Source organism: Triticum aestivum, chromosome 5D, assembly GCF_018294505.1.
Source record: "Triticum aestivum cultivar Chinese Spring chromosome 5D, IWGSC CS RefSeq v2.1, whole genome shotgun sequence".
NCBI lineage: Eukaryota > Viridiplantae > Streptophyta > Magnoliopsida > Poales > Poaceae > Triticum > Triticum aestivum.
Genome location: NC_057808.1, coordinates 278173094 through 278245182, shown reverse-complemented (window position 1 = coordinate 278245182; position 72089 = coordinate 278173094). Strand labels below are relative to the sequence as shown.

Below are 72089 nucleotides of genomic sequence, written 5' to 3'. Positions count from 1 at the left end.
AGGGTTGTCTGTATCTTCCATGCTAGGTGGGTTATTCTCACGAGGAGTGGACTCCGCTACTCACTCACGAGAAAATGGCCGGTAACCGGGATGCCCAGTCCCATGCTCAAATCAAAATAATTGCAAACAAAACTCCCCCAGGAATGTTCTTAGTTGGAGGCACCCATTGTTTCGGGCAAGCCATGGATTGATTCTCGTTGGTGGTGGGCGAGTATAAACATTACCATTCTGTTTGGGAACTGCCTACAATGTGTGTAGCATGGAAGATATCGAGATCTCTTGGTTTTTATGTTGACAATGAAAGTATGCCACCCAAAATATTATTTATCTCTGTTTCAAAAATCGAGCTCTGGCACCTCTACAAATCCCTGCTTCCCTCTGCGAAGGGCCTATCTATTTACTTTATGTTGAGTCATCATCCTCTTATTAAAAAGCACCAGTTGGAGAGCACTGATGTCATTTGCATGCATTACTATTAGTTTACATTGAGTATGACTGTGACTGGATCTCTTTTACCATGAATTACAATGTCTAGTCAATCCTTGATCTTCAGAGGTGCTCTGCATTTATGTTTTGCGGTCTCGGAAAGGGCTAGCGAGATACCATCTTGTTATATCATACTATGATTGTTTTGAGAAAGTGTTGTCATCTGAGATTTATTATTATTGCCCGCTAGTTGATTAGGCCATTGATATGAGTAAATATGAGACCTAAGTGTTATTGTGAATATGGTTAGTTCATAATCTTTGCTGAAAACCTAAATGCTGGCTTTACATATTTACAACAACAAGAGCAAACAGAGTTTGTAAAAGTTTTTCTTTATCACTTTCAGTTTGTCAACTAAATTGCTTGAGGACAAGCAAAGGTTTAACCTTGGGGGAGTTGATACGTCTCCAACGTATCTACTTTTCCAAACACTTTTGCCCTTGTTTTGGACTCTAACTTGCATGATGTGAATGGAACTAACCCGGACTGACGCTGTTTTTAGCAGAATTGCCATGGTGTTATTTTTTTGTAGAAATGAAAGTTCTCGGAATGACCTGAAACTTCACGGAGAATATTTTTGGAATAAATAAAAAATATTGGCGAAAGAATCAACACCAGGGGGCCACACCCTATCCACGAGGGTGGAGGGCGCGCCCACTCCCCCTGGGGCGCGCCCCCCTGCCTCGTGGGCCCCCTGAGGCTCCACCGACCTCAACTCCAACTCTATATATTCATGTTCGGAGACAAAAAAGTCAGAGAGAAGGATTCATCGTGTTTTACGATACAGAGCCGCCGCCAAGCCCTAATCTCTCTCGGGAGGGCTGATCTGGAGTCCGTTCGGGGCTTCGGAGAGGGGAATCCGTCGCCATTTTCATCATCAACCTTCCTCCATCACCAATTTCATGGTGCTCACCGCCGTGCATGAGTAATTCAATCGTAGGCTTGCTGGACGGTGATGGGTTGGATGAGATTTATCATGTAATTGAGTTAGTTTTGTTAGGGTTTGATCCCTAGTATCCATTATGTTCTGATATTGATGTTGCTATGACTTTGCTATGCTTAATGCTTGTCACTAGGGACCGAGTGCCATGATTTCAGATCTGAACCTATTATGTTTTCATGAATATATGTGAGTTCTTGATCCTATCTTGCAAGTCAATAGTCACCTACTATGTGTTATGATCCGGTAACCCCAAAGTGACAATAATCGGGACCACTCCCGATGATGACCGTAGTTTGAGGAGTTCATGTATTCACTAAGTGTTAATGCTTTGGTCCGGTACTCTATTAAAAGGAGGCCTTAATATCCTTAGTTTCCAATAGGACCCCACTGCCACGGGAGGGTAGGGCAAAAGATGTCATGCAAGTTCTTTTCCATAAGCACGTATGACTATATTCGGAATACATGCCTACATTACATTGATGAACTTGAGCTAGTTCTGTGTCACCCTATGTTATAACTGTTGCATCAGGAATCGCATCTGACATGATTATCCATCACTGATCCAATGCCTACGAGATTTTCACATATTGATCTTTGCTTAGTTACTTTTCAGTTGCCACTGTCACAATTACTACAAAACTGCTACTGTTACTTTTACCACTGTTACCATTACTTCCATACTACTTTGCTACTAAATACTTTGCTACAGATATTAAGTTTTCCAGGTGTGGTTGAATTGACAACTCAACTGCTAATACTTGAGAATATTCTTTGGCTCCCCTTGTGTCGAATCAATAAATTTGGGTTGAATACTCTACCCTCGAAAACTGTTGCGATCCCCTATACTTATGGGTTATCAAGTATATCTCCAGTTTCGAGGTTCATCGGTGTGTGGTTCTGTTGTGCTGACGTTGGTATAACCTGTTTTCCAGGATCGCAAAACCCAGAACTGATGATTATTTCAAATCCATCAATATCAAGGCGGCATACCAGACCTACGAGCCTTTTATTTCGGCAAATCAAGCAGCACAGATATTTTTCTTAGGAGATACATTTGCACGTAGCTATGACTGGAGAGTATTGCAAAGGTTTGAGCAGAGGAATTCGTTTAATGAAGTTGCACAACTAGATGATGCTTACACTGCTCCTGATGTAGAAGATTCCACAGATGTTCCTAATATCTTTGAGAACATCACGTCAATGACGCTGGCGAAAAGATTGCCTGTTCGAGGACGTTGAGGATGAAGAAGAAGATGGCACTGGGAGGAATTACGATTTAGACTGATACACATGGCAAAGATGTTGACGCTACTGTTGTGGATGATGATTAGATTGCTTTTGTCGTATTTGCCTGTCAAAAGACGTTTTTTATCTACTATGTGAAATTGTGTTTGCTATGACAACTGAGACTTGATGAAGTTGTTTTTTAGTATTTTGCTGTGAGAACATCACTTATTATGTATGTTGATTTGTGTGGTGATTGTATGACGACTAAAACATGATGACATTGTTGTTTAGTTGTACTCATATTTTGCCATGAAACTTGTATTTGATGACATAGTTTGTTGTTCGACTGCAATTTGCTCGACGTCTTCGAAAGGGAACAAAGCTGACCCGACAGGGCCTCTACTAATTTATTTATTTATTAGCAAAAGGGCCTCTGCTATTTATTTATTTATGAGCAAAAGGGGATACCCCCCGATTTTCGTTAATAGAAATCATTAGATGTTCCCAACACTATGCCCAGCCTGCTAAACAGGTTTCATTCATTACTAGTTTTAGCAAAGTGCGCATGTCATAGCCACTGAATACATCACGAGTGCTACATACAATGCAAATAAAGAGACAATCATCCTACAGAGCACATCGATTTTTCCCATTATCTTCACAAGCTATTTCATCTCCTCATTGTTGTCAAGGCTGTTCAGCAGCTATTGCTTGGCCATGATCAGAGGAACTACATCTTAACCTTCTGCTCTGCATATTCCTCTCCTGTCGTTCCTTCAGTTACTTGTCCAACACCCCAACCTGCTGGTATTGGGATTCCTCGGCTAACCAATAATCAGCGTAGTTGCATTCCCCCACATCAGCAACTTCAAAGAAATACAAATCACACGAATCTTCCCTTTTCTGCACGATTCAAATTGGAAGATCATCAACCAAACTATTAAAAACATCAACAACTGAAAGCAGTGGAACAACACTTAAACATATTATTACCCCATGATCTGGGCATTTGTAGAAGACTCGGCCAGGGTTGAGGATTGTGGTTGTGACATGACGGATGACTCTGCGTGATTTGCAGCAGTGGCACCACACGAACGGCAGCGGGTTGCTTTGAGCAACCGGCTGCGATGTGTGTGCCGGCGGGGGTGTGATGAGACCCACAGGCGATGGTACAGGTGGCGACTTGGCGCATATCTGGTTGTTGCCTACTGAAGAGCAGGTGGACGAGCCGCCAGCAAACATGGTTGTTGCGGCGAGAGCTTCTGATGCTAGGCAGAGTAAGTAGAGAAGAGGAGAAGCAAACGTTGGATATGTCATTTTCATTACTTGTAGAGTAGCATAGCACGATATATAGTCATAGTCTAGGTTTGAATTCGAACCAGCTACAGGAGCACGTCTCTCTTTTTTCTAAAACTCAGTAGCTTCTCTTTACTGGTACACTAGCTTGTTCTGTACGCCTTCTCAAGTCTTTGATTTGCTTTTTCTTTTTTTGTGAGGAAGGAAGGAGGAGAAAATTGAGGGTTCCTAGGACTCGAACCCAAGACCTCTCGGTTGAAAACCAAGGGTGCTAGTCACTTATGTGGTGAACGTTCCCTGGGAGGAGGACGGTAGACGAACGCATTTTCCTCGCAGTTTTAGTTGCAATGCAAGATCAAACGATCGCAGTTTCGGGAATGTTATCTGGCGAATGAGCCCAGTTTTTCTTTTCTTCCTATATATAAAAAAGTATGCTACTTGGTGTCATCTTAGTCAACAAACGATTGTGCTAACCTTGACCGTTGGATTGACATTCAACGTCTGTCGTGTTTCTTCAATCTCTTCTTCCTCCAGCCGCCAAAGCCAAACCAGCGCCGGCGGGAGCGCCTGCTCCCGCCTCCCATGGCTGGTTGTGTGGCCGCGCATGCATCATGGCCACATCGCACCCTAAAACTCTGCGCATCTTCCCCGGCTCATGTTTGTTCCCGTCCGAGGCCTCACCATCATCCTCCGCCTTGGTTCGCTTGCCACGGCGCCGCCCTCCGGTGCTGTGAACATGGTCAACAACCGAGAGAAATAAGGAGATGATTGTACATGGTGAGGATGCCAGTAGGGACCCACCAGGATCTTGGCAATAGGCAAGCAAGTGCCTCCTTTATTACAAGAAAAAAAAGGTTCCTCCTGATGGTTTCCTGACATCTGGGTCGCATGCCACTGTCAACGTAGTCAATAAGCGAGATAACTGCACAAGGAGCGGCAGACACCCGGGACCTAGCAGCGCGCGCAGTATTTTATTTTATTTTTGGGACAGAGAAGGGTATCAACTGGGTTGCGTGTGAGCTGTGACACGTCTAGCCCAGGCTTTTATTTCATATGTTTACCACATGACCAGCACAGTTTTTTTTCCTTTCTGAAAATGGCTAGCCCGGCCATTTTGTTTTTTGCAGAATAACCAACATAGGCCTACTTGCTTTTCTACGCCCTGATGGGCCGGAAATCTTTCAAGGCGAGGAGGGATGCATTCGGGCTTGCCCAGAAAATGGGCTATAAGTAATAAGAAATGGGCTATAAGTAATGAGAAATGGGCTGTAAAATGAAAAAATACAGCAAACATGCAATTAGTTCCAAAATACATTTTTCTTTTGGATTTTGATATTTTATATTTCATTGTTTTTGTGCGGGTAAAATTTCATTGGATTTAAATTAAGGTATGTTTAGTTTTTAAATTAATTTGAATCTGGCTAGAAATTTCGGGCTGTATGCTGTTTGGGACAGATTTGGAGGCTGCCTTGTGGGTCTACTAGGTTGACATGTACGAAAGGCTTTGTCAACTTAGTCCACAAACGATTCTAGCAGCAGTGACTACTGGATGTTAATCCAACGGCCGTGCTGCTTCTTCAATATCTGATTCTTGCTCCAGTCGCCCAAACTAGTGCTAGTGGGACTGCCTGCTCCCGCCTCCCGTGGACGGCTGTGCTGCCGCACAGGCTGCACCACCTCACCCTACTCCATCGCTGGCCAGGTCATTCCTCTACTCACCCACACCTCCTGTTATTTTCCGGCGACGGCAGCCAAACCAGTAAACCCTCGTACTCCCCACCGCGTGGGCAACCACTTCCGAGTCTTCCCCGGCTCCAGGTCGTTCCCTTCCTAGGCCTCGCCGTCGTCCACCATCCTAGTGCTCTCGGTGCGGTATGGTCAACATGGTCAACGAACGACATTCATCGGAAGAGGACTGTACGTGGAGAGTCTGGCAGCTGGGTCCATGGCCGCATGTAAGGAAGTGCCTCCTTATTACGCGCAAAATAATGATTCCTCCACCTGACAGCAGGGACCCACCGGAAGGGCCTCTGTATTTTGCAAAAAAAAAACGTTCCTACCGCTGACAGCTCGGACCCACCAGCTATATCTTCGCACGGAAGGAAGTGCCTCCTTATTACGCACAAAAAAATGAATACTCCCCTACTATCTGGGACCCACCATAGTTGGATGCTGACTTGAGGGCCTACTAAGTTGACGCGGACGGAGGGCTTTGTCAACTTAATCGATATGAATGATTCTAGCTCCAATGACCGTACGATGTCCATCCAACGGCCGTAGTGCTTCTTCAACCTCTGGTCTTCTTGCTCTAGCCGCCAAAACCAGCGCCGGTCATGCCACCTGCTCCTGCCTCCCATGGTCGGCTCTGCTGCCGCGTAGGCCTCACCGCCCCACTCTACTCCCATCGCTGGCCTGGCCATCCATGTACTCACCCAGACCTGTTGTTATTCTTCGGCGACGGTAGCCTCACACTGCAGCCCAACCAGTAAACCCTCGTACGCCCCTCCGCGTGGGAAACAACTGCCAAGTCTTCCCCGGCTGTGGGTCATTCCCTTACTAGGCCTCGCCGTCATCCACTGCCTTGGTGATCTCGACGCGGCGTGGCCAATGTGGTCATGGAACGACTTACATCGCAAGAGGACTGTACGTGGAGAGGCTGACAGGTGGGTCCATGGCCGCAGCAAGGAAGTGCCTCCTTATTGCGCGCAAAATAATGATGCCTCCACCTGACACCAGGGACCTGCCAGAAGGGCCTCTGTATTTTGGCTTAGCTGTATTTTGCGAAAAAATGTTTTCCCCCTGGTAGCTGGGACCCACCAGCTATATCTTCGGACACAAGGAAAGTGCCTCCATATTAGGCGCAAAAAAAAATGAATCCTCCCCCTGACAGCTCGGACCCACCATCAATATATTCGCACGAAGTGCCTCCTTATCCTCCCTGACAGTCGGGACCCACCTGGTCGAAGCGTACATAGAGTTGTCGCGAACATGTCCGTACATACTGGTCGATCGGTCTCTCTGCAACGATGAACCATGGTCAAGCAAGCACCGGCACGTGTAGTAGTAGAGCCCCTGACGTAGCAGTTTAGGCAGTCCCTTCTAAACCGTGTACACGTACGTAGAGCCACATGCCAAAAAAATATGGTCACATACGTACATACGGGCGGGGTCTCGAACGCGTACTCGCGCATATGTACGGCCAGGGCTCGTGTACATTGAGAGGCAACAGACGGCAGCATCGGCGTCCTGTTCATCAGGCAGCCAAACGGCTGGGTCGGAACGGAGAAACAACGTCATGTTCATCGGGAAGCAACAGACTGGGTCAGAATGCGTCCTGTTCAACGGGAGCCAATCGGCTTGGATGGAACAGACGAAACGGGGTCTGGCATACCGCAGTACGGAGGAAACGGCCTTCTGTTTGACCGGCTATGGTCGAAACGGCATCAGTTCATCGGGAGGGGTGTGCCATATAGCGGTACGGATGAAACGGCCTTCTGTTCAATCGGCTACAGTCGAAACGGGGGTCATGTTCATCAGGAGGGTTGTGGCATACCGCAAAACGGAGGAATCGGACTTGTGTTGGAGCGCTACGGTCGAAATAGGGGTCCTGATCATCGGAGGGGTATGGCGTACCACAAAATGGGACTCCACGCCCTACTGTTCACCCACCGTCGACTTCCTTCAGCCTCTACCTGCACTGTTCATCCACCGCGTCTTCCTCCTGCCTCCACCCCACGGGCTACTACTGTTCATCCAGCCCTCCACCGGCTACTGTTCAACCAGCCCTCCACATGCTACTGTTCATCCACCCCCAACCAGGTCGGCTGTGGCGGCCTCCTCTCGGGGTCCTGTTCATCCAGCGGCAGCGGCCTAGTACTACTACCACGGGGTCTTGTTCATCCAACCCCAACCATGTACGTCTTGACTCGTTCAACCAACCCCCACATTCATTGTTCGTCAAGAGGCAGCAGGTTCGATCGGCTTTAGTTAGCAGCAGTAGCAAAGGAATCCCTCGATCAGGTTCATTTAACAGCCAGGGATCGATTGATCGCTCGGGTTCAGTAACCTAGCTAGTGCAATCGCTCGGGTTCAATAAGCGAATGCCTCGCTCGGGTTCAGTTAGAGCACAACGCCTCGCACACACGCGCGTATGTGTACGAGAGAAACGCCCAATCCCTCCGTGCATCGCTCGGCCCCGACCACCCACCGTAAAATGGAACTGTCGGCGTTCTGGGAACGGGGGTCCCCAGACTTGCCTGCCTGCGGCCCACGGCGTGGCTCTGCGAGCGGGCCCGTACGACCCATCTTCACCAACAAGCATTCAAGACCCTCGCGAGGGGCCAAACCTCGCGAGGCGAACGACGCAAGACCTCCTCGGGAGCGGCCTCCCCAGGATGGCTCGCGAGGGGCGGAGAGATCAAGGCAGGGCAAATCTCGCGAGGTTCCAATGACGTGAGCCATGACGACCAAGACCAGGCAGGCGTCAGCGCGCGCAGTGTCCTTGCTTCCTCTTTGGTGCTAAGGAGGCAAGCGCAAGCGAGGAGTACCGAGGCGTCAAGCAAAGGTTTCCATATCGGTGCAAGGAGACCAAGACTAGCAGGACGGCAAGACGGAGGTCATCGTGGAGCCCAAGACGGCGTCACCACCAGAGCCTTTGGCAGGCGAAGACTACTTTTGTCAGGATAAGCTGTACTAGTTGTCCCCTTTCAAATTGGCCGTTGTTGGCTCCCTTCCCGCTCAATATTTGGGAAGAGGACCAGGGCCTCTATAAAAAGGGGTAGCCACCACAGTAGAAGGGATCGGATCCTCATCTACCAGAACTCATCTGGAGCGATCCTCATCCATACACCGCTCACCAAGCACAAGAACACCTCTCCTCAGGAGGCTGTTCTTCCCCTTGTACTATTCATCCTCAGCCCAAGAGGCAATCCACCACCACCACACTGGAGTAGGGTATTACACCACAACGGTGGCCCGAACCAGTATAAATCTTGTGTCTTCGTGTTCTTTGGGTTCGGCGAGCTAGTCCGTGAGTTCGTGAAGCGCGTGAGGGCGTGATCGGTGAGGGGGAGATCTTCGCGCGCACCCCAGCGTTCGAACCTTAAGGGTTTTGCCGGAACCCGAAATCCGACATTTGGCGCGCCAGGTAGGGGTGCGCCGGAGCCTCCCTCCCGCCAGTTGATCCACCGATGCTCCGCGGTTCAGATGTCCGGCAACCCAAGAGCCAACGCCGACCGCTGGGCAGCTTGGCCAGCCCGGGCGGCGTCGTCCACCCAGGAAGATCTCGACCCCGCGCTCCAGGCGGCACGAGCACCACCTAACGCTGCAGGGCGCGGGCGGCGCGGCCAGGCACCGTCCACCCTCACCCCACAAGAGGTGCGAGCTGCTGCAAGGGCCGCAAGCCATGCCGCGGCGACGGCGCCGCACACCCGATGGGAGCAAGCGAACATGCGGGCTACGCTCACGATGGCGCGGGAGATGCTACGGTGCCGGCTGATGGAGAGCGGTCGGGACGTATTGTTAGAATGCATCGCCGAGCTACTGGACGCAGCGGCCACGGGAGCGCCGCCCTTCTACTACCAGCTCGCGCCCCAGGTAGCGGCCGGATCCCACGGCGGGCTTCGCCGCGCCCGCATGCCCCCGAGTGTGCCTGGGGGTCTCATTGATGTCAGCACGACCCACGGCGCCGGCCGCACCATCGCACCTGCACCACCCCCAATGGGTGCGGGCACGAGCGTTGCCGCACACGGCCCCAGTGGGGCACCGCCCTACCACCCTCAGGATAGCGTGATGGGTCGGGCGACGTGGAGCGTGGGGCACTTCGGCGAGGTCTTCGGGGCAACAGCCTCGGAGGCCTACGTGCCCCGCATGATGAACCAGGAGTACACACCACGAGATGACCCCGGCTCGTTCCTCGAGCCGGGCTGGGAAGAGGAGGCGCTAGGAGCTGAGGCCTTCCAGGAGCCGCCCGAGAGCCCCACCAACCACGCCGTCGACAACAGATACACCACTAATCTCCGAGGAGTGGGCTTACGCTAACCATGAATCGCAAGTGAATCAGGTCACAGCACCAGGCGATAGTTCCGGCACGGCGGTACCCGTCACACCAGGAGAGGCTCGCTGGGGGCTGCTTGGGGGAGCCAGGAGCAAGGCCCCACCCCGCGTCATACGGAGCAAGGCGTTACCCAGAGGTAGGCCCTCTGTCGAGGAGGCGCCGGTGAGCCCTCCCACAGCAGAGGACCCATGGTCGCCGAGGGCGCCGCTGGCGTCCCCTTTGCCCCCTTTGGTGCCATCCTAGTTTCCGGTCGTCCCAACGGTGGTAGAGGGTGGCGCAAGGCGGGGCCCTCGTCTGGCGATATGAAGTAAGGCTCACGCCTGTGAAGGTCTCCGCTCGTGACACTCTCACGTAATAATGAGTGGGGTTGTACACGCCCTAGAGCCTCAGGAGTGCCGCCCTTGGGCCTCGGGGGCTCCCTCCCATGTCCTAGTGGCAGCACTTAGCTCCGCGCTGGTGAGAAGACTCGAAGACAAGAAGACTAGACTAGGCGCCGGACGCAGCCATTTGCTTTGGATCTCTTTTCTGTAGCCCTGCCTTCTGGATTTGGATTTAAGTTGAAGTTGAATTTTCATTGATGCGCGCGCGGGGTGCCTTTTCTCATTTGAGCGGTTTTTTGCTATCTGGTTCCTGCCTTATTCCGTAGTCCGCGCCTGTTGCTTCCCCCTCGCAGGCCCCTCACGAGCGGGGCTAGGCATGGAGCATGTGCGCCACGCGCATGTCGCGCCACGGCGGGCGCTTGCTTATCACGCGGCCCCCTCGGGCATGTCGATAAGCTCCTCAGGAGCTCCCCAGAAACTCGCAACCTCACGAGCCGGTTCGGGGCTCGTCCAGGCTATGGTAAGCCGCAACAGCAAACTTGCCCCAAGATACGTGAGTTCATGAAGGCACATATTCGACTCGACCTAAAAAGATAGAGGCAGCAGTATATTTACATGAGGGGCTTCCCCTCCAAAAAATGCTCTTACAACCTCTGGGGCCGCGCCCGACGGACATGTCGCTCACCGCGTCCCCTGGGACGTCCTCAGATGCGTCGCTAGCATCGCTGCCACCATCGCTGGCCTCACCGTCGCCTTCACCAGCGCCGCCATCACCATCGTCGACCACGTCGCCTTCATCCGCCACGGCCACCACCACATCGTCATCGGAAGTGAAGGCCCTGACCAGCGCGTCCACGTTGTCCTCCACCCACTGTGCCAGGTCGCCCCGGGTGGCCTCCGGAACTGGAGCAATGGCGGCGTCAAAGTCAAAGTCCTGATAGGTGTTCTGGAGATGGCTGAAGACACGGGAGAATGCGCGCCCTAGCAGGCCGCGGCTCCTCTCTTCCACAAGCAGGCGAGCTCTCTCGGAGCGATTCTCCAGGCGCATCACCACGTCGGTGAAGAAGCGGAGGTGACTGACATAGTCGTTCGAGTGGGGATGAGGAGCATTCTCGTCGCAGATGTGGCTCAACGCCGCATTGGCCCTGTTCCTGAGGCCCTCGAGCATGGGGGCGTGCATGCGCTCCAGCGTTTGCCATTGAAGCACTTCCTCCCTGTTCTGCCACGCGATGGACTCGGCGTTGGTGACCCTCTGCTGGGGGGAAGCAGCTCGGCGCGGGCAGAGGCCAGCTCAGCCTGCGCCGAGGCCAGGGCGGCTGCGGTGGCCTCCTCGCGCCGTTCCACCTCAGTCAGCCTAGACTTGAGGGCAGCAGTCCTGTCCGCAGCCTCGGCCGCTACGAACTCCAACTTCAGGTCGTACCTGCCCTCAAGATCTGCGCGAGCCACCCGGCGACCGACCTTCTCCTGGGCCCTGGCCTCGCGCGCGCCAACGGCGTCTTCCGCTTGAGCAACCTGACGCTCAAGCTCAAGGCTATGCTCCACGGCTTCCAGCGCCAACGCCTCCTCGCGCTTCCGGATCTCTTCCTCTTCGGCGGGCGTCCCCCTCAACGACACTAGGGCGGCTCTGCGCGCCTCCACTTGCTGCTCCCAGGAGGCACTCCAGGCTTGGAGCTCCCACACGCGCTTCTTCGTGGCCTCACGACGGCGGTCGGCTTCCCGGGCCTCTTCCTGAGCGCAGGAGTAGGCCTCTCGCGAGGCTGCGAGGGAAGCCTCGGCCTTCGTGTTATCAAGCTCGCGCTAGTGGCGCCTGAGGTTGATAGCCACCTTCAGCTTATGCCGCTCCTCCGCCAACCGAAGACCCTCGGCCATGAGGCGCGCATCCACATTCACAAGCTCTTCACCAAGCCGGTTCATCGCGCCCATCGCCTCCTGGAAGAGCTCATGGCGGACGACGCTCCTTTCTTGCACCGACTTGAGCATGCTGCTAACTCCGTCCTCCGCCGCGGGGGCCGCAGAGGGGGCCTGAAGCGTCTCACCCCCTCTCAGCAGGGGGCTGGGGGCTGGCACCCACCTGGTTGCTGGCCAGGCCTCATGAGAGGCCCGAGAAAATGGAGACCCGCCGCCTGAAGAGGACCCCAGGATCGAAGCCAACCAGCCGCCGTCCATGATCAGGGGAGGGGCCCTTGGACACTGGTCGCATCCCAAGCAAGGCCGCCAAGAGGAGGCGGCGAAGGCATGAGCTCAAGGTGCCCAGCTGGAAGGCTGGCTTCCCGGGTTGATCCCGCGCCGGGGCAACGTGCGGGCTCGCAGCGCTTGAATCTGGCGAAGGAAGCAAAGCGAGAGGAGGTTGCTTCTCGGGAGATTTCGCAGCCTTGGTGGAAGGGATCCTGAAGAGCCATCGTCAGGAAGGGAAGCAGCGCTCGAAGAACCACGAAGATAAGGTACTTACTCATCGACGGCGATGTACTTTCTTCGTTTTAAGGGCCCGAAGGTGCCGCTGCCGCGGCTTGGGGACCCCTTCCTCTTGCGGAGATCCTCGAAGTCCACACAAAGCCGACCGAAGTGCTGAACATGGCGGCCAACACGAGGCGCAACTGGGAAGTGCTCGAAGGGACCACCTCAGGAGCGCCAAGCTGAGGGGGGCTATCAGGCTCCGCCTCACAGCGACCTGCTGAGGCCTCAGGAGCCTTGGCCTCGGGAGTCGCGGGCTGCATCGCCTCCTCAACTGCCGCCCCAGGGCAAGAATCACGAGCCCCCGAAGATGACGCCTCGGGAGCCCTAGGCAGCATCAGCACCTCGGCGCCCGCGCCGTCGGCCTCCAGCGGTGCTCGCCCCCCTGCATCCACACTTGGGGCGAGCTCGACGCCAGCAGCAAGGAGGGGAACCACGTCGACAGGGTTCTCACGGGGCCCCACCAGGCCGACTGGACGCAGCCCCCACTCATCGAAGGAGGGCATGTGCTCCACAAATTCCACCTTGTTCGAGCAGCGGTACAGCAGGCAACTCTTACCAAGCATGTCATCTGGCAACGGGACACCCGTCAGGACCTCGAGCACCGTTCGTCGCGCCTCCATGGGGAGCTCGGACTCCTGAAGTCTCATGCGGTCCTTGCTGCTTAGCAAGGCCCACATTGGTCGGGAATGGTGCTAAAGCGGAACAACCTGGCGCCGGACGAACTCCTTCACCGCCATAGGCGCAGTCACGCCACGGTCTTTCAGCCTCTTCAGCCTGAGCCAGACGGGTATGAGGCGCGGATCAGCGAGCCTTTGGTGGCACCAACCGGAGCTGGGAATGGCGGGCGCCGACGGAGAAGAGAGCAGGGGGCTGAACACTCCGACATCAACAAATACCCACCGTGTCCGAAACTCGCTCGTGGATGGCGGAAGCTCAAAGTCAATCCCCACGCCGGCCGTCGCCGCCACGGCCTGGAAGCTCAGACACCCCGAGCTCTGCCGGGGATCAATCAGGTGCAACAAGAAGAAGTGGCGGAGAAGAGCCACGGAAGGAGCAATGCCCACCATGGCCTCGCAAACAAAGGCGAAGACGGCAAGAAGGGTCACGGATTGGGGCTCAAGGTGCAGCATGTGGATCTGATAATGGGCAAGCACTGCGTTGAAGAAGGCGGAAAAAGGAGGAACCAGGCCAGCACAGAGGGCGTCGATGAAGAATGGGACCTCGGTGGTCGTCTTGTCGACACGAGCTTGAGATGCAGGCCAGGCCACCGTTCTTCCCCACTCATTGAAGCTGGAGGCAAGCATGGGGCGCACCTTGTCCACGGCTTCTTGGTTGAGCACCAGTGACCTGCCAACGGCGGGCTCAATGGTCGGACGTAGTTCGGCGGAGGACAGGGGCTCCTTCCCTTTCTCCGTTTGATCCGGCGCCATGGCGGTGGGAGGACTGAGCTCAGATCGGATTGGGAGAAGGGGCTGAGCTTCGAAGAAGCGGAAGAATTGGGGGAGTGCACCGCAATGATGGGAAGGAAACCGTGTAGACCGCGGTGGCCGCCTAGCCAGGCGGGTATCAAGGCAGCATGGGGAAGCGGATACACCCACATCCAATCAACCGCCATGCGTCGACCAAGGCTGCGGGCTGTTGGGGCCCGCGGTGCTCTGCACTTGGCCTTTGGCTTCGCCTCGAAGCCAAGTCCGAGCGCGCCTTGGGCCCGGGGGCTACTGTCGGCGTTCTAGGAATGGGGGTCCCCAGACTTGCCTGCCTGCGGCCCACGGTGTGGCTCTGCAAGCGGGCCCGTACGGCCCATCTTCACCAACAAGCATTCAAGACCCTCGCGAGGGGCCAAGCCTCGCGAGGCGGACGACGCAAGACCTCCTCGGGAGCGGCCTCCCCAGGCTGGCTCGCGAGGGGCGGAGAGATCAAGGCAGGGCAAATCTCGCAAGGTTCCAATGACGTGAGCCATGACGACCAAGGCCAGGCGGGCGCCAGCGCGCGCAGTGTCCTTGCTTCCTCTTTGGTGCTAAGGAGGCAAGCGCAAGCGAGGAGTACCGAGGCGTCAAGCAAAGGTTTCCATATCAGTGCAACGAGACCAAGACCAGCAGGACGGCAAGACGGAGGTCATCGTGGAGCCCAAGATGGCGTCACCACCAGAGCCTTTGGCAGGCGAAGACTACTTCTGTCAGGATAAGTTACACTAGCTGTCCCCTTTCAAATTGGCCGTTGTTGGCTCCCTTCCACTCAATATTTGGGAAGAGGACCAAGGCCTCTATAAATAGGGCTAGCCACCACAGTAGAGGGGATTGGATCTTCATCTACCAGAACTCATCTGGAGCGATCCTCATCCATACACCGCTCACCAAGCACAAGAACACCTCTCCTCAGGAGGCTGTTCTTCCCCTTGTACTGTTCATCCTCAGCCCAAGAGGCAATCCACCACCACCACACTGGAGTAGGGTATTACACCATAACGGTGGCCCGAACCAGTATAAATCTTGTGTCTTCGTGTTCTTTGGGTTCGGCGAGCTAGTTCGTGAGTTCCTGAAGCGTGTGAGGGCGTGATCGGTGAGGGGGAGATCTTCGCGCACACCCCAGTGTTCGAACCTTAAGGGTTTTGCCGGAACCCGAAATCCGACAGGAACTCCCCGAAATTTTCCTCGCCCTCGCTTCTACCATGATTTTTTCCATCATGGACGGCCCAAAGAATGTCATGCAAGTGCGTCTCCGGCCTGCCCAGGACGAAAAGCCCATTTTCTGTCATGATTTTTTGTCATAGAAATAGGAGCCCACCACATCTATGATGATATCGGTTTTTGTCACAATTATCGTCATAGAAGTGTCATAAGCATGACAGAAAAAATTTCGTTCGGCCCAAAATGTCATGGATGTGTCTTTTTTTGTAGTGATACCAATCATCATAGCATTCATCCTTCGATAAGCACGAAGGGAAATTAAACAATGTATGAGTTGAAGAGTTACTCTCATTAGAAGGTGGGCACGGGTAGATAATTCGCCTTCCTCATTTTGTTCTTCGCTCTCCTCGTCATGTTTTTCATCTAATGAGATCACAATGTCATTAATTTCTTCTTCCATAGTTTCCTGCAAAATATTAGTCTCTTCTTGTACAGTGGAGACTTTCTTAATGAACTCATTAATATCAGCATTATATTCATAATTCTCATAGCAATATTTAAGTATAGCATAATTTTCAGGTCTGTAAACGGCATCATCAAAATCTTCATACTTTTCAAACAAAGATTCAATTTCATAAGCACCCTTAAAAGCATAAAATTCTTCTATTTGTTCCACATCATGGTAATCGTATATACCATTAGCATAAGAAGCCAAGGTTTCATTGTCACTAAATTTACATGAAAAGGGAAGGTGTGGAGCCTTCACCCTAGAGCAACAAGTATAATCATATATCAAGCATAAATTCCAAGCGTACCAATGCAACATTTCAATTTGAACTCATAAGAGTTTCCCTTTTTGAGTCAAGTGATAATCCCTAAAGTATTCACGTTGATCCAACGTGTCACCCATTATCAAGTTGAATGGCGTTCTCTCAGGATTATCAAAGTAGTGTTTAATATTTTTCACATAATGAGCATCGAGGGTTTTAGGAGGTTCCCCATCTCCATGAGTAGCAAGTACACCTATTTTTTTGGTATTTCATGTTCCATATACATAACTAAAGATAGAGAACAACTTAGAATAGAAAATAAAAACTACTTAGTGATAAAGCAAACAAGCACACACGAGAATATTCACCTTACGCTATTGCTCCCCGGCAACGGCGCCAGAAAAAGGTCTTGATAACCCACAAGTATAGGGGATCAATTGTAGCCTTTCTCGATAAGTAAGAGTGTCGAACCCAACGAGGAGCTAAAGGTAGAATTTATATTCCCTTCAAATTCTATCGACCACCGATACAACTCTATGCACGCTTAACGTTCGCTTTACCTAGAACAAGTATGAAACTAGAAGTACTTTGTAGGTCTGATAGGATAGGTTTGCAAGATAATAAAGAACACGTAAATAAAAGCTAGGGGCCGTTTAGATAAAGAAACAATTAAGTTAGTTTTGAGATTTTTGTCGCACGAGAAAGTTATTTGTCCCTAGGCAATCGATAACTAGACCGGTAATCATTATTGCAATTTTATATGAGGGAGAGGCATAAGCTAACATACTTTCTTTATTTGGATCATATGCACTTATAATTGGAACTCTAGCAAGCATCCGCAACTACTAAAGATCATTAAGGTAAAACCCAACCATGGCATTAAAGTATCAAGTCCTCTTTACTCCCATACGCAACAACCCACTTACTTGGGTTTGTGTTTCAGTCACTCACGCAACCCACCATAAGTGAATCATGAACATATTGCAACACTCTATAGCGGGGATCCCACACGCTTGCGTGACACGGAGAGCACCATAGGACAGGACCAATAATAAAACATACAGCTCAAATCAATCACGATCATCAACCAACCCATAGGAAAAAACGGATCTACTCAAACATCATAGGATATCCACATATCATTGGATAATAATATATAGCGTTGAGCACTGATACGTCTCCAATGTATCTATAATTTATGAAGTATTCATGTCGTTACATTATCATTCTTGGATGTTTTACAATCATTTTATAGAAACTTTATATCATTTTTTCGGACTAACCTATTGACCCAGTGCCCAGTGCCAGTTGCTGTTTTTTGCTTGTTTTTTACATCGCAGGAATTCAATATCAAACGGAGTCCAAACACCGTGAAACTTTTTGGAGATTTTTTATGGACCAGAACACCTAGGATGGGCCAGAGAAGCACCTGGGGTTACCCCGAGGGGGGCACAACCCACCAGGGCGCGCCTGGGGGCCCGGGCTCGCCCAGGTGGGTTGTGCCCACCTCGGTGGCCTCCCGCACCCCCTCTTTACCCTATAAATTCCCAAAATTTCCAGAAATCCTCGGGGTTAACCTATATCAGAAGTTCCGCTTCCGCAGGCCTCTGTAGCCACCGAAAACCAATCTAGACCCCGTTCTGGCACCCTGCCGGAGGGGGAAATCATCCACGGTGGCCATCTTCATCATCCAAGCGGCCACCACGATGAGGAGGGAGTAGTCCACCCTCGGGGCTGAGGGTTTGTACCAGTAGCAATGTGTTTAATCTCTATCTCTCTCGTGTTCTTGAGATGTCACGATCTTGATGTATCGCGGGCTTTGTTAATACAGTCGGATCATATGGTGTTTTCCCCTCTCTATCTTGTTGTGATGAATTGAGTTTTTCCCTTTGAGATTTCGTTGTTATCGAATTGAATACTTTTATGGATTTGAGAACAGTTGATATATGTCTTGCAATTGAATACTCGTGGTGACAATGGGGTATGGTATTGATTCACTTGATATATGTTTTGGCACTCAACTCGCGGATTCCCGAGGTGACATTGGGGTAATCTATGCATAGGGGTTGATGCACGTTCTTGTCTTTGTTTCTCTGGTAGAAATCTTGGGGCACTCTTTGAAGTTCTTTGTGTTGGATTGAATATTATGAATCTGAATTTGCTTTGGTGTTATTTTAGTACGAACTCTTGGTTAGATCGATCGGAAAGAATAGCTTCGTGTTATTTTAGTACGAACTCTAGGATAGATTGATCGGAAAGAATAGCTTTGAGGTGGTTTCATACCCTACAAAAAATTTCGTCTTATGTTCTCCGCTAGATAGGAACTTTGGAGTGATTCTTCGTTGCACACTGAGGGGCGGTTATATGATCCAATTATATTAGCACCGTTGAGAGATTGCACTATAGTGAAAGTACGGACCCTAGGCCTTGTTTTTAAGCATTACAATACCGTTTTTGTGCCCGTTTACTATTTGCTACCTTACTGTTTTTATTTATTCAGATTATAAAAATATATTTCTACCATCCATATTACACTTTTATCACCATCTCTTCGCCGAACTAGTGCACCTATACAATTTACCATTGTATTGGGTGTGTTGGGGACACAAGAGATTTCTTGTATTTGGTTGCAGGGTTGTTTGAGAGAGACCATCTTCATCTTACACCTCTCATGGATTGATAAACCTTAGGTCATCCACTTGAGGGAAAATTGCTATTGTCCTACAAAACTCTGCGCTTGGAGGCCCAACACGTGTCTACAAGAATAAAGTTGCGTAGTAGAAATCAAGCACCATGTTTAAGTAGAGATTACAGCGGGTAGAACAGGTGTTACACTGCTTCATAGAGGGGGATAGAGTTGGTGATGACGGCGGCGAAGTTGTTGGTGTAGATCGTCGTCACGATGATGGCCCGGGCGGCGTTCCTTGGCCTCCATGGCGGCAGAGGGGGCGGGAGCCCCTTTGAGATTGGATCTCTCTCTCTCTCTGTCTGTGTGTGTGTGTGTGTGTGTGTGTGTGTGTTTCCTTCTGTTTATGCGCTCTGTTTTCTGGCCTTTCACGGTTTCTTAAATTCCTGGATATCCGTAACTCCGACTGGGCTGAAATTTTAACACAATTTTTATCTGGATATTATCGTTCTTGCGGCGAAAGAAGGGCACCAACCGCCTTACAGGGTCCCCACAAGCCTCCTGGCCGTGCCTAGGGTAGGCGCTCGCCCCTTGAGCTTGTGGGACCCTCGGGCATCGTTTCGCGTTAATTCTGATTCCCAAAAATCACATATATTTCAAAATAATTCTCCGTAAAATTTTATCGCGTTTGGACTTCGTTTGATATGGGTATTCTGCGAAACATAAAATATGCAACAAACCGGAACTGGCACTGGGCACTGGATCAATATGTTAGTCCCAAAAATAATATAAAAAGTTGCCAAAATTATATGGAAGTTGTAGAATATTGGCATGAAACAATCAAAATTATAGATACGACGGAGACGTATCAACCGTTCACCAGCCATAAGTGCCCTGCCGCCGGCTTCTACCCACTAATTATGTGAAGAAATTGTCCTTACGGTTGCTATTTGTTAGCCCATATACAATGGTAAGCTACAAAGCGACCTCGAAATCTAAGAGCTTGATCGGGCCGAGAGGTGGAACTATCCCAAGGTGATGTGTGACACGTCGACATTGTCACCCTTCTAGAGCAGGATGATGCCACCCCTAGTGCCCACAGCAGGTAGAGTGGAAAAATTCTTCAGCAACCTAAAACCCCAAGGTAGGCTACAGAGGCAGCGTCAAGCACAACCATCTTGGATTCTTGGATGCACACGAGGTTACAAGGGGAGGCGACGATGGCCTCGTGCACTATTGCTCTATGATTTGTTGCAGTTCAACCCTCTTAATTCCAACTAATAATGTTTAGGCCGCGATCCATCATCGACTAACTGTTGTCATCAAGAAGCAGTCACCCACACGCCGCAGCCTTACCTCATAGCAGTTGATCCTGGGAAAGCGGCGAGATGTCGTGGATAGCGTGTAGAACAAACGCAAGGGTAGCAAAGGAAACAGACACATATCATAGCAGTAGCAGATCATCAGGGTGCAATACATGATGGTGGGTAGAGGGCAACCAACACCCACCCACACACTGACACAGCTAAACATGGGCATCCAACATGGAGCACCGGCACACACTGGCAAACAAAAAATCTGGACTAACATAGCAAGCTAAACAAGCTCAAAAATCACGCAGCAATTTGACGCTTCAGACCGCAGTCGTGAAGTCCACCTACTCAGACACCTCATGGTCCAAGCCATCTGCACCACCGTGATCGATCGGAACCTCTTCAACGGTCGTCGCCAGGGGCGTGGAGCATGCGATAACGGTAGGGGAAGCTGGCCCTGAAATAGCTCCACAAATTTTGCGACGACTTCTTCAGTGACTTGGTTTCCCTATTTATATGTGATTATATGATACAAATGATGATTGCAAGATATATGTATGCAACCATAAACAACTATTGAGTAAATACAACATGGTGAAATGCGCGGGGTGGGGGGCAAGGGCCCCCTACACACTTGTTGATGTTATGTTATGTAAAACATGTTTTGTAGTTTATTTAGGTATGTAGGTGCATTGGGCCCTTATTTGAGATGGGTACTAGGCCACCACACCTTTTGCCATGGCCTAGGCCCGGCACTAAATAAGCATACACATAAGGAAGACACTAGATGGAGTACTGATACCAGACCATGGAACATGAGACTTGCTTCTGTAGCTGCACACAATAACAGACTGGGGGATAAAGGATGCAAAAAAACATTATGACAAAATCAATGACCAATCCACATATACTCGCATGTTTGTGAATGAATCACCAAAATCTAGCATGCAGGTGTGTGAGAGTGATGGGAAACCAAAGGGGATCAGGGTTCAGATTGATACATGACAAGAGGATTTGAATGGTTTGTGACATCATAAACATTGACCATCAAACTCCTAATTTCCAGCTAGCTACCTCAACAAATTTTCCACAAGTGACTCTACATAGGCACCTCCAAGGTATTTGTCAAGATAAGACAACATTTGGGTCAGTTTGTAGTTGTCGTGTTGAGCTGCATTGAACTATGGATTCAATCTATGGTTGTTACTGACACTAAGATCCAGCACCACACACTCCGGTCACCCAGATCTGCGACGCAAAAAGCCCTTGAATCCTTGTTGGTGCCACAATCGATGTCGAACGGAATGGGAGAAATCAGGCCAAGCTCCTTATTCCACTCGTCGTTTCCCCTTATATTTCATCAAGAAGAACATGAAGATATTTGACTCTCCCTGATTGCATGCGAAAAAATAATAATAAGATATACTCCCTCCATCCATATATATAGGGCCTAGTGTTCTTTCCGAGACTGCCTTTGACTATTGATAAAAGTAATGGTATATGAGATGTATAATGTGAAAAATATATCATTGAAAGCTTCTTTCACGTACGAATTTGGTGATATGCTTGTGTAACATGCATGTCATATATTTTGGCTCTAATATATGGTCAAAGTTAACCTTAAAAAATGAATCAGGCCATATATCACCTAAGTATTATTTGGATGATCGTGTTTGTAGATAATGACCATTGGATATGCAATCTCTAAATTTATTAGACCTTTTATATAACAATAATCTTCTTAAGAAACATGAGACTCCCTGGGTAGTGATCTATAAGTATAATAGTTGCACAAAAAAGTTGCATTATGTAGGCACTACTCTCAACTCTTAACCGCTCACACATGAAACCATGCTACAATCTAACTGTTATCATGTGCCAAAATAACCTGATCTAAAGCATGAAGACCCCCCCCTACCCCACAAGAAATAGCACCTTGAAGATGTGCAAAGTCAAAAAAGAATAACACTCCTAAAAAGGGACATTGCTCTGAGCTTGAGACCAAGGTTGACCAAGTTAGCTTTCTCGTCCTTTATTCAACATAATGGTCACATAAAATTATTTGAAATTGTTGAAGTGTATATGTGGATTGTCTAGTCCTTTCCATTAGTTCAGACTTTTGGTTGTGTTGGCTAGTGCATGAAGTTTAACATGGTATCAGAGCCAAGGTCTTGAGTTCAAGTCCTGACTTTCGCAATTTATCTAAAAATTGATGTTGCCCCCTTTGTATCCACGTATAGGCCTCTTGATTCATACCTCTAAGTCTCTCCACGTGAGAGGGGTGTGAAAGTTTATATGTGGATTGCCTAGCCCTTTTCAATAGTTCAGACTTTTGGTTGCATTGGTTAGTGCATGAAGCTTAATAGAAATCAAAGCACCATGAACAAGCACCTAGATGATTTAATGGAATATAGATTCAACAATAACTTCTTATACATAACTCTTAGTGCTAATTATTGTATCAGGTAAGGCACTCACCTGAACGAACCTGACTAAGGAGCTTCAACATTTTAATGCCACTGACTTATTCTTGTAAAACTGTTCGATGTACAAGATTTCATGAGAAAGACCGAAAATATGCAAAATATATTTTTCTGACTGAATAGTTAATTTAGAGCTAGCTAGTCATTACCCTGAACAAACATAAACTAGTTATCATGATGCTAGGGTAAAGAACCACTTTCTTTAAGCTGCAACATAACTTTTTCATTTCTAGATCTGAGGAGGCAACAATAGCACATTATATGAGTGTGAATCAAAGCGAATATTGTATGATGGGATTTGTTTGCCCTTTTTATTTCCTTCTCTTTAATTATGAATAAATCATCATTCCTATACATAGAAAAAAAATGCATGTTAGCTAATGGTATTTTTCTGTGAAACTGAGACTTTGAGCATAGGAATTCATACAAATTTGAGAAATCTAGCATGTGACAGTAAAAGATTGTGGCTAAGATATAGAGAACCACAACAGTTTGGCATTTCATCCTGGTCAGAGCATGTATTGACAATTCATCACCAAGACGATGTCTGGCATGTAAATAATTTTTATGTTAACAATTCTAAGCTCACTAATAGGGTGAAATGTAAGTCATAATATGCATCCTACTACATAAATTCTCTGTTATATTGCAACACATTACAACTTAACCATACTTGAAACTGTTCTGTACTTACACCATGTATGTATAAATGTATATAGAACACAATTCCATAATTTGAATTAGAACAAGTATGACTATGGTGACTTCAAAAACATACCATATAAGCCTGACAGTTTCAAGTTAATTCTGTGATGATGTACACCGCATGTCCTCAAAATATCCAAATTTTGTTAACCTTATCATCAAGATCTTGAGATTCTGTGTTGGCTAGCTCTTTACATGGTTTTCTTCAACTCCTTTTTGCACTTATGATGTCTTATAAGATATAAAACATCTTAGTAAGATAGAGTTGCATTATCTATATGCGTAACATGCAGCTTATCAAGAATTTGGCGTGAATATGAAGTGGCGCGTGGTGAAAAGGAGGAAGAAACTTTCATGTTGCCTGTTATCCCTAGTAGCAGCCACTTATGTGACACTCACCTTCTTTGGCCTCAGCCTGCCATGTAATCTTGTGGCAGAGCAAATCAACGGCGCAATGGGATGGTTGACGTAGTTGAAGAACAGGTCGCGTTGGCCGTCGAGGTGGCCGGCCGAAGGAAGCCCCTGGTGGTTGGATGAGTGGCACCGTTGTGGAGGGTGGCGGGGGACGATTGGCTCGGTCGTGCGTGTCTGGGAGTCGTTATCTGCCAATGAAGAGAGTGCTGACGATGGAGACGCTGGCATGGAGGAGTTGGCGTCGGCGGGAGGCCCTACCTAGCTACCTAGACGACGGTAAATAGAGCAGGCTTAGCATCTTGTACCCGATCTCCGCCGCCTTTGCAAGCATCTCCAGCTCTCTCTTCTTGGATACTTCGTAGTCGGCATCCTCTTACCACTCGTCCCCGCTCTCTTCCTCCTCTTCGTAGTGCTCTTCGTCGCCCCTCTCGTCGTCTTCGTCGAGCGGGACATGAGGTTTTACATTAGTGCATGGGTGCGGCAGCGAGGGGCTGCTTGGGACAGCACGCTCTCGTCCTCATGTTCGCGGTTCTCTTTGGCGGATCCTCATCATCCTTGCATGAGGAGCGGGACGCGAGGTGGAAACATGAGGAGCAAGATGAGATGTCTGGGCAGACAAGGCATTATGGTTTTTCTTTCAAGTCTTCTGCCAATGGGTTCCTTAGGCTGGAGGGGAGGACGCTGGTTTTTCTTAGCATGGAGGGGAGCACGTACAAAGCAAAGGCGGCGCAAAAAAATCGATGGAGTTGGGAATCTCTCGACGGGTGGAACCAAGATAACCGAAAGACGAAGTACGGACTACCCTTTAATAGTAGAAAGTAGAGATTTGGATCTGCCTCGCATGTTTTTATAGGGATACAGGAATAGTAGATTTGCAATCAATTAAGTGGAGCTATTTGCTTAATGGCAGGGTTTTCATTGCATTTTTATTAAGGTGAAAACCCTGACCTGTAGCCGCAGAAAATAAGCAAATTTTCAGCACAAAACCTCCTGCAGATTTAAATGTACAAAACACAAAATTTGCAAGCAAAGCTAGACAATTGTGGAACCAGGGGTAAGAAGAATCACCATCAAGAAATTGAAATGGCAATATTTTCATTTGTTCACATTTTACTGAAAAAGTCTGGAACACCGGAGAGAATGGAAACAAACCAAACTACGGAAAGCATCTTTTTGAAAAATACAGGACTATTCTGCATCCATTCTTGCCAAGAGCCAGTTTGGTTGGGGACGTTGCAATTGACTGCAAAATCCAGTGTGTTAAACTGAGTATCTACTAATTTCAGCAAGACTTTTCTGTTACACCCACATAGAAGATTATTTAAACAAAACAAGCTGGTATACTAAGAAAAAGCTACTGCGATACTAAACAGAGCCTAATAAGATCACATTTGTTCACTTCTATCACAAAATCAGTACATCATGCTTGAATTCCAGATTGTACAGTTACTGATCCATCCAGTCATCTCACATTCATATACCTCACCTATGGGTCGACCATCAAGATCTGGCTACACCAAAATTCGGTAACACTTTGCAGTTTGCAATCATAAGCAAAGCCAAGTTCTTTGCAGTTTGCAGTCATCATCCACAAAGATTAAGAGCTGGTATCCTACACTACTGTGTCGCCCGTTCTCGCAAAATTAATCCTTTCCAAGCTAGTGTCAATGTCTATGCCAGTGCCTTTTTCTAGAGCTAGTATCACCTCTCACCTTACCTCTAGTCTCAAGAATTCTGGAAGCAAAACAGATGAAACCAATGATGGCCATCGCATACAGCGCTCTGTAAGGTGCCAATGCCATGGAGCTAATAAAGGAATAAAAGCCACCTATGAGGTACAGAAAGCTCATTCCAACTTCGCGCCCTCTCCTTCCGGGTAACTTAAAAGATATAAAGCTGGCAGTTGGCTGTGATCCCAAAAGTCCATGCAGAATAACACCAACACAAAGGGCAGAATCAACAAACCACGGAAATCTCTGACCCACTCCGATTCTCTGCACAGAAACAACAGGAACCGATTTAAATCATTACTGATTAAGCAGCGTAACATAAGTTGCTCGCTGAAGTAACATCCTATAAATGTTTCTATGGGATGTCCGCAAAGTGCCCAGGTTATAGAACACAAAATAATAGTGGTTCCAGAATCAAAGTTGGCAAGGTACAGTGACGGTAGGAACATGAATCAGGTTCACTGGGAATGACCCACTGGAGTCAACCATATCTTATTAAAAAAATCTATATCCTGAATGGTAGCGTGATTTTTGCTTGGGTAATTAAATGAAACCCTGATCATAACTAGACGTAGAAAATTGAAACCGGTCAACCATATACACTAACCTGTATGCTGACAGTAACATTATATTTTCAAGATACACATTACATAATTAAATGTTCAGGCCTTTCCATGGATGGCATGAGTCAATTAAGACACAATTATATGTCTAGTGTAACATAGCAATGCAAGTCCAAAACTGAGGTGCCAGGCTGAGCTGCAGTTTCTTCACAACAGTAATCAATTATATGAAGGTATGCTAGACAATACAATAAAAGCAATGGCCTGTCTAGCATATGTTGCCTAAATATTAAGTGCACAATAAGATGATCATTCAGCCAGGATTCATTATTAGTTATTTATCAACGACGGAGACTGATTGACAATTAGAACCATGTTTCATCCTTTTTTCACAGGACCAAGTTCACAATTAGAATGATATGAATATAATAATTCAGTTGAGGCACTGGCTAGTGGACATTTGGTCTATTGAGGTGCTGCTCACAAAATCAGTACAGGGAAGAATATTTTCATGCTTTATGTCATCACTGATGAGGCAATTACTGTCATTGAGGAGTTTGTCCAAAATCATTCAGATAAGTAAAAACAACAAACCTGTATCCAAGCAATAAGTGAAGGCACAAACATGAGTGTAGCTAGAAGATGCAGGATCATAATCCCATGCCGACAGTCAAACACTTCTAGCTGGCTGTCAGTAAAGCTTTTAGCAGCTGTTGGGCTGTCATCCATTGGCAGAAGTTGCTCGAGCCCATCTGGTTTACTTTTGGATTGTAGAATAGGATTATTATCCATCTTGGATTTATACAGGTCCTTTTTCTGAGCGATGTTACGAAACGAAGCTCCTAAGAAACTGTTACAGTACCAAAGCATCCACTTCAGTAGTTGAACAACTGGGATTACATATAAAATGTATACATATATATATGGCCCTATATCATTGCATTCAAAATAAGTTCCAAGTACGTTTTATGATTCTAATCCATGCATACAGAACTGGAGGCAAGAAATTTGTCCCTATAAATACTGGAGTAGATGGTGCTTGTCCACCTGCCACTTCATGTCCACCAAAAGTAACTCACTCACTAACTAGTGGCACTCACTAACTAGTGGGCCATCTGTCCACGATCTCCACCATCTTATTTTGTGGCTTTCAGAATACATAACATGATACTTTCATGGTTTATCCGTTGTAAATTGACTTTATTTTACAAGTCTAACTCAATTTCTGTGACCATTAGATGTCGTGTGGAGATCAATGCGGTGCCTGATTGGATGTACCTTTGTTATTTTGGTAGCAATACACAGGCATGGTGCTAGTAGGCACAAACAAGCCACTGAACACTTTGTTGACACGCATAAGTAAAAGCAAAGCCTTGTTTGGAATGCAAAAGTTTTTCCCGTTCCTATAGGAAATAAACTCCTGCCTAACTCTTGCATTCCAAACGGGCCCTTATGGAAAATCATATAGCTAGAACTAGTGTATATCAAGTTAAAACGTACCTGCAGAGGGCTGAATGGGCATGGAAGGAATGTGAAAGAAGTAACAGACCAAGACCAATTGCTGGATGAACGAAGCAGACAAGAGTAATTGTAGCAAATGCTACGGCTATATTTGTATTGTTCTTGATCATCTGCACAATCTTTTTCAAAGTACATCAGTTAGTGTCAACAAGAAAAATCAGCAAAACATGCATATCTGCGTATACTCTCATACTTCCAGGAGGCACTTACCTTGAGAGACTGAAATGAGAACGAGAAAGCGAGGAACTGGCGAACAAGTGGAGAATGAGCACCGTCCTCCCAAGATTGCCAGCTGTAGATCATTATTTTATTACAAGATAAGTAATCAAAAAATGGTGTAATGTTTGTTGCACACATACTTGCTTCAGAAACTCCATAATGGTACACTGCAAGGCTCACTAGTTTTACAATCAGATTTTCCTTTGTGGAGACCAATTTCTCAGGATGCAGAATATGAAGTGCATATACCGATCGCATCACAGAAGCTAATTGTTTATTCCTAATAAACAAACAATATATAGGTAATAACCATAAAGAAAGAATGTCCAGCTACACCGAAGTCCCTAACCCAATTCAACACCACAGCTCTGACAAACTCTAGATACTGCTGTGCACTAGTTCTCATTTCTGAAATCAAATCTCAATTTCTTAGCACAAGTATACTGATACTTAGATGAGGTAGTAAGCCAATAGCATAAGTAATATACTAATTCAGGATACACAAGTCCACTGCATCATACAATAAGAGTATCAAATGTCGGTTCTATTATCTCATTATTCAACAATTATCCCCCAAACAGAAGTAAAAAAACGTCAAGTTTATTCCGTAGAAGTATACTGTTTGTACATTAAGTCCCTGAACTTTAGATTGGCTTACTGAGCCCCCTAAACTTACAATCCCCTCGTACAACTTAACAGTTTTACTACCATGGAGAACCCCTGATCAGCCTACCTCTCTGACGGGGATCCCCTAGCTTTGTCAACTCACTGCCCAAACACGATCAGCTCCACGCACATGCAAATGATAAAACTGTTTCACTCCCAACATGCTGGACGAAATGCTAAGATGAGCGATTCTTTTCCAACGACATGGAGAAGAACAATGTCAGTCTGTAGAGGGATAAGAAAAAGCACATGCATCTCTATCTCCTCTCTCACTGCCCTATCTACACAACACGACAGATATCTTCAACGATGCACCCATGTGGTGGTGGCATGTAAACCTGAGAGCGAGCTTGATGCGTGCTACACCTACAACAACGAAAGCCGAGTCCAATCTCAGGTGTGGCGGTTGTGGGCTCCATGTGGCAGCGACGACCCAGCCACGGATCATTTGGTTGTTATGGGGGAGATTAGAACTCAGGTCCAACTCGATCGGACAAGGGAGAAGATACCTCGGAGATAGTGGGGAAAGAATAAAGAACAACGGGAGGGAGACAAGTCAGGGAGAGAGAAAGGACGAAGTACAGATCTACGTGGCAAAACTGTCCTCGGGGAGTAAAATGATCTGATGTTAAATATTAAGGGGTTAAATTAGACGATTTGAAGTTCAGGCTGTTAATTGAACAATCATGATACTGCAGTAGAGTAAAGTGGACATTTTTCAAATACAAATAATAACTTAATACTCCCTACATTCCATAATGTAGTGCGCCCACGCTTTTCGAGATTTAACTTTGACTATAAATTTAACCAACATGAGCGGCTGCGGCGGGGGCATGACCGATACCTTTGAATTCATATTCGAAAGAAGTTTTCAAAGGTATAATTTTTCAGTAAAATGATTTATGTATTATTGGTCTAATTTATGGTCAAAGTTAAATCTTGAAAAGCGTGAGCGCACTACATTATGGAATGGAGGGAGTAAGATTTAGACTACTAGCTCCTGAACATTCCCTGCATCATGACAAGAAAGAACAGAAGAAAAAAAAACTTATAGATGTATTTAGCATGTACTAACCGTCTTTTGGCGAAGACATGTAGAATGGCAGCCACATACAGAATCAATTTCGAACTTAGTGTTACCAAAATGGTGAAACCATTGGCAACTATGTAGCAGACCACAGTAACAAACAAGAAGGTTCCAAATCGAGGGTTTTGCTGTGTAGTGAAAAATAAGAAGGCAAGGAAAAGAAGTATTGGCGTGAAACAAAGGAACATCAACGGCTTTGGCTTCAGATTAGTCTCAATAGCTGACAAAATAGATGGCACAGAAGAGTCACATTCCCATGCTAACGATTGTCGCATCAGGCCAAACAGTGTTATGGCAATCATGAAACCAAGAATCTGCAAAAGACATAATAATAGTTTAACAGGTAACCATGGGCAGTCTTATGTAGCTATCTGGCTACAGTAACTAGCAGTTCTATGCAAATATGCTGTAATCCATCAATGGTGTAAATTTGATGAATAATGACTACATAATCATCAATGTTGTACCACGAGAAACACATCATAGGCAAACCAGTGAAAAGAATCGGACGGTCGTATAGCAAGAAAAACACAAAACCCGAAGTTCTCCTCTAAAAATCCATAATATGCATGCCCTCGCCGCACAAAGATAAATACATACACAAATGGCCTATTAATAAGTATTATACATTCCCTATTCTGTATCATAAAAGTATGTAAAGCTAAAACATCCCCCTTCTACAGGTTGGCGAAATTGTGACCCATTAGCCATCAAGATTAGCTTGTTTGTCTTAAATGTTAGGGTATCATGAGATATTTTGTACAAACGGATGCATGGAAAAGGTTGAGCAAGGCCTATAGATTTAAGTAGTTGAAACAGCTACTGTGGGATGTTGATTACAAATACATCACTGTTGTGTCCTGCATTAACAATTTAACATACAGTATCTAGCCAGTAGAATAATAATGTGGTTCCTTGACCTTCAGAAAACAGTCAGGATTAATGTCCTTAGTAAGAAAGTACCAAAAGGTCTTTACTTCAAGAAGATTACAAGTAATAGACAGTTATTTGCAGTGTGTTCAAAGACTCAAACATGATGAGAGCCACAGATATGCAGGCACCCAGGTGAGGCGAGGATAGCACACCAGGAAAAAAGACTCTCAATTCATCTGAACCCAGCTGCCCACCTGTGGCCTCTCCATAATGTTACTTAGCCCTGGCAATGCTGCCTCAAACTCCCACTATCTCTAACGCACAACAGCCCAGCAGCAGGCCTGGCGATGGTGAGTGGTGACACAATAACAGCAACAAGTGGGGCTAAGGTTAGCCCCACTGTCAACCTCCCTCAATCAGCCATGAGATGGCAACACAATAACGGCAACAAGTGGGGCTAAGGTTAGCCCCACCCCCACTATCTACCTCCCTCAATCAGCCATCATGTTGTCCCCAATGCGCATAGATGCCAGGGTGATGGCCGCTAACCATGATAAGAGTGCTTAAGGAAAGGGGTGTGAACAGATTATAGACTCCACAGCACACAAGACATGTCATGTTTGGGCCATATCTGTTGATAGTTACTAAACCTAAACTTCTACTCCCTCCGTTCCAAAATAGATGACTCAACTTTGTACTAACTTTAGTACAAAGTTGGGTCATCTATTTTGGAACGGAGGGAGTAACAATCAATGCGGTTTAGCGAAGAGAGACATTATGATGCCACCCGCAAAACATGACTCGAGCTCAAAAATAAGGACTATGCTGCAATCATGCTAAAGTTGTCCTGCAAATGAAGATTACCTCGGATGAGTACAACAAAAAGAATCTGCTAGTTGCAGCACCAAGCGAAGCGCGAAGACTGACTTTGTATGAGCAATGCGGGTCAGCCTACAAAATTTGGAGCCACCTAAATAATGAGTTCAAAGTTGAGAAATAACATATTCAGTTTATGTCTAACATTGGATAAGCAACGACTAAAATAGCTCAGTGACAATTTAGGGCTGCATGGACACCCCAACGTTTTCATGTTAGAAATGAACATCACGGTAATAAAAATTATAAAACCTTGAATTTTGGAGAGACTTCATTATGTGTCGAAGGTGGTACATGGCTAGTCGGAAGGAACTAGGGCTAGCAGCATCGTCAACATACAGGCTTGGTAATTGGCAACACTCCCTGGGTGTGGTGAGCAGCATCACAAGAATAGAGAATGGTTGCATGGGGACTAAAGATGGCAGTCAGTTGGCGACAACACTAAGGTGCTATGGGAGCACATCAAGTTCGTCAGAATTGTGATCCTGAATCAAATCAGAGGTTCTATGGTAGGATCACAAATTGTGGGATCAATGTACGATCGAGGATCAAAATTCTAAGACTGATGCAGAATCATTAGGACTGGTCAGTCAATCTAGGGTCGTAGAACCTATGAAAGATGGTAATTGCTGGCCGTGCACGGCGGCTACAAGAAAGATATAACACAGGTATTAAGCCATTTGTACAATGATAATTTAGAAGATACAATAAAATATATAAGCAAGTGTAAAAAGGGTTTAGTGCATTACAAAACCTAAAAATATTGGAGTGTCAATTTCCATAACATGTAACTTTCCAGTGTCATTACTGAGGTTACTTCCACACAAAAAAACAGTACGATAAGTAACCTTACCAGGACTAGCACAGTAGTTTTCTCTGCCCCTTGGTGTGAATCCCAAGTAGCAGGTGACGAATCAACCACTACAGTTTCAGAATAGATATTCGGAATAATGTGTATGCCTGATACAGAATCCCAAGCCAGTGCAACAGGTGGGAAGCACCGTAATTTACAAAGGTCTGCAATGCATACATATGAGAAGTTACAAGGTAGTAGCAATGCTTAACCAAAGTTCTTCAAACAGATAAGTATGACTTAATCTGGTGCAACAGCCAGTAAGTTGATCATCTACAGATAGGTGTAGAGGTTATGTCTTGCATAGATCATAATGGCCAGAACAGAAAGCACACAGGCAATTATTAGTTCTTACGTCTTGTATAAATCATAATAATGATCGGAATAGAATGCATACTGGCTGTTATTAGTTGTTATTACTATCACCCATTTACAAGTAAAGACTAGGAGAAAAAAGTCAAACAGATGCAGTTGCTTACTGTTTTTATCAGCTTCGATTTGGTCACCAATATTTTTTATTCCACATCCAGTAGTTCTCAGTGAGAACAAAACTGGTAGAAGACCAAGGCTGACCGAAAACGACAGGGTTAAAGCCATTGGGTGATCCTCCTTCAAAAATATTTCCTGGGATCAAGACATCTAGGTTTCAGCCCGTTTTGTATCATAAATTAGACAACATCATATATATTATGTTAAGTACTAATTACTAACTTCAGGTGAATAGCTAGAGTGGACAATCCTGCCAACAGAAAGTGCACTTGTTCCTTCCACTGGATTAAAGAACTGCCCCACTGCCATCGAAGCCGCTGGGGGAGGTCTGCCTGAAATCGTCTGGATACCAAAATATTAGAACAACCAGTGTATCAATTCAATGCGCAAATAAAAGGCTTACTATGTGCATCTATTGATATTTTATAACCACAAAATATACCAAAGGCGTATGAGATGGGAGTTCAAACTAAACTGATGGGTTTAGTTTTTATTGACACATTTTACCATATTTATATGAGCTAGAATTCCCAGACTTGCCGGTGTTCGCGAGGTACATCAAGCTTGCTAATTATGTCAAGGTGCCAGACTTGCCGGTGTTCGCGAGGTACGTCAAGCTCGCTAATTATGTCAAGGTGCTCTGAATCCAGGCAGTAGCATCCCCAGACCTGAGTTTAGCACCTGCCACTACTTTGCCTCACCACTATCCATGCCTGTTGCCATCCAATTTTGACTTTGAGCAACCCCCGCATTATCACTACTCAGGCCAACTAATCTAGTCTCTTTGTAACAAGATAATCTTTAATCATTATTTAATGGACCAAGTCTAATCCCTCACATTGCTAGCCTTGTGGGTGCCAGCCGGACACATTGCCCCGACCAAGTCCATAACACCCTCTAATTTCCAATCCATAAGAACATCAGGTTGGTGGTTCTGTTATAAAGGATGGACAAAAAGACTTGACCTACCTACATATTGCCTACTTAGGAGGAATTGTCCATAATAGGCAATAGGCATTCTACAACTCCATATTTATTACTAATTAATGCATCAAACTGCATATTTATATTGAAGCCAACCATATCAAATTCATAATAAATTCAGGCACACAAAGTATCATTTATGTTACATCTCCATGAAAACAAACAATATTTGGTTGCCTTAGGTGTCGAAAGTAGAGGGACCAAAACCAACAACAACAACAACAAAGCCTTTAGTCCCAAACAAGTTGGGGTAGGCTAGAGGTGAAACCCATAAGATCTCGCGACCAACTCATGGTTCTGGCACATGGAAAGTAGAGGGACCAAAACCATGACAATGATTTTATTTTTACAAAACATACTTTCTGGTCGATTCAACGTGTCTTACTCTTTCTAGACTTCCACGTCATAAATAATAAACTAGAGATGGGTCTTATTATTTTCACATGCAGTAGACAACTGAGCTCAGGTTGTTTTGTTAATTATAACTGAAGCTCAGGTGTCTTACTCTTTCTAGACTTCCACGTCATAAATAATAAACTAGAGATGGGTCTTATTATTTTCACATGCAGTAGACAACTGAGCTCAGGTTGTTTTGTTAATTATAACTGAAGCTCAGGTTGTTTGTGGTTCTCTGGTTAACTTGGAAGATTTTTTTACATTTTTTCCTTATTCAACATGAATTTGTAAACACAGTAATCGCCTCTCTACTCGCATGTATGCTGTACAAAAGTTAGTGTAAGATATTATATTAAAAAAACCTGACTAACTGGTTGGGTTTTCTCTTTGGCTGGGTTGAAAATATCCAACATTCAAATTAAAGTTGCAAGCTTATCTGTTTATGACAAAAAACAATACCAATAGGGCTTGCCTATGAGTTGTTCATTGTTAATGCAGCAGCATCGCCATGTATTGTTTGTGAAGACATTATTTTTACAAAGACTTCTATCTAAACTAGCATCGCCGACCCATCTGGGCCACGTACAGCCACCGCATACATGTCCTTTTCCTCTGCTCTGGGCGGCCAAGGCAAGGGGGACAAGAGAAGCAGAGGGCGCAATGAGAACATAAAGCGAGCAGACAGGTGGGCCAGAAAGTTAAGTCAGGCAAGCGATCTTATTCACCTGGAGTTATGTAAAGGGTTTTCACCGCCATGCTAAGCTGCCAATAACCAGGGGACAGGGGAAGAGGCTGTGACAAATGAGAGCAGAGGTGAAAGGTAGGTTCGCCTTGCCCTCCACTGCAAGAGGAGCTCTAGCGTCGTGCAGGCGGCGAGTCACGGATGCTAGGGCAGTACAGTCACACCAGGAACCAAGAGTAGATACATGAAACTCCACTAATGCCTTCAAGAATATGACCAAATCACAAGACCACGGTTCTCTCCTCCAATCCATCCAACTCCCTAGCAGTAGGCGGACAAATGCTGGCTGCAGACGGACTCATACAACACCGGCCATACGAGTCAGCCAGACAGGGAAGACTATGTGTGGTAAAAAGAAAGGCCACAGAGCTCCAGCAACCAACGAAAATGAACAGCCAAGATGGAGGGACGAATCTGACGGACAAAAATCTCAGAGCTCTAAGGAGCATCTATTTCCAGTACCGATTTAGTTAGATAAGACTTGATTGAGCCTGATCTCACAAGACACGTTTGTGAGAACAAATGTACTCCCTCTGTAACTTAATGTAAGACATTTTTGCAGTTTAATTTAAACTGCAAAAACATCTTACGTCTTACATTAAGTTACAGAGGTTGTATATTTGAATAGAACACTTTCAGTATCACATGATGGTAGTTATCAGTTATGCTTATTCATTGCATTTCTGTACCCTAAACCACACACCTTTTTTATTAGCACAAGTAACAAATTATCTTGTGAAGAGGTTAGGATGGGAGAAATTCAAAGCACACTATATTCAGAAAGTTAACTCACAAAGAACATATGTGGAATTAGTTGCACAAAAGCATTCTAGATGAAAACAGGAATGGTTCAAGGGAATACCTGCCGCGAAGCCACCGATATAGTCATGAAATTGTAACCATTCATATCTTCTGGACTCAGCAAAAGAAAGGCAGAAGGAGGCGGTTGCTCAGTTTGGCTCCCGGGTTCTACCTGCTCGACAAGCAATAATGATGACAACGTGAATAAGGGAACAAATGGTATGTTACTTGCAGTAGATGAAGGCAAATGAGCACAAGAAATAGAATTGGTCCATTGTACAATGTGTACTGTACAAAAGCAACGTTCAGAAAGAAAAGAAAAAAGTACCCTCAAAAACAATGATTTCCACTGCACCAAGCATAATAAAAAAACAAAAGGGAAGGAGAAGCTTCACAATGTGGATAGCATGGTAAAAAGATACTTAAATCAACAGAAGTAACTTGATATAACTGAAAATGTGAGGGTTATTTTGTTAGGTAGTAGCCTAACATAATATAAGAAAATAGGATTCAGATGCTGCAGTTGATAGTATAAAGACAAAGCAACGTTGGGAACAGAGAAGTCATTGAGACCATTTGTATCGTAAACAGTATAAACAAGAAACCTGCTACATGAACCAGAAAGATGGAGAATGCCAGGATGTAGGAACATGAAAGGTGAACAGTTAAAGATATTACCTGTTTTGGTGCAGGTCCTGCTGGGATATGGACCATCTTTGAGGTAACTTCAACTATCCTTTTGCTAGCAGGTACTTCATTTTCAATGGACGAACGATGCTTTTCTGGCCACAAGTGAATCCTGACTCCAGAACATGGAGCAAGATTTGTGACAAAAACAAAGTGTCCTCTTCCATTTGAACCCTTCAACGAGAGAACAGTTAAGCGGACAAAGTTTATTCAATTAGACACCTGCTAAATTTGTAATATGGTGTCCAAACAGTACGCAGAACTTTGAAAAAGCTACACTGATCAAACACTAGTAAGACAATTTCACCTACCAGCTTTTTAATATCTAACCATCTTCTCCTGCCATCCATCGCTAAAACAGTAACCAAATTTGACTGGATATGCAGGTCCTTTTCAAGGCCATCACTTGTCCATAGAACAGATGGTGGGCAAAAAAGTGTATCATTTCGCTGCAATTCTATAGAAAATATATTGTTATGTAAAGACGACAAGAATGGCATGAGAGTTTGACAGCACTTCTCTTTTATAACACTTTATTTATGGTTGATACCACATTGGTATTACAGTGTTTAGAGATGTATTTGTAGATATGATATGTCAACTGAAGCAGTAAAATGAGGTAGAAATTATTACTGACAAACTCACTACAAAAACTGAACCACGTCTATTTGTGATTTAAAATAACAGTGTAATACCAAATGAGCAATTTTCCATGCCCTATAAAACATAATAAACTAGAACTGCCATGAGTGTAATATTATAGCAGTAAAGTTAGTTAGCCTAAACAACATCTTAAATAGATTAGTGTTAGTACTGAATTGGACACATGATGAAAGAAACAATCATGACACATAATTGTATACATCAAAGTTGTTTTGAAAGAGGTGAACTAGAGCTACTTCCACAAACCGCTTCAGAACTTCCACAGGCAGCAAAAAATATTTTTATTTGTAAAATGCAAGATGCACTTTTATATTTCACATTCAAAAAATGACAAAGGCTATTTTAAAACGTTAGGATGCCATATGAAAATGAATGGTCACTTTTGACCTAGATTTCAGATCCCCGGCCAAGCTTTATGTGCTCATAAATAAGGGTACACATACCACATCTTTTAGGCCATTAATAGTCAATTATGCAAAGGATGCAACAAGGAAAAGAATGAAATCGTACCACCGGCTTCCCTGGTATCACTCGCAAGAAAATTTGAAGATTGAGAACCTGAAACATGATTCATCCAACTCAAAGACTGGGGAACTACACTCTGGAGCATTTTCGCAAACACAAAGACTCTTTTTTGTGAACTCAAAAATGGCTGCCGATCCACAGGATCTATCATGCTAAGAAGAGTGTGCGCGACCTGGATAAGGTTAAAATCCCCATAAGTACAGTACATTTCACTGTAAAGCATTTAATGCATTTGAGATGAGTAAATGGTCTCAACCTGTACAGCTAATTGATTGCACCAGAGGATGGATTGATGTTCCATGGATAGCCAAACATTCTTCACACTGGAGCTCCCTACCATAAACCCATGAGTAGAAGGTACAATGCCATCCAATGCGGCCAACCTTGACCTAATCTGAACCAAAATAAATGGGAACTCAACATTTGATTGGTATCTACTTTAGAAAGACATAGTTAATGTCACAGAGTGATCAATTAATGCTACACCGTAACAAACTAATCATGTAGCATATAATCTATCGAAATTCTATGAAATTTCAGATTAGTCTTACAAGCAGCTTCTAAAATTGAATGTAATAAAATTACCAGTATAAGCAAAATCACGTTTCAAATGTGTAAATTATGATTTAGTACAAGAAAAAACTAACTTTATTTTATATTTTGTGAACAGACAATTATACATCTGTGACTTGACATTATCAGAATACTGAGTATCAGCAAAGAAAACAGTACAACTTTACGAGTCATGCCCTGATACTGAGTTACTGACACGTGTTCCTTAGTGCCACTGTATCTACAACAGAAATTACTAATCACGGAAAAAATGAGTACAGATTTCATAATCTCAACCCAGTATATTATAGAAATAGTCTTCTAAAACTTGTGAGAAATTTGCAGTATCCAAGTGAATCACATACAGCAAATAAGCAGTCATAGATCTTAGATACTTACAAACAAGGAAATCTTGTTATCAAAGAAAATAACATAGACATAATCAAATGTGCATAGGATTAAGTGATTAACTACTTATAATATACCAGCAGCAAAAATAATACCTGATAATCATGGATGCCGCCTGATATAGAGACAACTACTACATTTGAGAGTTTTGGACTGCTTGTATGTGATACTCCTTTCTTGTATCCGTTTCTCCATTCTTCATTGACATGGGAGAAAAAATGACCCAAGGACGGCTGCAGAGCAACAGGAGGATACCTGGATGAGCAATCATTTTATGTCATGAGTAACACTTCACTTGCCCACTGAGTCAGAAGCGAAAGACACAGAAAAATTCCACAGAGAGAGAGTACTGGTGTGGGCTGGAGAGCGTCAGTATAGTTTCAACAGCTGATTTCCTTAAGCCCGGGTGGACAAGAGCTGCTCGAGCCACAAAACCACCCATTGAATGTCCAACTAGCATAACACTAGATGGCAAGTTACCAGTAGAACGAACACCATCCTTCGATCGTGCTAAATGAGATTCTTTGTATTGATCAAGGATCTACAAAGCACAGAACAAATATGCTATGAGCATATTCAATGAAACATATCGGAGAATAATAAGAACTAATGTGTTCTACTTCACAGGAACAAAATGTGGAAATAGGAAACTGTGTGGATTTGTTTACAAGAGCATAATCATATCGGACATTCTAAAATTCAATGCAGTGGAATTGTCCTGATGATAGAAGTTATACATTCTGCAGTCACTCCCTCGTTTCTTTTTCCACGGCGTATTTTGATCGGTTAAGACAAGGTTTTGACCAGCAATTACTTTCACAAAATGTTGTTTATGACTTTATGTGATAAAAAATCACATTCATAAGTACTTTTAAATACAAATCAAATGACATTGATCTTATGTTATAAGAATTGCATACAAATGTAGTAACTGTTGGTCAAGGAGTTGTCTTAACCAATCAAAATACACTACATTGTGCAACACAGGGAGAATAGCTTATGACTGAAGGGCCCATTGCACTCTATGCTAAGAGCCTAAGATCATATCTTACGAGTTAAGAGTTGGTTACCCTATGGATGGCATAGACAACATATTCAGTATGCTCCTCAAGTATGCGACCATCCATTGCAGAGTGTTCTCCTTCAAGATCAACAGTAAACCAATCCAGAATACGGCCATATTGTGATGGAAGGGAAGAATCTTCCAGTTCAAATGCACTAGATGGTTCCCGATAAAAGGAGGGCTCAAGTGGACCGTTTTGATATGCTCGAGAAGATTCTGCAGCAAATGAGCGAACCTGGATGTATAGCATGATAACAAAGAAAGAATTCAGTAACAGCAATACAGCGACGACAAAATAAGCAAAATTACAAGTCAAACAACATTCAATTGGACTATCTTTCCAGAATGGTATTGTGGGCGGGCGAATATGGACTTTAGCGGCCAATCCATGTTCTTCTCCACTGAAATGCAGGCCACGTAGGCTACGAATAAATACGTGAACGCAAGGTGCAAAACAGTAAAGAATATGCAATCCTATTCCATTTCTAATCTATCGGTGCCATATGTGGCCTTTTTATTCCAGTACACGTTTAGTCTTAGCTCTTTACGACTACTAACAAGTAGCAGTGCTTGGACTAACAAGTAGCAGTGCTTGATTTACATGGCCATATTATAAAACAAATATGAAAGCAGGCCTTCACCTGCTTGTAGCTCCCGCCGTTGCCAGGGATGAAAAGCACGGGCACGCCGTCAAGCTTGCGGACGCGCTCGTCGAAGTCGATCTCCTTCCACCCCTCGTGGTACAGGAACAGGCCGTATCTGTCGGAGGAGACGTTGTTGGGGGCGTGGATGGGGATGTAGGTCGGGTACATGTAGGTCATCTGGCACCCGTTGGGCGCCGGGCGCACCAGCCTGTTGAGGGCCGCGAGCGTGATCCAGGCGGAGAAGAAGAGCACGGCCCCCAGCCTGCAGTTGCCGCCGAATCCAGCCATGGCGTGCGTGGATCGATCAAATCCGAAGCCGCTGGTCCCGCTCACGAGCTCGGCATGGAGCCGCGGAGAAGGGCGAGATTCGAGCGGAGACGGGGACGAAGGAGGGGGGGTTCTGGATCGGAAGAGGGGATCTCGGGCTCGGGATCCGGTGGAGTCCTGCGGAGGCCCGTGGTTCACCCGCCAAATGTTACGACGCGCGGCTCGTTCTGCTCCGCGGTCGGGTCTCCGGTCGGCGCGAGGGGTCTCCGGGGAGGAGGAGGAGGCGGGATCAGGGGGAGGTGGTGGGAGAATGGCGGGCGGAGATTTGGAGGAGACGAGGCGGCGATGGGCAATTTGGGGGGAAACGATGGGAGGTGCGGCCGCTTTGGTTGAATGGAGTTGGAACCTACTGTAGGGCCTATCGGCAGTGGCTTGTCGGATCTGGAGCCACTTTCTGTTTTCGGAGGATACAAGATTGACACTCCACGCGCTGTGCTGTTCGGTGCTTCCCTGAGAACAAATATTAGGGCTTTTTTTAGGTGTAAAAAAAAGTATTAGGGCTGGTACACTTAAAACTCTAAGCTCCCAAAAAAGCCTGCGCTCTGGTGCGTTGAGACTGTGGTCTTCATGGTGGGCCGCATCTGTCAGTGTCTGGAGTGCTTGTTGGACCTAAAGAATTTTTCTCCCAGGACCGACGAATCTCCCCTGAGCCGCAACTTCCACTGCTCCTTCTAACAAGCTCGATCCTCACCCCCCCCCCCTCTCCTCTCTTTTGCCCGGATTTGAGTTGCAGATGTTGCCCCTTAAAACTCTAACCTTTCAAAAAAGTTTGCGCTCTGGTGCGTCAAGACTGGGGTCTTCGTGGTGGGCCGCACCTGTCAGTGTCTGGAGCGCTTATTGGACCTGAAAAATCTTTCTCCCAGGACCGACGAATCTCCCCTGAGCCGTAGCTGCCACTACTCCTCCTACCATGCTCGATCCTCACCCCCCCCCCTCCTCTCTTTTGCCCGGATTTGAGCTGCAGATGTTGCCCTCCCTCCTCAGTGGCGTAGCCAGCAATCTAGCAAGGTTTGGTTGTTGCCATACCTAACACATGACATGTATGCTAGGTCTATATGGACTATGGTACTTCATTTAAGATTTGAGCTGACACACATATACTAGTAACCTCCGCCACATCAGGAAATTGTTCCTGCATCCGCCACTGCTCCTCCTCAACACCTCATGAGCCTCCTCCTTTTCTAAACAGCCACAACAGGTGGGATTGGAAGTGATGGCTCGTACGGTGGGGAAAGAGGATGTGTCGAGAGAGATCCCGTGGTGGTCGACGCGTTGTGGGGACGGAGGGTCGCACATGTAAGAAAGTGGTGGCGTTCGGGGACAAGGAGGGATGTCACGGCCTTGAGTTTTGCTGGTTTATGATAATATTGATCTTAATGTTGTTAGCTTCCTAGCTTCTTCTGAGGTATTAAGATGTTCACTGTGTCCCTGGCTTGCTCACCTTCGTCGACCCCACCCTGATCGACTAGGTCGCGTCCTCACTCAGGATTGAACATGTGTGCTCTGACAAGCAATTTGTGGTTCGCTCTCGAAACAAAACCATGGACGCTTACCGTGTGGGTGGACGAGGCATCCGAATTTTGTGCAGTGCTCCAACTTTTTTTGTCATATTGAGATGTATGGAACTATATATAGATAGTGAATTCCCCATTATTGGTCCAACCGGGAACGGACTTGTGGTGCACGCATCAAGTTGCTCAATGTTGGCAAATATGTGATTTTTTTTGTAAATTGTTTTATCGAACTATTTTTTAAAACCCATGATTTTTCACAAATCCGTGATTTCTTTTCAAAACGACGAACCTTTTCAAACCCATGAACTTCTCATTTCAAAATTGATGAACTTTTTCAAATCCGTGAACTTTGAAAAATCGATGAACCTTTTCCAAATATGTGAAACTTTTTTGAGTCCGCGAATTTTCTGAATCCCGCGAACGTTTTCTAAACCCTTGAACTTTTTCGATTTTGTGAACTTTTTTTTAAATCCATGAACTTTTTTGAATCCTGTAAAGTTTTTTTGAGCTCATGAATTTTCTAAGTTCATGAAGTTGTTTTCAAATCCATGAACTTTTTTCAAACTCGTGAACTTTTTTCTAAACCCTTGAACTTTTTTCAAATTCATGACTTTTTTCAAATTCAAATTTGTGATTTTTTTTCAAAAAAAATTGAAAAATTGAATTCATGAACTTTTTAAAATTTAAATTCATGAACTTTAAAAAAATCGAACTATTTTTCGAAATTATGATCCTTTTGCATAACAAAAAATTCATGAACTTTTATTCAAATCCAAACTTTTTTAAAATTTATGAACATTTTTCAAATCCAGAAATTCGGGAACATTTATTCAATTCCGTAAACTTTTTCAAATTCAATTTTTTTCCTAATTTCGTGGTTTTGTTTTCAAATATGTAAACGTTTCTCATGTCACAATTGTTTTTAAAAGTACTATGAAAAACCATCTGGGCTTTTTCATAGCAGACCAACTGCATAAAAAATCAAAAAATAACTACCTTTTTTTTAGAGAATGAAAAAGCAAACTATCTGGCAAGCTGTGTGTAAACTAGTACTGCTATCCAAATTCAAGATGTTCAATTATCGCTAGATAGTAGATACTCGTCGTGGTTTTAGTTCAAATTTGGAACAGAGCGAGTACTAATTTGACAATCACAAACTCACAATGGCCAAACCCACAAATTACCAAGGCAAGACAGAACAATTGGAAAGTCAAAATTCAATCAATATTACTGAATAGACCAAAGCAAGGGATTGTCCAAAACAAGCATAATTTAATTTAACAGTACGCCTTGCTGAATATCATCAGATCCAAATGACACTTGGATAGCATAGCATCAAAAGATTGCTTAAATGGCCTCATACAGGCCAAGATAATCAGAGCTTCCCCGAGAGAGATGGCACACAATGAGGAAGTGATGACCTGCGTATCAAGAGCTGACTTCAAAAAAGGATGCGCCAGTTCCTTTACAAGTCGCCACACGGCCTGAATCATAGAAATGACAGAAGGATCAGCTACCAAATTTGCACTGAAATAAGCCGATATAATTTTACCAGCATACAAGATGAGCACGTAGTAGAAAAATCAAACTGACTTGTAACCAGAACATTAGGCTCATGTCTATGCTGTTTACCGTTTAGAATTCTATCAAAGAGCTGTCAGAAAGATTGCTCCAATTCAGACCATTTGACAGTTATGGTAGTATGAAAAGAAAGCCTAAATAAGTGGGCTATCTTCTAGGCTAAAAGTCCCTAAACAAAACCATCAATCGATTTCATACAGCAAGGAGTACGAAGTACTTAACCAATAATCACATAGCGAATGACGCATATGTAATCATAAGAATGTTACAATATCCATTCTAGTTTTTGATCTTCTAAATGACCAATTACTAGAAAATACACAAGCAGTATTATACCATTACCAATTATAAAGATAAAAGAATATAAGGGTGACATCATCAGAAGTTAAAGTGAGGAACTTAATGTTAACAATAAGGACCAGCTCCCAACCCAGTAGCACAAGACAAGTTTCTAAGAGAAAACAAGCATTAAGGTACACACTAGATGACGATTTCGGAGGTATACAATTCATAGACATGAGCTAAAAGATCATTTCTTAAACCTGCGACATGCCTACGAAACAAGCTAAATAAAACTTCCAGCATAAAAACAACCTGCATTTGGGAACTATAAAGGTAACCTAAAAGATATTTTATAACAAATCAAAATGAGCAAGGAAATCAGATATACAGGGCGGTTAAAACGCAAACCTAATGTACAAAATGCAATGTAAAAATAAACATTACTCCCTCTGTATCAAAATATAAGACATTTTAGTGTCAGCAAAGGTCTTATATTTTGATACAGAGGGAGTTCAATTCATTGGCAACCTAGTTAACTAGGTAAATATTATGTTGTTCCTTGTGCCAAAATTACTTACCACGTAGCGTGTACTAAATAAAACTGGTTCTAGGAAAATCACATGAAGGGACTGTAATACAGGACATCAAAAACCAGTCAAGCATACCAGGATAATGTGTAAGAACAATTCAGAAGTTGTAACTGGGAAACTTTCTGAATGTGAAACGGCAGGATAGGATAATGAACGCACAAATTAGGGAGTGTATCTCTACAACTAACAGGACACCTGTGATCAGAAGTTCAAACAGACTTAGATATTGGAATGATGGCCTCCCATCCATGTCATTTAGAGCATAATCACTTCAGTATTCTACCGATCTTGCAAGAAGAACTGCCTATAACCTTACATGGATACACTTGTGCCTCCAGGTTCTACTAGCCTAATCCAATGCCACTGCACTTACTCATGGTATTATGCACATGGAACAAACTACTGCAAGCAAACACATGACAAAAACATTGATCCGAGTGTGCAAAAGAGCGAGCAACATCGCTGGACAGAAATGGCGACAGGGTTTACCGAAGTCAGTCCTCTGGAGCGAGGAACGTGGGCGGCCATGCCAGGGAGTAGGCGAAGACGGGGTGCGCATAGTCCTTGCCGCTTCTCGTCGGCAGGCGCTCCATCTTGCCGGTGTGCAGATCGTACGTGTAGCGCCCAAATCCCCAGGTCTTGATGAACACCTTCCCTGTGCGACCGGCGTCCATGTCGGTGGGCCAGATGCAATGGGTCCTGAGCATCCGGTTGCTGGGCATGCCAGGAATCATGTCGCACAGCGCGCTCAAGTCCACGATCCTCCTCTCCAGAAGCCAACCGTTGTCGCTGGACCTGCCCTCCCCGCGCACCCAGAGATGCAACTGCTGCTGGCCGTCCGTGACCAAGCAAAGCCGCCCATCCGGCGTCTCCCCGACGCGGTACTTGCACATAGCCAGCGCGTCGATTCGCAGCGCGCGCGGCGCCGGCAGGTAGGAGAACCTGAGCGTGACAGGGTCCAGCACCAGCACGCGCTCGGAGTTGCAGATGTGCCAGTATATCTTCCCGGCGGCGTGCACGCAGCGTCCTTCGAACCGCCAGGGGTCGAAATCGACCACGACATCCTCGTCCCGCGGGAGCGCGCGCCAGCTGCAGTCGCCGTTGTCGACGGACGCGACCCAGGCGCGAGGGTGGCCGCCGTCGATGGCGAAGCAGACAGCCTCGAAGCAGAGCTTGCTCGGGTGAGCGCGGTAGAGCAGCGCGGAGCCGACGTAGTACCTCGAGCTGCGGTCATCGGGCACCGTGTCGCGGCGCGGGGGCGGAAGGAGCGTGCGGCGGCGGGTGGCCGGGTCGAGGACGAGGAAGCGGGGGATGACCTCCTTGGGAAGGGGGTCGGACGGCTCGCAAAGCAGGAGGCCTTGATGCGAGTCGTAGAGGTAGAAGCGGAAGGCGTCCGGAGCGAAGTCGAGGGAGAGGCGCGGGGAGGAGGCGTCGAGGGGAGCGAACACGGCGGGGGTGTCGGGATCCTTGGTTTCCTCCAGCGGGAACGGGGGATTGACTTCGGTTGGGTGGAAGAAGTGGCCGAGGAGAGGAGGGGCGCGAGGAGGCAGCTGGCGGCCAGGCGGCGCCAGCGGTGGCAGGCGAGGGCGGCGCGGAGGAGGTCGACGAGGCAGAGACGGCGGAGAATGCTGAAGATGTCGAACTCGGCGAGCACGTCGATCGAGACGTCCGGCGCCGTTGCCTGTGGCTCCACCGGCGGCGGGGGAGGAACCGAGGTGGAGGAAAGTGGGTCTCTTTTGGTTCTGGTCTTCTTCCCTTTGCTCTTCCGCGCCATCGCTGGAGCTGCAGGAGGTTTCGGGAGAGGGGACAGGACGGAGGACTAGCTAGCACGCGGGGCAGCGTTTGGCAGGACGGACATGTGATTTCCGCGCTGCCTTTTCGAATTTGGGGATGGGGTTGCGTTCGACTGTAAACTGATGGTGAGGTCGAGCTGACGGAAATTGATTTTACACAATGAAAATCACTCAACTCGTGCTCAATTTCCACTTCAGTCACTGGCTTAGGGTAAACCTGATCATTCCCCAGGCCGGGTCGGGTCGGGTTCGGGCCAGGCTTGGCCAAGCCCGATGAAAAAATCCCAAGCCCGAGCCCGGCCCGGCCTGGCCCGAAACACATGAACAATGGCGTTTTTTAATTAAATTAATCATATTCAAGATATTATATTAGTTTAGTATCCCTATATTTCAAATAAAAATAATATATATAGTCATTTCGGGCTTTCGGGTTCGGGCCTCCGGGTCGGGTTCTCCATGAACAAGTTTAGCTTAGGGCGTGTTTGGTTGCGTGGGCGGCTTTAGCCTGCACCGCATGAGGGATCCTGGGTGAGCGTGGCCTGGCTGAGCTGATGCAGAGATTGGTTGAGATGTGTGTTTAGTGCACTGTATGATATTGTTGCATGAGAGATGTTGTATACAATAGATGTTGTTTGGTAGACTGCATTTGAGCTTAATTCTGTGAACCTTTCTTTTCCAATTTCAACAATTTCAATTGGATCTGGATCATTCCATGGAACATGTAAAAGAAGGTTGAACTGAAATCTGAACTAAACTCAGGGGGAGAGAGGGGGAGAAACGCTGCGCCGGTTGCGGCTCGCAGCGCGCAGGTGCTCCCCTCTGGATCCGTGGCGGACGGCGTGAGCATGGAGGAGCACCGGCGAGGGAGCTCGGCCGGCAGCGGGCGGCATGTCCCCCGGCGTGGGCGTGGAGGAGCGCTGGCTAGGGAGCCCGGACTGGTGGCGGACAGCGTGTCCCCGGCGTGGGCATGGAGGAGCACCGGCGACGGAGCTCGGCCGGCGGCGGGCGGCGTGTCCCCCGGCGTGGGCGTGGAGGAGCGCTGGCTAGGGAGCCCGGTCTGGTGGTGGACGGCGTGTCCCCGGCGTGGGCATGGAGGAGCACCGGCGACGGAGCTCGGCCGGCGGGCGGCAGTGTGTCCCTCGGCGTGGATGTGGAGGAGCGCCTGCTAGAGAGTCCGGACTGGTGTGGACGAGGGAGCTCAGGTGGCGGTGGCAGCAATGGATCTCGATCAAATTTGATGTGTGAGAGGAGGAGGAAAAGGAGACACGGGGCAAGAGTTGCGGCTGCAGCCGCGAGCCTGGCTCAGAGATACGGCCGATTCCTGCGTGCCCCTCAGCCTGGCTGAGAGGCCTCCTTTTGCATCTGTTGGGCCGGGCTGAGGAGGCCGCACAGGCCACCAAAAGCACTAGATTTTGCATGGCGGGTGCGAGGCAGGTGCCACACACGAAACCAAACACACCCTTAGGGTATCGCCAATGCATAGTGCCATGTAGGATCGGATGTCAGGGAAAGTAGGTTCGGATAGGGAAGCGGGATCCTCTGCAAAAGGTAAGTGCGTGGGAGAAACAGTGTGGTCCGATGTAAAAAACTGAAAAAGTTGAAGTGAAGAGTAGAAATGCATATGTATTAGAGGTTTTACTTTGTATTTCTTGATGAGACTCACCAGTAGTAGCTTGCATTGGGGAAAAAAATCAATGTAGTTACCTCAAACTACTTTTTCTTATGGGGCATCTGTACCCATATGCCACCATTGTACATGCCCTTAGGGCATGGCCAATACATAGCCCCAGGGTGATGCCCCATAGGCTACGCAGGATTGAATGTCAGGAAATTTAGGTTCGGATAGAACAACGGGATCCACCGCAGGAGGCGGGTGCTTAAGAGAAAAAGTGTGGTCCGGTGCATAAAACTGAAAAGGTTGAAGTGAAGAGTAGAGATGTATATGTACTGAGAGTCTTTATTTTCTATTCTTTGATGAGGCTCACTAATGATAGCTTGCATTGGGAAGGAAGAATCAATATAGATGCTTCAAGCTCCTTATATCCATATGCCACCATTGTACATGCTCTTAGGAATATCCGAAATATGATCAGGAAAGCTTGCACTGGTATAACAAGGTGCTATACAAACGGTTTTTAACCCTTTTCCGCGACGACGTTTTGAACCGTCGCCAAGTGAATGACTGTGATACGGGGATCCTTCGCACACGACCCAGAAACCGTCGGGAATAGGGAGCCTTGATGCATACAGTTGTCCCTACTCGTTTGTGCTTGCATTGCCATCGCAGTCGCTATTCTGTGGTGCTACGTTTATGATGTGCGGCCCATCACAAACGGTTCATGATTATAGAACGTGTATGATAAGCAGAGAATCACACATATTCACTTTTCCCGAACTGTGTGCGATAATTAATTAGGAAGATTAGCTAATTGTCATACGAGTGTCATATAGGATTACGAAACGTCGGACCGTCGTAACATCGTCGTACATGATAACTATTGCACATGCTATTCTGTGGTGCAACGTTTACGATGCGTAACACACCAGAAATAGTTCATGGTTGCAAATCGTGTATGATAAGGCAACTATCATAAACGTTTAGTTTGCCCGCACCGTTTGTAATATTGTCTGACATCACACACAGTTTGCAAACGGCAATTGTGTGCATGCTCGCACATGTTTCCTCTCTGTGAACCGTGTTGGATTATGATTTATATCACAAACGTTTGTGTTTTACCGAGCGTGTGCGCCGTAACAACCCGCGAGCGTAATTTTCACCGTAGTTTAATTGCCGCTATTTCAAACTGTACCAGATTTGAATTTGAAAGTATGCTATAACTTTATTCATATTCATCAGGTTCAAACAACCAATGCATTATTTGATTCGCAGGTACATATGTTCAAGAATTACATAAGCACCAAATAAAGAATGATGAACCATAGTTGTATACTTGTACTATAAAGACGGTAAAGAAAGAGGCGAAATACATTCTGATTGTTGAATAAGGTGAAGCGAAATGCCCATATTGTGCCCTCCTCCATGCAGAAGGCACGCACGACTCTAGTTAAACCCCTTGTGATGGCCGACCGCCCATCCTTCACTGTCTTCATGAACACATCTAGATAATCATCGTGTTCTGATAGAAATACTTTAACCTTTGCATGCCCACCAATCATGTAGTTTGAGAGGTAACCTTAAGTAAACTGCTTTGGGAACCACTTCAAAGGAAAAAAATTCAGACAATGTCATCTAACACAACTCATTATGGGCGGTAAAAAGAAGGCTGGAGGGTTCGTACTTACCATCCTGCAGTTCGTTGTTGTCTTGGATAAAGTGTAAACAAATAGTTTAATTACCATCTTTTGACCCATTTTACTAACAATCTTTATCAGCTTCCTCACTTGATGATGGTTCATCAATATCTCATTGCCCCATACGTAGAAAGGGCCAAAGCACGGATCTTTACCAATGACATATGTACCTAAAAGCATCAAGTAAATATTAGAAGCTAAAGAACAATTGCGCAATGATGTAGTACAACATCCCCTCTCCCTCGGTCACATATTAGATGAATTAATATCTTATATTATGGGACGCAGGGAGTTATTGCATTCTTATAAATTATCGGCTGATTAACTGCTGTTGTATCCATGGGTTAAGTTAGTTTGAGCTAAGTTTGGGCTCAAATAGCCCTAAAGTATATCCAAACATGAGGGCTAGTTTGAGGTAGTTGCATCTAACCCATCCAAAAAAACTATCCCACCCAAGAGGTGCTAATTAGAGCTAGTTCTCCTAGTGTATTTATTGTCAATCTAACCCTGTCACCCAAACACCTCTTTGGCTAGAGTTAGTTCAGGGCTAGTCATTAGCTAGAAACTAACTCTAACTTCTAGCTAAGTTAGAGTATCCAAACAGGATTGTGCCATTGTTGTTGTTGTTGTTGTTGCTGCTGCTCTTCTATGTATATCTAGACATCACAAGAACATTAAGTAACACTCTTCCTTATTGCTATGTAGCCTAGGATTGCATATATAGACATTTAGTACAGTGCATGTTGCTATGTAGCCTCAGATATATTACATATGGCCCTAGTTAACATAACGATAAATGGGTTACAGATATATTCAGTCAAAAGTTCGATTCACAGATTAGTCCCTTATCAGCCCCCGGCCTATATGGTACCAGCTACTGATATCCTGAATAGTGAGTATATATAAGCCATGGGATGAAACTAACCTCGATGAAAAACAGCAGTCGTTCCCAAAATTTTCCTCTGTAAGTACATCAAGAGGCATGTTAAGCACATCAGGCTAAACATCAAACAAATATATCCATGGCAGACAAAATAATCTCCAAAAGATAGCTTCAGTGTGCAGGTTTAAGCACGCTAGTAAAGCAAAACAAGTGGAAAGGTCTGTTAACTGCAACAGGCCTAACATTTAATAACAAGTAAATATAGTCATTCAAACTGGTTTTGTGCCGGTTTAAGTACACTAATTATTGTTAAATAAAAATAGAAAGGTGTGTTAACTACAAAATGCAGCAACCAAATGTAGTCATTCATAGTGATATTGTTGAAGGAAATATGCCCTAGAGGCAATAATAAAGTTGTTATTTTATATTTCCTTATTCATGATAAAGGTTTATTATTCATGCTAGAATTGTATTGATCGGAAACTTAAATACATGTGTGAATACATAAACAAAATACTGTGTCCCTAGTAAGCCTCTACTAGACTAGCTCGTTGATCAAAGATGGTTAAGGTTTCCTAACCATTGACATGTTTTGTCATTTGATAACGGGATCACATCATTAGGAGAATGATGTGATGGACAAGACCCATCTGTTAGCTTAGCATAATGATCGTTCAATTTATTGTTATTGCTTTCTTCATGTCAAATACATATTCCTCCGACTATGAGATTATGCAACTCCCGGATACCACATGAATACCTTGTGTGCTATCAAACGTCACAACATAACTGGGTGATCATAAAGATGCTCTACAGGTATCTCCGAAGGTGTTTGTTGAGTTTGCATAGATCAACATTAGGATGTGTCACTCCGAGTATCGGAGAGGTATCTCCGGGCCCTCTCGGTAATGCACATCATAAGAAGCCTTGCAAGAAAAGTGACTAATGAGTTAGTTGCAGGATGATGTATTACGGAACGAGTAAAGAGACTTGCTGGTAACGAGATTGAACTAGCTATGAAGATACCGACGATCGAATCTCGGGCAAGTAACATACCGATGGACAAAGGGAATTACGTATGTTGTCATAACGGTTCGACCGATAAAGATCTTCGTAGAATATGTAGGAGCCAATATGGGCATCCAGGTTCCGCTATTGGTTATTAACCGGAGAGGTGTCTTGGTCATGTCTACATAGTTCTCGAACTCGCAGGGTCCGCACGCTTAACGATTGTTGACGGTATAGTGTTATATAAGTTATATAATTTGGTGACCGAATGTTGTTCGGAGTCTCGGATGATATCACGAACATGATGAGGAGTCTCGAAATGGTCAAGAGGTAAAGATTGATATGTAGGACGATGGTATTCGGACACCGGAAGGGTTTCGGGATGCACCAGGTAGCCATGGGATCACCGGAAGGAGTTCTGGACGCCCCCGGTAGGTGTTATGGGCTTAATGGGCCAAGGGAGGGACAGAGCAACCCACAGGGGGATGGTGCGCCCCTCTCCCTAGCCGGCCAGCCCTAGGGAAGGAAAGGAAGGAGGGCTAGCCCCTCCTGCCTTTCCCTCACATGGGAGAAAGGAAAGGGGGGCGCCACCCTCCCCTGCCTTTCCCCCGCACCTATATAAGGCAGGGGGCGCGGCTTGGGAGAGACCCCAAGTAGGATTCCTCCTACTTGGGCACCCCCTTTGGCTGCTCTTCCCTCCCTCTCACCTATATATATGTGGGAGGGGCGAGCCTAGCAGACGGCAAACAATTGCTTAGCCGTGTGCGGCGCCCCCTCCATCGTTTACACCCCCGATCATATTTTCGTAGTGCTTAGGCGAAGCCCTGCGGAGATCACTTCACCATCACTGTCACCACGCCGACGTGCTGCCGGAACTCATCTACTACCTTGCCATCTTGCTGGATCAAGAAGGCGGAGGACGTCACTGAACTGAACGTGTGCAGAAGGCGGAGGTGCCGTGCGTTCGGTACTTGATCGGTTGGAGCGCAAAGAAGTCCGACTACATCAACCGTGTTGTTAAACGCTTCCGCTTATGGTCTACGAGGGTACGTAGACACACACTCCCCCTCTAGCTGCTATGCATCTCCATGGGTAGATCTTGCGTGTGCGTAAAAACTTTTTTGTTTTCCATGCAACGTTTCCCAACAGTGGCATCAGAGCCAGGTTTATGCGTAGATGATATGCACGAGTAGAACACAAAGAGTTGTGGGCGGTGATAGTCATACTGCTTACCGCCAACGTCTTATTTTGATTCGGCGGTATTGTGGGATGAAGCGGCCCGAACCAACCTTACATGTCCACGCACATGAGACCGGTTCCACCGACAGACATGCAACTAGTTTTGCATAAAGGTGGCTGGTAGGTGTTTGTTTCTCCTGCTTTAGTTGAGTCGAATTTGACTACGGCCGGTCCTTGAAGAAGGTTAAAACAGCAAACTTGATGAATCACCATTGTTGTTTTTGCGTAGTTAAGGATGGTTCTTGTTAGAAGCCCGTAGCAGCCACGTAAAATTTGCAACAACAAAGTAGAGGACGTCTAACTTGTTTTTGTAGGGCATGTTGTGATGTGATATGGTCAAGATATGATGTGATATATGTTGATGTATGAGATGATCATGTTTTGTAGTATCAACAACCGGTAGGAGCCTTAGGGTTATCTCTTTATTGTATGAAGTGCAAGCACCATGTAATTGCTTTACTTTATCACTATGCGTTAGCGATAGTTGTAGAAGCAATAGTTGGCGTGACTACCTCGACGCAACGACGCTATGATGGAGATCAAGGTGTCAAGCCGGTGACGATGGATATCATGACGATGCTTTGGAGATGGAGATCAAAAGCACGAGATGATGATGGCCATATCATGTCACATATTTTGATTGCATGTGATGTTTATCCTTTATGCATCTTATTTTGCTTAGAATGGCGGTAGCATTATAAAATGATCCCTTTGCTTAATTTCAAGATAAAAGTGTTCTCCCTGAGTATGCACCGTTTCTATAGTTCGTCGTTTCGAGACACCATGTGATGATCGGGTGTGATAGACTCTACGTTCACATACAACGGGTGTAAGACAGCTTTGCACATGCAGAATACTTGGGTTAAACTTGACGAGCCTAGCATGTACAGACATGCATGGTCTCGGAACACTGGAGACTGAAAGGTCGAACATGAGTCATATGGTAGATATGATCAACATAGAGATGTTCACCATTGATGACTACCCCATCTCACGTGATGATCGGACATGGGTTAGTTGATTTGGATCATGTATCACTTAGATAAACTTGAGGGATGTTTATTCAAGTGGGGGTTCTTTAGTAATTTGATTAATTGAACTTCAATTTATCATGAACTTAGTCTTAATAGTTTTGCATGTCTCGCGATTTAGCTCCCCTATTTTTGATATGTTCATAGAGAAAACTAAGTTGAAAGTTGATAGTAGCAATAATACGGACTAGGTCCATGATATGAGGATTATCCTCATTGCTGCACAGAAGAATTATGTCCTTGATGCACCGCTAGGTGACATGCCTATTGCAGGAGCAGATGCAGACGTTATGAACGTTTGGCAAGCTCGATATGATGACTACTTAATAGTTTAGTGCGCCATGCTTTGCGGCTTAGAATCGGGACTTGAAAAATGTTTTGAACGCCACAGAGCATATAAGATGTTCTAAGAGCTGAAATTGGTATTTCAGACTCATGCCCATGTCGAGAGTATGAGACCTTTGACAAGTACTTTGCCTACAAGAGGGAGGAGAATAGCTCAGCGAGTGAGCATGTGCTCAAAATGTCTGGGCACTACAATCACTTGAATCAAGTGGGAGTTAATCTTCCAGATAAGATAGTGATTGACAGAGTTCTCTAGTCACTATCACCAAGCTACTAGAACTTCGTGATGAACAATAATATGCAAGGGATAACAAAAACGATTCCCAAGCTCTTCGCGATCCTGAAATCGGCGAAGGTAGAAATTAAGAAAGAGCATCAATTGTTGATGGTTAACAAGACCACTAGTTTCAAGAAAAAGGGCAAGGGAAAGAAAGGGAACTTCAAGAAGAATGGCAAGCAAGTTGTCACTCCCATGATGAAGCCCAAAGCTGGACCTAAGCCTAAAACCGGGTGCTTCTACTGCAAAGGGAATGGTCACTAGAAGCGAAACTGCCCCAAATACTTGGCGGATAAGAAGGATGGCAAAGTGAACAAAGTTATATTTGATATACATGTTATTGATGTGTACCTTACTAGTATTCGTAGTAGCCCCTGGGTATTTGATGCTGGTTCAGTTGCTAAGATTAGTAACTCAAAACGGGAGTTGCAAAATAATCAGAGACGGTCAAGGGCGAGGTGAGTATGTGTGTTGGAAATGATTCCAAGGTTGATACGATCACCATCGCACACTCCCTCTACCTTCGGGATTAGTGTTGAACCTAAATAAATGTTATTTGCGTTGAGCATGAATATGATTTGATCATGTTTACTACAATATGGTTATTCGTTTAGGTCAGAGAATAATTGTTGTTCTGTTTACATGAATAAAACCTTCTATGGTCATACACCCAATGTAAATGGTTTATTGAATCTCGATCGTAGTGATACACATATTCATAATATTGATGCCAAAAGATACAAAGTTGATAATGATAGTGCAACATACTTATGGCACTGCCGTTTAGGTCACATTGGTCTAAAGCACATGAAGAAACTCCATCCGGATGGACTTTTTGAATCACTTGATTATGAATCATTTGATACTTGCGAACCATGCCTCATGGGCAAGATGACTAAAACTCCATTCTCCGAAACAATGGAGCAAGCCAATGACTTATTGGAAATAATACATACTGACGTATGCGGTCCGATGAGTGTTGAGGCACGCGGTGGGTATCGTTATTTTTTGATCTTCACGGATTATTTGAGTAGGTATGGGTATATGTACTTGATGAAACACAAGTCTGAAACATTTGAAAAGTTCAAAGAATTTCAGAGTGAAGTGGAAAATCATCGTAACAAGAAAATAAAGTTTCTACTATCTGATCGCGGAGGCGAATATTTGAGTTACATGTTTGGCCTTCATTTAAAACAATGTGGAATTGTTTCACAACTCATGCCACTTGTAACACCACAGCGTAATGGTGTGTCCGAACGTCGTAACCGTACTTTATTGGATATGGTGCGTTCTATGATGTCTCTTACTGATTTACCACTATCATTTTGGGGTTATGCATTAGAGACAACCTTATTCACGTTAAATAGGGCACCATCTAAATCCGTTGAGATGACACCATATGAACTATGGTTTGGCAAGAAACCTAAGCTGTCGTTTCACAAAGTTTGGGGTTGTGACACTTATGTCAAAAGGCTTCAGCCTGATCAGCTCGATCCCAAATCGGAGAAGTGCGTCTTCATAGGATACCCTAAGGAAATAATTGGGTACACCTTCTACCACAGATCCGAAGGCAAGATTTTTGTTGCCAAGAGTGGAACATTTCTAGAGAAGGAGTTTCTCTTGAAAGAAGTGAGTGGGAGGAAAGTAGAACTTGATGAGGTAATTGTACCTTCTCTCGAATTGGAAAGTAGCATGCTACCTCTTGAGCATGTGTTGGTTTTCCCTTGAAGAGAAAAGGGTGATGCAGCAAAGTAGCGTAAGTATTTCCCTCAGTTTTTGAGAAACAAGGTATCAATCCAGTAGGAGACTACACGCAAGTCGCCTAGTACCTGCACAAACAATCAAGAACCTTGCAACCAACACGATAAAGGGGTTGTCAATCCCTTCACGGCCACTTGCAAAAATGAGATATGATAAAGATAATAAGATAAATATTTTTGGTATTTTTGTTGTATAGATTGAAAAGTAAATATTGCAAAATAAATAGTAAACTAGAATTGTAGATTCAAAACTTATATGATGTAAAGTAGACCCGGGGGCCATAGGTTTCACTAGTGGCTTCTCTCAAGATAGCATAAGTATTACGGTGGGTGAACAAATTACTGTCGAGCAATTGATAGAAAAGCGCATAGTTATGAGAATATCTAGGCATGATCATGAACATAGGCATCACGTCCGTGACAAGTAGACCGAAAGGATTCTGCATGTACTACTATTACTCCACACATCGACCGCTATCCAGCATGCATCTAGAGTATTAAGTTCATAAGAACAGAGTAACACATTAGGCAAGATGACATGATGTAGAGGGATAAACTCAAGCAATATGATATAAAACCCATCTTTTTATCCTCGATGGCAACAATACAATACGTGCCTTGCTGCCCCTGCTGTCACTGGGAAAGGACACTGAGAGATTGAACCCAAAACTAAGCACTTCTCCCATTGCAAGAAAGATCAATCTAGTAGGCCAAACCAAACTGATAATTCGAAGAGACTTGCAAAGATATTTCAAACATGCATTTTCTTCAGAGAAGAATCAAATATTGTTCATAGATAATCTTGATCATAAACCCACAATTCATCGGATCTCGACAAACACACCGCACAAAGAGTTACATCGAATAGATCTCCAAGAAGATCGAGGAGAACTTTGTATTGAGATCCAAAGAGAGAGAAGAAGCCATCTAGCTAATAACTATGGACCCAAAGGTCTGTGGTAAACTACTCACACATCATCATAGAGGCCATGGTGTTGATGTAGAAGCCCTCCGTGATCGATTCCCCCTCCGACGGAGCGCCGGAAAAGGCCCCAAGATGGGATCTCACGGGTACAGAAGGTTGCGGCGGTGGAAAAAGTGTTTTGTTGCTCTCCCCGAAGGTTTCATGGTATAAGAGTATATATAGGCGAAGGAAGTAGGTCGGTGGAGCTGCGAGGGGCCCACGAGGGTGGGGGGGGGGGCGCGCCCTCCTGCCTCGTAGCTTCCTCGTTGCTTCCTCGACGTCCACTCCAAGTCTCCTGGATTGCGTTTGTTCCAAAAATGATCCTCGCGAAGGTTTCATTCCGTTTGATATTCCTTTTCTGCGAAATACTGAAATAGGCAAAAAAACAGCAAATTGCATTGGGCTTCCAGTTAATAGGTTAGTCCCAAAAATAATATAAAAAGGTATATTAAAGCCATCCAAAACAGATAATATAATAGCATGGAACAATAAAAAATTATAGATACATTGGAGACGTATCAAGCATCCCCAAGCTTAATTCCTGCTCGTCCTCGAGTAGGTAAATGATAAAACAGAATTTTTTATGTGGAATGCTACCTAACATAATTTTCAATGTAATCTCTTTATTGTGGCATAAATGTTCAGATCCAAATGATTCAAGATAAAAGTTTAATATTGACATAAAAATAGTAATACTTCAAGCATGCTAACCAAGCAATTATGTCTTATCAAAATAACATAGCCAAAGAAAGCTTATCCCTACAAAATCATATAGTTTGGCCATGCTTCATTTTCGTCACACAAAATTCTCCCATCATGCATAACTCCGATGACAAGCCGAGCAATTGGTTCATACCTTTTAACGCGCTTCAGCCTTTTCAACCCTCACGCAATACATGAGCGCAAGCCATGGATATAGCACTATAGGTGGAATAGCATATGATGATGGGGGTTATGTGAGAAGACAAAAAAGGAGAAAGTCTCACATTGACGCGACTAATCAACGGGCTATGGAGATGCCCATCAATTGATGTCAATGTGAGGAGTAGGGATTGCCATGCAACAGATGCACTAGAGCTATAAGTGTATGAAAGCTCATCAAAAGAAACTAAGTGGGTGTGCATCCAACTTGCTTGCTCACGAAGACCTAGGGCATTTTGAGGAAGCCCATCATTGAAATACACAAGCCAAGTTCTATAATGAAAAATTCCCACTAGTATATGAAAGTGACAAAATAACAAACTCTCTATCATGAAGATCATGGTGCTATTTTGAAGCACAAGTGTGGAAAAAGGATAGTAACATTGTCCCTTCTCTATTTTTCTCTCATTTTTTTATTTGGGCTTCTTTGGCCTCTTTTTTTATTTGTTTATTTTCCTCACATGGGACAATGCTCTAATAATGATGATCATCACACTTTTATTTACTCATAACTCAATATTACAACTCGATTCTAGAACAAAAATATGACTCTATGTGAATGCCTCCGGCGGTGTACCGGGATATGCGATGAATCAAGAGCGACATGTATGAAAGAATTATGAAAGTGGCTTTGCCACAAATACGATGTCAACTACATGACCATGCAAAGCAATATGACAATGATGGAGCGTGTCATAATAAACGGGACGGTGGAAAGTTGCATGGCAATATATCTTGGAATGGCTATGGAAATGCCATAATAGGTAGGTATGGTGGCTGTTTTGAGGAAGATATAAGGAGGCTTATGTGTGATAGAGTGTATCGTATCACAGGGTTTGGATGCACCGGCGAAGTTTGCACCAACTCTCGAGGTGAGAAAGGGCAATGCACGGTACCGTAGAGGCTAGCAAATTGCGGAAAGGTAAGAGTGTGTATAATCCATGGACTCACAATAGTTATAAAGAACTCATATACTTATTGCAAAAGTCTATTAGCCCTCGAAGCAAAGTACTACTACGCATGCCCCTAGAGGGATAGATTGGTAGGAAAAGACCATCGCTCGTCCCTGACCGCCACTCATAAGGAAAGCAATAAAAGAACACCTCATGCTTCAAATTTGTCACACAACGTTTACCATACGTGCATGCTACGGGACTTGACAACTTTAACACAAGTATTCATCAATTCCACAATTGCCCAACTAGCATGACTCTAACATTACCACCTTTATATCTCAAAACATCTATCAAGTATCATAGTATTTAATGCACTCTTTATGAAAGTTTTTATCATACCCATCTTGGATGTGTATCATATTAGGACTAATTTTTAGCCAAAGCAAATTACCATGCTATTCTAAAAGACTCTCAAAATAATATAAGTGAAGCATGAAAGATCAATAATTTCTATAAAATAAAACCACCACCGTGCTCTAAAAGATATAAGTGAAGCACTAGAGCAAAATTATCTAGCTCAAAAGATATAAGTGAAGCACATAGAGTATTCTAATAAATTATGATTCATGTGTGTCTCTCCCAAAAGGTGTGTACAGCAAGGATGATTGTGGTAAAATAAAAAGCAAAGACTCAAATCATACAAGACGCTCCAAGCAAAACACATATCATGCGGTGAATAAAAATATAGCCTCAAGTAAAGTTACCGATAGACGAAGACAAAAGAGGGGATGCCTTCCGGGGCATCCCCAAGCTTAGGCTTTTGGTTGTCCTTGAATTTTACCTTGGGGTGCCTTGGGCATCCCCAAGCTTAGGCTCTTGCCACTGCTCATTCCATAATCCATCAAATCTTTACCCAAAACTTGAAAACTTCACAACACAAAACTCAAGAGAAAATCTCATGAGCTCCGTTAGTATAAGAAAACAAATCACCAACATAAGGTACTATAATGAAATCATTATTTATTTATATTGATGTTAAACCTACTGTATTCCAACTTATCTATGGTTCATAACCCCCAATACTAGCCATAGATTCATCAAAATAAGCAAACAACACACGAAAAACAGAATCTGTCAAAAACAGAACAGTCTGTAGCAATCTGTATCAAACATATACTTCTGTAACTCCAAAAATTCTTAAATAAATTGGTGGACGTGAGGAATTTGTCTATTAATCATCTGAAAAACGAATCAACCTAAAAGCACTCTTCAGTAAAAAATGGCAGCCAATATCGTGAGCGCTAAAGTTTCTGTTTTTTACAGCAAGAGCGCAAAGACTTCACCGAAGTCTTCCCAAAGGTTCTACTTGGCAAACACTAATTAAAACATAAAACCACATCTAAACAGAATCTATATGAATTATTTATTACTAAGCAGAACCAAAAATCAAGGAACAAAAATAAAATTGGGTTGCCTCCCAACAAGCGCTATCGCTTAACGCCCCTAGCTAGGCATAAAAACAAGAATAGATCTAGGTATTGTCATCTTTGGTATGCAATTCTTCAATAGAACACTTATACCCCTTAGGAGTTTCCTTCCTTTTATTAATGATCAAAATCCTAGGCAAGAAATCAAGAAATTCATCGGTAGCAACAGGTTCCTTAATGATATTGAAAAAGTTGGGGTGAATACTTATTGATTTGAGATCCACATTTTCCTTACTAGAAGATTCACCCTTATTTTTAGGAACATACATAAATTTGGCAACTTTGGTAGTAGGAGGATTTGAAGTGTTTCTTACGGCAGAAAAAGCAGACACTAGATTGGTAATAACATCCTCAAGTTTATCAATTATAGTGGAATCTTGGTCTATCTTTTCATTAACTATGGGTTCTTTTTCTCGAAAAAATTTCAGAGTAACTCCTACTTTAGATACATATTGGGTAATTTGGTTGTGGATCTTTTTATCTAAATTCTCAATCAACTCTAAAGTGGCAACCTTATTTTCAATAATTTCAAGCCTTTGCATCACATGTTCCAAAGTTAAAGTAGTTCCATTGACCAAAAGAGGTGGTGGGCCAAACAAATCTAACATAGCATTATAAGAATCAAAAGTATGGCTACCCAAGAAATCCCCTCCGGTAATGGTATGAAGAATATATCTGTTCCAAGGAGTGATGCCTACAAAAAAATTGCGAAGAAGAACGGAAGTAGATTGCTTCCTAGTGGATCTATTCTGAGCATTGCAAATTCTATACCAAGCATCTTTTAGATTTTCTCCCTCCCTTTGTTTAAAATTAAGAACTTCATGATCAGGAGTACTAACAATGGTAGAAGGACTAGCCATAACGGCAAAGCAAAAGATCTAACACACGGACACACAAGAGGCAAGCGGAAGAAAGCGAATGAAAAAGGGCGAATAAAACGGCAAAGGTGAAGTGGGGGAGAGGAAAACGAGAGGCAAATGGCAAATAATGTAATGCGAGGGAGAAGAGTTTGTGATGGGTACTTGGTGTGTCTTGACTTGGCGTAGATCTCCCCGGCAACGGCGCCAGAAATCCTTCTTGCTACCTCTTGAGCATGCGTTGGTTTTCTCTTGAAGAGGAAAGGGTGATGCAGCAAAGTAGCATAAGTATTTCCCTCAGTTTTTGAGAACCAAGGTATCAATCCAGTAGGAGACTACACGCAAGTCGCCTAGTACCTGCACAAACAATCAAGAACCTTGCAACCAACGCGATAAAGGGGTTGTCAATCCCTTCACGGCCACTTGCAAAAATGAGATCTGATAAAGATAATAAGATAAATATTTTTGGTATTTTTGTTGTATAGATTGAAAAGTAAAGATTGCAAAATAAATAGTAAACTAGAATTGTAGATTGGAAACTTATATGATGTAAAGTAGACCCGAGGGCCATAGGTTTCACTAGTGGCTTCTCTCAAGATAGCATAAGTATTACGGTGGGTGAACAAATTACTGTCGAGCAATTGATAGAAAAGTGCATAGTTATGAGAATATCTAGGCATGATCATGAACATAGGCATCACGTCCGTGACAAGTAGACCGAAACAATTCTGCATCTACTACTATTACTCCACACATCAACCGCTATCCAGCATGCATCTAGAGTATTAAGTTCATAAGAACAGAGTAACACATTAGGCAAGATGACATGATGTAGAGGGATAAATTCAAGCAATATGATATAAAACCCATCTTTTTATCCTCGATGACAACAATACAATATGTGCCTTGCTGCCCCTGTTGTCACTGGGAAAGGACACCGCAAGATTGAACCCAAAGCTAAGCACTTCCCATTGCAAGAAAGATCAATTTAGTAGGCCAAACCAAACTAATAATTCGAAGAGACTTGCAAAGATATTTAAATCATGCATAAAAGAATTCAGAGAAGAATCAAATATTGTTCATAGATAATCTTGATCATAAACCCACAATTCATCGGATCTCGACAAACACACCGCAAAAAGAGTTACATCGAATAGATCTCCCAGAATATCGAGGAGAACTTTGTATTGAGATCCAAAGAGAGAGAAGAAGCCATCTAGCTAATAACTATGGACCCGAAGGTCTGTGGTAAACTACTCACACATCATCGGAGAGGCTATGGTGTTGATGTAGAAGCCCTCCATGATCGATTCCCCCTCCGGCGGAGCGCCGGAAAAGGCCCCAAGATGGGATCTCATGGGTACAGAAGGTTGTGGCGGTGGAAAAAGTGTTTCGTTGCTCTCCCCAAGGTTTCAGGGTATAAGAGTATATATAGGCGAAGGAAGTAGGTCGGTGGAGCTGCAAGGGGCCCACGAGGGTGGGGGGCGCGCCCTCCTGCCTCGTGGCTTCCTCGCTGCTTCCTTGACGTCCACTCCAAGTCTCCTGGATTGTGTTTGTTCCAAAAACGATTCTCGCGAAGGTTTCATTCCGTTTGGATTCCGTTTGATATTCCTTTTCTGCGAAACATCGAAATACGCAAAAAAACAGCAAATTGCACTGGGCTTCCGGTTAATAGGTTAGTCCCAAAAATAATATAAAAAGGTATATTAAAGCCCATTAAACATCCAAAACAGATAATATAATAGCATGGAACAATAAAAAATTATAGATACGTTGGAGACGTATCATAGCACATGAGAGAAATCCGTTCTAGTGATGCCTACACCAACTAGAGAGGAAGCTAATGACGATGATCATGAAACTTTAGATCAAGTTACTGCTGGACCTCGTAGGTCGAGCAGAGCATGTTCCGCACCAGAGTGGTACGGTAATCCTGTCCTGGAAGTCATGTTACTAGACCATGATGAACCTACAAACTATGAAGAAGCTATGATGAGCCCAGATTCTGATAAATGGCTTGAGGCCATGATATCTGAGATAGGATCCATGTATGAGAACAAAGTGTGGACTTTGGTGGACTTGCCCGATGATTGTCAAGCCATTGAGAATAAATGGATCTTCAAGAAGAAGACAAACGCTGATGGTAATGTCACCATCTACAAAGCTCGACTTGTCGCGAAAGGTTTTCGATGGGTTGACTACGATGAGACCTTCTCACCCGTAGCGATGCTTAAGTCAGTCCAAATCATGTTAGCAATTGCCGCATTTTATAATTATGAAATCTAGCAAATGGATGTCAAAACTACATTCCTTAATGGATTTCTTAAAGAAGAGTTGTATATGCACTACTGAGGATGGTCCAAACGCGACACTATGACCAGAGACCCTTCGACGAAACTCTGTGCGATGCCATAATCGCAAACGGTGGTGTAAAAAACGTCAAAAAGGTGCAAAACGTTTGCGATGACGGATGCATCGAACACGGTTCAGATTTTAGTTGTGTGTGCGATGTAGGGCATACGGTTCAGTTCAATTAACTGTTTGCGGTGAGGAGGAACAAAAGAAACGGGCAGCCAAATAAAGGTGTGCGCGATATACATCATATGGTTCACTAGGATGAATTGTGTGTGATTAGGCAACACAATGGAAATGGTTCAACTGAACAAGATGTGTGTGATACGCGGCAAACAGGCCCGTTCAGAAATGTGTGCAAAGACCAATAATAACACAGACGACTGCTGCTAATAAGCCATGTGATTTGCTTTGTCTACAGAAGAATAACATGTATATATATTCATATGATCGAGATACAGTATTAAAGCCAAGAAAAAAACTATTTCCGGCGGCGGCGGAGGCGGCGTGCCACGCCGTCGTTGTCGTCCTCTGGGACGCTATTGTTGAAGTCTTCAATGCAGCACAAAATGTTCTTCATTTGTAAATCAAACATCATGTCCTCGCGTGATCGACGGGCGGGGTGCAGGAGGATGGCAGCTGGCGGCGCTGAGAGGTAGCGGTCGACGGCGGTGTCCCATGCCGCTGAGGGGGCGCGCGTGCACAGGCACAGGCACATCGGGTGCAACCAAACGCACGGGGACCGGCGCCGTGGTGGGTGGAGGGGCGCACACGGGCACGGGCACGGGCGCTGGCGCTGGCATGTACACGAGCTTGCACGGGTCCGCGGAGACCTCGCTGACGCCTGCGGCTTCCAGCTCTGTGATAGTGCTCGGCGACCAGCCCGTCAATGCTATGGGGATGGTCGCTGGCGCGGGCGCGGGGATGGGAGCTGGGACGGGAGCGGGAGCAGCATCCACCACGGCCAGCTCGTTCTGGGCAATGTCCATGAGGCCCAATTCCTCCTTATTTTCTATCTCCTCCGGCTCGGAGTCGACTTCACCAAACTTGAAGACTAGTGGCAGATGATCCTTCTGCGCCATGGCATTGGTGGAGGTCTGCGGGAGGGAGGGGAGTGGGAGCCGAACAGTAAGGCCGTCCATATTAAGCAGCGGCTCGGGCGCCATTAATGGAGAGGAAGGCGGGCGGCCATGGAAGTCAAAGGGCTCACTTCCCAGTGAACCTGCATAGCGTACAGCTCGCACACTTCCCGATGAGCCTGCGCATTGGAGGACAACTTGCACGCCTCTTGGTCAGCCTGCGCATCGGACTGCACTCGCACGCCTCCCGTTCAGTCAAGCAGCTGTCTGCACGGCACCTCCTATAGCCATTAAAACCAAGACACGTGGCATCACGTGAATGGTTAACAGAACGCTCACGATTTGAATTATACAAACGTTTGAGATATTAAAGTGGCAGCTATTTTTTCAAAATGCCTTTGTTGGCTGTTATTCAAGTGCGCATTCTCTCAAAATGGACACGAAAAATACTACAACATGTCGGGTGCCATTCCATGATAGCATGCCAAGTTTCATGAATTTCAGACGAGTTTTGGATTTACAAGAATTTAAAAACAAAGTATCTCAACATTTTGCCGGCAATCAATGGTGCCCTGGTGCTTGAAATTCATTCCCATTGCTTGCATGGGACCTAAGCATGCACCCAAGGACAAAGATTTGATTTTTCAACCAATTTATATGCACTGGAGCATGTGCATGTAGTTCAAATTTGAATTATGCACATAAATGCATTAAAAACTCAAATAATGCATAAAAATGTCCAAATGAACCCCGAAAAATCTTGAAAATTGACACAGCACTCCTGTTGTTCTATGTTGACACGAGAAATGTTTTGAAAGCAATAAGAGGCAATGGATATCGTTTCGTGCCCAAAGGTGGGACGTTCCCTACCGAAACCATCATGCTTGTTGTGAGAAGCTCTGGTTTGTGAGAAGCATATACCCAAACCTGCCCCAAATGGGACAAAAAATTTACCACGGCATGTTGATGCCGCTCCATGATAGCATGCCAAGTTTCATGAATTTCAGACGAGTTTCGGATTTACTAGAATTTAAAAACCAGGTATCTCAATGTTTGCGGCAGAGTGACAGTGGCAGGGTGTTTGACATTCATTTCCATTTCTTGCATGGGACCTAAGCATGCAACCAAGGACACATATTTGAATTTTCAACCAATTTATATGCATTAGAGCATGTGCATGTAGCTCAAATTTGAATTATGCACATGAATGCATTGAAAACTCAGTTAATGCATAAAAATGTCCAAACGAACCCCGAAAAATCCCAAAAATTGACACAACACTCCTGTTGTTCTATGTTGACACGAGAATTTTTTTGAAAGCAATAAGAGGCAATGGATATCATTTCGTCCCCAGAGGTGGGACGTTCCCTATCGAAACCATCAGGCTTGTTGTGAGAAGCTCTCGTTTGTGAGAAGCATATCCCCAAACCTACCCCAAATGGGACAAAAAAATTACCACGACATGTTGATGCCGCTCCATGACAGCATGCCAAGTTTCATGAATTTCAGACGAGCTTTGGATTTACTAGAATTAAAAAACCGGGTATCCCAATGTTTGCGGCCGAGTGACGGTGGTAGGGTGTTTGACATTCATTCTCATTTCTTGCATGGGACCTAAGCATGCAACCAAGGACACAAATTTGAATTTTCAACCAATTTATATGCATTAGAGCATGTGCCTATAGTTCAAATTTGAATTATGCAACTGAATGCATAGAAAACTTAGTTAATGTATAAAAATGTCAAAGCGAACCCCGAAAAATCCCAAAAATTGACACAACACTCCTGTTGTTCTATGTTGACACTAGGAAAAAAATTGAAATCGAGAAGAGGCAATGAATATCGTTTCGTCCAGAAAAGTGAAACGTTCCCTACAGAAATCATCAGGCTTGTTGTGAGAAGCATATCCCCAAACCTGCCCCAAATGGGACAAAAAATTTACCATGACATGTTGATGCTGCTCCATGATAGCATGCCATGTTTCATGAATTTCGGACGAGCTTTGGATTTACTAGAATTTAAAAACCAGGCATCTCAATGTTTGCGGCCGAGTATAATGGTGACAGGGTGTTTGACATTCATTCCCATTTCTTGCATGGGACCTAAGCATGCAACCAAGGATACATATTTGAATTTTCAACTAATTTATATGCATTAGAGCATGTGCCTATAGTTCAAATTTGAATTATGCACATGAATGCATAGAAAACTCAGTTAATGTATAAAAATGTCAAAGCAAACCCGAAAAAATCCCAAAAATTGACATAATACTCCTGTTGTTCTATGTTGACACTAGGAAAAAAATTGAAATCGAGAAGAGGCAACGGATATCGTTTCGTCCAACAAGGTGAAACGTTCCCTACCGAAACCACCACACTTGTTGTGAGAAGCTTATACCCAAACCTGCCCCAAATGGGACAAAAAATTTACCACAACATGTTGATGCCGCTACATGATAGCATGCCAAGTTTCATGAATTTCGGATGAATTTTGGATTTACTAGAATTACAAAAGCAAGTACACCGACGTTTGCCCGAGAGCCACGGTGCCGTGGTGTTCGAAATTCATCCCGATTTCTTGCATGGGACATAAGCATAAACCCATGTACACATATATGATTTTACAACACATGAAATTTGCGTTGGTTTTCCCTTGAAGAGGAAAGGGTGATGCAGCAAAGTAGCGTAAGTATTTCCCTCAGTTTTTGAGAACCAATGTATCAATCCAGTAGGAGACAACATGCAAGTCACCTAGTACCTGCAGAATCAATCAAGAACCTTGCAACCAATGCAAGGGGTTGTCAATCCCTCCACGGCCACTCGCAAAAGTGAGATCTGATAAAGATAGTAAAGTAAATATTTTTGGTATTTTTGTTGTATATATTGGAAAGTAAAGATTGAAAAATAGTAAACGAGATGCGATGTAAATAAAAGAGATACAATATAATAAGAAAGAGACCCGGGGGCCATAGGTTTCACTAGTGGCTTCTCTCAAGATAGCATGTATTACGGTGGGTGAACAAATTACTGCCGAGCAATGATAGAAGAGCACATAGTTATGAAGATATCTAAGGCAATGATCGTGAATATAGGCATCACGTTCGTGTCAAGTAGATCAAAATGATTCTGCATCTACTACTATTACTCCACACATCGACCGCTATCCAGCATGCATCTAGAGTATTAAGTTCATAAGAACAGAGTAACGCATTAAGCAAGATGACATGATGTAGAGGGATAAACTCAAGCAGTATGATATAAACCCCATATTTTTATCCTCGATGGCAACAATACAATACGTGCCTTGCTGCCCCTACTGTCACGGGGAAAGGACACCGCAAGATTGAACCCAAAGCTAAGCACTTCTCCCATTGCAAGAAAGATCAATCTAGTAGGCCAAACTAAACCGATAATTAGAAGAGACTTGCAAGGATATCAAATCATGCATATAAGAATTCAGAGAAGAACCAAATAATATTCATAAATAATCAAGATCATAAATCCACAATTCATCGGATCTCAGCAAACACACCGCAAAAGAGTATTACATCAAATAGATCTCCAAGAACATCAAGGAGAACTTTGTATTGAGGATAAAAGAGAGAGAAGAAGCCATCTAGCTAATAACTATGGACCCGAAGGTCTGTGGTAAACTACTCACGCTTCATTGGAGAGGCTATGGTGTTGATGTAGAAGCCCTCCGTGATCGATTCCCCCTTCGGCAGATCGCCGGAAATGGCCCCAAGATGTGATCTCACGGGTACAGAAGGTTGCGGCGGTGGAAAAGGGGTTTCGTGGCTCCCGCTGATGTTTCTAGGGTATAAGAGTATATATAAGCGAAAGAAGTACGTCGGTGGAGGTACGAGGGGCCCACGAGGGCGGGGGCGCACCTACCCCCTCGGCGCGCCCTCCTACCTCATGGCCGCCTTGTTGCATCTCCGACTTCATCCCCAAGTCTTCTGGTTTGCTTACAGTCCAAGAAAGATCATCGCGAAAGTTTCATTCCGTTTGGACTCCGTTTGGTATTCCTTTTCTGCAAAACTCTAATATAGGCAAAAAACAACAATTGGCACTGGGCCTCCGGTTAATAGGTTAGTCCCAAAAATAATATAAAAGAGCATATTAAAGCCCATTAAACATCCAAAATAGATAATATAATAGCATGGAACACTCAATAATTATAGATACGTTGGAGACGTATCATATAGTACGCCTATGGCTTATGCGAGAAGGTGCGTCGGCTACAGTCCACAGCCGGCGTGTCAAGCACACTAGCTCGCTCCCCAAATATCATTTCGCTATTCAATCGTCGCCGGTGAAAGATGGGGGCGTGGACCCGCATCGTGAGGGCAACTTCGGCGGCCTACTCCGGCGGGAGCGCGGCGACAGCCGCCATGCGCGTGCTAACAAGGTGAATGAGCGCGACCGCAATCTGCGACCGGGCGGCCAAGGCAGCCCAAACGGCCGTTGTTGCTTCTCAGGTGGCGACAGCAACATCTGCCTCAGGGATAGCAACCGGCAAGAGCGGCACAACAGCTGTCCATTTCGCAGCGGCGGCCTTAGCCCGAATGGAGGCCGCCCACGACCATGTCGAGGGCGCCCATGCCCAGCTCGTGGCGGTCACCGCACAAATCGAATGACGCTTCTCCGACAACGGTCGACAACCCACGGCCGAAGAGTTGGCAATCGCCGAGAGCGTTCGAGCAGCCGTCCGTTCCTCCGCCGCATACCTTGCAACGACGGAGCCCGTCCAAGCCCAGATCGTGGCCGCCCACGCCCGGATCGTGGCGGCCTTTTCCAAAGAGATGGCGGACGCGGATGGCGAGATGCTTGCCGAGTATGGTGCGATGGATGCCATGGAGCCCCTTCCCCAGGAGACCATCGGGCGTGAGCTGGACATGGAGGCGGCGGCGGAGATTGACGAGCACCAGCCGTAGTAGTACTCTTTGTTTTGTTTAATTAAGAGCGCCGGTCTTTAATTTGTTAGAGTAATGTTTAGGTCAGCTAGCTCTATTTAATTGCTGAACTTGCTCGATTAATAAGTGTGAGTGTGCTGTAGTCTCCTTTGTGTACTGATGTCTACTACACAACCTTCTTCTTGTAGACGTTGTTGGGCCTCCAAGTGCAGAGGTTTGTAGGACGGTAGCAAATTTCCCTCAAGTGGATGACCTAAGGTTTATCAATCCATGGGAGGCGTAGGATGAAGATGGTCTCTCTCAAACAACCCTGCAACCAAATAGCAAAGAGTCTCTTGTGTCCCCAACACACCCAATACAATGGTAAATTGAATAGGTGCACTAGTTCGGTGAAGAGATGGTGATACAAGTGCAATATGGATGGTAGATATAGGTTTTTGTAATCTGAAATTATAAAAACAGCAAGGTAACTAATGATAAAAGTGAGCACAAACGGTATTGCAATGCTTCGAAACAAGGCCTAGGGTTCATACTTTCACTAGTGCAAGTTCTCTCAACAAGGATAACATAATTAGATCATATAACAATCCCTTAACATGCAACAAAGAGTCACTCCAAAGTCACTAATAGCGGACAACAAACAAAGAGTTTATTGTAGGGTACGAAACCACCTCAAAGTTATTCTTTCCGATCAATCCATTGGGCTATTCCTAAAAGTTTCACAAACAGCCCTAGAGTTCGTAGTAAAATAACACCTTAAGACACAGATCAACCAAAACCCTAATATCACCTAGATACTCCAATGTCACCTCAAGTATCCGCGGGTATGATTATACAATATGCATCACACAATCTCAGATTCATCTATTCAACCAACACAAAGAACTTCAAAGAGTGCCCCAAAGTTTCTACCGGAGAGTCAAGACGAAAACGTGTGCCAACCCATATGCATAAGTTCACAAGGTCACTGAACCCGCAAGTTGATCACCAAAACATACATCAAGTAGATCACGTGAATATCCCATTGTCACCACAGATAAGCACATGCAAGACATACATCAACTGTTCTCAAATCCTTAAATACTCAATCCGATAAGATAACTTCAAAGGGAAAACTCAATCCATTACAAGAGAGTCGAGGGGGAGAAACATCATAAGATCCAACTATAATAGCAAAGCTCGCGATACATCAAGATCGTGCCATATCAAGAACACGAGAGACAGAGATCAAACACATAGCTACTAGTACATACCCTCATCCCCGAGGGTGAACTACTCCCTCCTTGTCATGGAGAGCGCCGGGATGATGAAGATGGCCATCAGTGATGGATCCCCCCTCCGGTAGGGTGCCGAAACAGGGTCCCGATTGGTTTTTGGTGGCTACAGAGGCTTGCGGCGGCGGAACTCCCGATCTAGGTTTCTTTTCGGGGGTTTATGCATTTATAGGAATTTTTGGCGCCGGTCTCACGTCAGGGGGGGTCTCCGAGTCATCCACGAGGCAGGGGGCGCGCCCAGGGGGTAGGGCTCACCATCCACCCTCGTGGATAGCTCGGGACTCTTCTGTCCCAACTATTTTACTCGGGGTGCTTCTTTTGGTCCATAAAAAATCATCAAAAATTGGCACGTCAATTGGACTCCGTTTGGTATTCCTTTTCTGTAAAACTCAAAACAAGGAAAAAACAGAAACTGGCACTGGGCTCTAGGTTAATAGGTTAGTGCCAAAAATCATATAAAATAGCATATAAATTCATATAAAACATCCTAGATGGATAATATGCTAGCATGGAACAATAAAATATTATAGATACGTTGGAGACGTATCAAGCATCCCCAAGCTTAATTCCTGCTCATCCTCGAGTAGGTAAATGATAAAACAGAATTTTTTATGTGGAATGCTACCTAACATATTTATCAATGTAATCTTCTTTATTGTGGCAAGAATATTCAGATCCATAAGATTCAAAACAAAAGTTTAATATTGACATAAAAACAGTAATACTTCAAGCATACTAACAAATCAATCATGTCTTCTCAAAATAACATGGCCAAAGAAAGCTATCCCTACAAAATCATATAGTCTGGCTATGCTCTATCTTCATCACACAAAGTATTTAATCATGCACAACCCCGATGACAAGCCAAGCAATTGTTTCATACTTTTGACGTTCTCAAACTTTTTCAACTTTCACGCAATACATGAGCGTGAGCCATGGACATAGCACTATAGGTGGAATAGAATGGTGGTTGTGGAGAAGACAAAAGGAGAAGATAGTCTCACATCAACTAGGCGTATCAATGGACTATGGAGATGCCCATCAATAGATATCAATGTGAGTGAGTAGGGATTGCCATGCAACAGATGCACTAGAGCTATAAGTGTATGCTCAAAAAGAAACTAAGTGGGTATGCATCCAACTTGCTTGCTCATGAAGACCTAGGGCATTTTGAGGAAGCCCATTATTGTAATATACAAGCCAAGTTCTATAATGAAAATTCCCACTAGTATATGAAAGTGACAACATAGGAGACTCTCTATCATGAAGGTCATGGTGCTACTTTGAAGCACAAGTGTGGTAAAAGGATAGTAGCATTGCCCCTTCTCTCTTTTTCTCTCT

General features: G+C 44.9%; 1 protein-coding gene and 1 pseudogene across 3 annotated transcripts; both read right to left on the bottom strand.

Annotated features, from left to right (window-relative positions):
• Positions 1-24975: 24975 nt before the first annotated feature.
• LOC123120927 (uncharacterized) lies at positions 24976-40755 on the bottom strand. 3 transcript variants are annotated; one of them, XM_044540889.1, is made up of 18 exons: positions 40059-40755; positions 39425-39652; positions 38705-38895; positions 38450-38609; positions 37651-37788; positions 37380-37566; positions 36518-36663; positions 36198-36380; positions 35581-35691; positions 32819-32938; positions 32587-32731; positions 32108-32271; positions 31243-31329; positions 29494-29819; positions 27744-27825; positions 27513-27643; positions 26607-26862; positions 24976-25713 (listed from the first exon to the last, which is right to left on the bottom strand). In XM_044540889.1, the coding sequence occupies exons 1-18, from the start codon at positions 40347-40349 to the stop codon at positions 25384-25386; spliced, it is 3276 nt and encodes a 1091-aa protein (XP_044396824.1). In that variant the 5' UTR covers positions 40350-40755; the 3' UTR covers positions 24976-25383. The 3 variants fall into 3 exon arrangements, with proteins under 3 accessions (XP_044396824.1, XP_044396823.1, XP_044396825.1); XM_044540888.1 differs by having other exon boundaries at positions 25061-25713; positions 27513-27652; positions 40059-40753; XM_044540890.1 differs by lacking the exon at positions 40059-40755 and having other exon boundaries at positions 25061-25713; positions 27513-27652; positions 39407-39645.
• A 2399-nt stretch (positions 40756-43154) lies between these two features.
• LOC123124663 (uncharacterized) lies at positions 43155-46217 on the bottom strand (annotated as a pseudogene).
• Positions 46218-72089: the final 25872 nt, after the last annotated feature.

What these genes read in the sequence shown, in the direction of transcription:
- LOC123120927 (XM_044540888.1), bottom strand. Translation starts at nt 40,349, where the DNA reads ATGGCTGGATTCGGCGGCAACTGCAGGCTGGGGGCCGTGCTCTTCTTC. An exon ending in TATCGGTGGCTTCGCGGCAG is followed by an intron (nt 32,939 to 35,580) that starts GTATTCCCTTGA and finishes TTTGGTATCCAG; the next exon opens with ACGATTTCAGGCAGACCTCC. An exon ending in GCCCATTCAGCCCTCTGCAG is followed by an intron (nt 26,863 to 27,512) that starts GTACGTTTTAAC and finishes GTACTGTAACAG; the next exon opens with TTTCTTAGGAGCTTCGTTTC.